Raw genomic sequence first — 72,089 nt, 5'->3', positions numbered from 1 at the left:
TTGTGGGTGTGGCCGAAGTCCTATGAGTTTTCAGTTTTGGAGCTTCTAAACAGAGAAACACTACTTTGCAAAATTGGTAGACGCTTACTACTCTACTTTGCAAGGATGTGAAATTTGACTTCAATGCTGATTGCCTCACCGCCTTTAATCAGATCAAGCAAGATCTACTTAGTGCTCCTATAGTCTAAACTCCCAGCTGGGATTTGCCATTTGAGATTATGTGTGACGCCTGTGATTTTGCAATGGGAGCTATTCTGGGACAAAGGAAAGCAAGAAGCTTCACGCCATCTACTATGCAAGCAAGACGCTTGATTAGGCACAGCGAAACTATGCCACGAAAGAGAATGAGTTGCTAGTAGTCGTCTTTGCCTTTGAGAAGTTTCGACCATACTTAGTCGGATCAAAGGTGATAGTCCATATAGACCACGCAGCACTTAAATACTCGATGCAGAAGAAAGATGCTAAACCGAGATTGTTGAGATGGGTTCTTCTTCTTCATGAATTTGATATCGAGATACGGGACAAGAAAGGAGTTGAAAACAAAGTTACTGATCATTAGTCCAGGGTAAAGGTTGAAGATGATGTTCCTATCAATAATTTTCTGCCAGAAGAAAACATTTACTTCGTCAAATCATTTTCGTAGGAAAATTCAGTAAATTTTTTCAGCGATTCTCGATTAAATATGGCAGTGTCGACATACACCAGCTGGGTGTCGCTCGACACCACCTACATTCCAACGGACACTTGTCGATCGTCACACGAACGTGTCGATCTACAGCTCGAGACGACAACGAGACATGTTGAGGTGTCGACCGACACACCTGGTGTCGATCGACACCTACGAATATCAAACACTTCCACGTTTCTGAATGAGACTTGTATGACTGTCACAGCCACATCTGATCCTCTGTGGTTTGCTGATATCGTGAACTACCTTGCTGCCGATGTTGAACCGGACGATTTCACGGATTACAACAAGAAAAGTTTTCTTCTGAAATCCGCAGATACCATTGGGACGAGCCTTACCTCTACTAGAATTTTTCTGACGGGATCTACAGGAGATGTATTGCTGAGTCCGAAGTTCCAGATGTGTTATTTCACTGCCATAGTTCAGATTATGCTGGTCACTTTGCTACTTTCAAAACAGCGAATATGAGACACTTCCACGTTTCTGAATGAGATTTGTATGACTGTAACAGCCACATCTGATCCTCTGTGGTTTGCTGATATCGTGAACTAACTTGTTGCCGATGTTGAACCAGATGATTTCACGGATTACAACAAGAAAAGATTTCTTCTGAATTCCGCAGATACCATTGGGATGAGCCTTACCTCTACAAGCATTGTTCTGACAGGATCTACAAGAGATGTATCACTTAGTCCGACGTTCCAGATGTGTTATTTTACTGCCATAGTTCAGATTATGCTGGTCACTTTGCTACTTTCAAAACAGTGTCTAAGGTTCTTCAAGCTGAATTTTGGTGGCCTACGATATTTTGCGATGCTAACAAGTTTATCTCTCAATGTGATACTTGTCAAAAGGAAAGGAAAAATCAGCAAGCATAATGAGATGCCACAGAAGTTTATTCTTGAGGTTGAAGTCTTTGATTGTTGGGACATTGATTTTATGGGACCGTTTCATGCATCTAATAAGAACAAGTATATCCTAGTTGCTGTGGATTATGTCTCTAAGTGGGTAGAAGCGATTGCTAGTCCAAAAAATGATTCTGCAGTGGTTCTTAAGCTGTTTAAGACCATTATATTTGCACATTTTAGAGTGCCTCGTATTGTCATCAGTGATAGTGGCAAACACTTCATTACCAAGGTTTTGGAGAAGTTGCTTCTGAAAGTAGGGGTTTATCATTGCGTTGCTACTCCATATCATCCCCAAACGAGCGATAAGTTGAGGTTTCTAACCGGCAAATTCATATGAGTCAAATTAAAACCTAAGACTACTCTTTCAAATAAGAGATCGAAATCCAAGGTCGAAATCCTAGTACTTTAAGGTCGAAATCCAAACCTAGTACTTTAAGGTCGAAATCCACAAAGCTCTCGTGTTCACACAATAGACTAACAGGCTTTGAATTAAGCTAAACAGAAAATATAAATATTAAAAATAAAAGAAAACAATTAAATTCGGGTTTTAAAACAGATGAGGAAAACGTTAGGCATAGGGGTTTCTTAGGAAATAAACTAATAGTAAATCTAGCAAATTAATTAGGATTATTAACGAACTGTTCTAGAACTCAAATCACTAATTTATAGCCAACCACCTCTCGAATGAATTGACTAATTAGACCTAATATCAGGAAGTTCCACCTCTCAAATGTAAACTCCTAGAATTAGTCTAGCATTAATACCAGGTTTGATATGTTCACAGATATTCCTATACCACCTCTCGAATGTATCTAGTAATTTCTGCCCACCTAAGATAGTTCCAGTAATACATGACCTCTCGAATCTACATGTTCTCCTAAGATCAAATTCTAGTTAATTACTCTAGAATCAGCATTAAGAACATCAAAAGTGAAGAACTCTATAGATTTTATCCTAACAGGTTATCGATCTACTAATTCATCTAAATCCCTATTGAGAATCCCTAAACTTAACAAGCAAACTACTCAGACATGGAGATTGAAACAAACAACATGTTATGAATAGAAAGCATAAAGAAATTCAGTAAAAGAGATGAGTTAAGAAAGATCTTCAATGAGGAGCTCTCTCCAATTATCTCCCAAAGGGTTCAAGCTCCCAAGAACAGAGTAAAATAAAGCTTAAGAGATCTGAGATTTCAAAGATAATGAAATAATAAAAACCCTAAAAACTATTTATAAAGTCTCCAAAAACGTGCAGGGACTAAAGTTGTAAATAGGAAAGTCTTCTGGGCTGATTCTTCGGGCTTTAAAAACTCCAAATCGTCGAGACTCTTGTTGGGCCGTGTGTGAAAGATAATGAAATAATAAAAACCCTAAAAACTATTTATAAAGTCTCCAAAAACGTGCTGGGACTAAAGTTGTAAATAGGGAAGTCTTCTGGGCTGATTCTTCGGGCTTTAAAAACTCCAAATCGTCGAGACTCTTGTTGGGCCGTGTGTGGTGTTGAGCGACACCAATGGGTGTCGGTCGAAACTCATGCCTTGACTGATACCGAATGGTTCCTTTTCTCCAAATTTGTCCCGAACATGTAAAAACCTGAAAAGACTCAAAAAGACTCTACAAATAACAAAAAAACTCTAAAACAATACATATATCATGGCTAAAGAACGGTAAAATCCATGATATATCAACTCCCCCAGACTTAGCTTTTGCTTGCCCTCAAGCAAAATACAAAAACCGAACCCGTGGAAGAAGTTTGAAAACACAGAAACTCCCAATTTTTCTAGCATATTACCTTGATTATTCAAACCAAATCCATATGCCTAGCACATCGCATCAAATCCTAACCACCATGTAATTCTCCGCAAGCATTCTTATTGCATATTCCAAACCAAATTCCACAACTATATCCTATAGCCCTTATCGCATAAATCTCATAAGTAAAATTAGTACTCAAGAACCTTCTAGACTCATTCCCGTACTATACCATGATAAATAAACCATTTTAATAATTCCTTGGTATTCTTTCTCTCCCCCCAGACTTATTCTTTTTCGAACTTTTTTTTTTTTTTTTTTGAATCTCAAAGGTGTAGGCGAATAATGGTATCATCTGAAATATTTCTAACCTCGCTTCCAACCTTCGTGTGATCATTCCTCTTGAAGTAAAGATCACGGGAAATTTTCCTATCTCTTTACTCCAAAAGAAAATCATCTCAATCTTCTTCTTTTTTTATTTTAATAAGGGAGAGGAATACCATTCTTTTTCCACATTGGTCTCATTTATCAGGTATGAACGAAGAGTCAAGTTATGAGAATACTAACCGTATTGACGAGGTGAAGAGCATGAACTTAGCTCAGGCTTTAGCGGATTGTGTTGGAAACATGGATGTCTTCTGGTCTATTGATTAACTCTCTGGATTTTCCATTAGTCGGATTGAATTGAATCTGCAACATTAAACTAACCAGGTAATAATCTAGAGAAAAAGATCATAATTTCCAACAAAATTTTGACTCAATTAAACGACTCAAAAGAAAAGAAAAGTAAGAATAAGAATCAAAAAGAAAAACGTAGGTAGTAACTGCCTCCCCCAGACTTAAACGACACTGTCCCCAGTGGCATTCAAACCCGAAGTTGGCAAAAAATAATTAAAGAAAAATGAAAAACGAAAATAAAAATAAAAGAAAAACGAAATCATACCAATGGGTTGCCTCCCACTAAGCGCTTATTTTCAGTTATTAGCTTGACTATGTCGAAGTTCAGATATCAGGTGGATCAGATGGTGGCAGTAAATACCGCGGAGAAAAACGTCTCATCATCCATGGTGGTGTGTAAGCAGTGGGTGCATCAGGTTGTACATAGAAGTAAGTGACATCAGCTGGGCGGGACTTAGGTATGGGTGGTATACTCCTTTTTCCTACACAATCATCAAAAGAACAAACAAGCGCTCAACGAGAAACTCGTTGCTTGCTTAATCGTGAAACAGTCTTGAAAATTTTAAAAGTCATATTAATGAAATCAGAAGGTTTAGCTAGAGAACGTGAGTACCTTCGGTGTTTAGGAGGTGGATGGTGTGGGAGAGGTGCAGTTCGTTGCTTGAAAACAGTTCCTGGACTTATGGTAGTGATTCCAACCCAAAAAAACAGCTTTATCGGACAACTCTGATTCTGCCCGTTTTGGGTGTCGACCGACACAAGTGGTGTTGACCGACACTGGTGGTTGTGTCGACCGACACTGGTGGTGTGGTCGACAATGGTCCATCTCGTCGAGTCTGGTTTCGACCGACATCCTGGTGGTGTCGATCGACACTGAGTCTGCAGCTCTAAATTCTGCACTGTTTCAGCAATGTGGTTCGGCAATCTGTAGCAATTTATCACCGATCTGTGCTTCATCCTGGATCCTAATGCTGAACAGATGGTCACCACTCCAATCTTCAAGCTTAGAAGCTTGCATATTCACTGCTCAATAGAATCCAACTCGTTGACATATCCAACGGTAATGTCTGTGCAAGTCTCTACAGCAACAAATTAAATGGGGCATCAAGTTGATGCTAGAGTCAAGATCACAAAGAGAGTGAGGAAATTGTCCTGTGGATATGGAGCAATCTTGCACAAAGCTTCCTGGATCAGGTAACTTCTCTGGGTTGCTACACTGAATCATGGCTCTGACCAATTCAGAGATAGCCACTGACAGCCTCTTGTTCGGCTTCTTCTCTGGATCCTCATACACCAAGATAGCACTGATGTCTTTTGTAAGCAAGCTAACATCCTCAGCACTAATACCATTAGTAATCATCTTCTCGATATAATCTTGAAGTGGATCTTGGATCTTACAACAATCATCAAAAGGTAATGCACATAGAAGCCAAACAAGCTTTAATCTGCATCCCTCATCATGTCTCTCTTGCTCTGACTTATTAGGTGGCGGTGGAAACACAAGAGCATATGGTGCAGTTCGGGTCCAGTGTCGATCGACACTAGGTGAGTGTCGATGGACACTAGGTGAGTGTCGATGGACACTAGGTGAGTGTCAGTCGACACTACTGTCTAGCGTCGACTCTTCTATGTTGAGCTGGCTCGATTCTGCTCCGTCAAATGTCAAATCTGCTTCGATACCGGAGGAGTGTCGATCGACACCCAAGTGGTGTCGGACGACACTAAGACTGCTTGTCGAGTGGTCGTGTAAATCAGTGTCGAACCAGGTCGATTTTGCTTCGTCACATCTTGATTTCTCGAATTTCTGGACTGGTGTCGGTCGACACTGGCTCTACAACCACAAAATCAGCATTATTCTCCTCAACTGCAACAAACTCATCTTCACTTTTCTTCAAAACAGCATGACAAGTAGTCGTGAGGTTACTCTCAATCCTTCCAAGAGGGGATATCTCTAAGATTCTTTTCTGATTTTACGGAATCTGTCCCGGTATGGATTCCATCTTAATCGCAGAAGTAGGTGCTGGTGGGGCTTGGTAAGAATAAGAACAGTAATTCCTAGTGAAATTGTTCAGAAAGGCCATCTTTGTTTCCTGCCAAGTTGTCAAAGATCCTGGAATCAACTCCTTAAGCCAAGAAGCTGCTTCCCCAGCAAGAGAGTATGAGAAAAGCTTGCGAAGTAGATAATCCTCTGAAACAACCCGTGCCTTGATGATTGAAACCAAATCTTCAAACCTCTCGATGTGATCCATTGGTTATTCATGTGGAAGACCGTGAAACGGGTGCTGACTCATAAGAGTATAGAATGCAGGTTGGAGAACTAAATCGTCGCTTCTTTCAAACGCAGTGGGTCTAATTGCATGCCATCTCATAGAACAGACCGGGGTTATTGTAGTCACCAAGAGTCATATGACGACCATCTGCTCTGTTTACCCCATGGTGTCGAGTGACACCCAGCTGGTGTCGATCGACACCTTGTACGATTTTTGGTATCACATTTCCCTGTTTCATCGATTTTCTGACCATCCTCGTTGTATGTCTGACCACTTCTGTCACGTAACACTCCAGCAGCATCCAGTATAACTACCAGCATCTTGTTGTTGCGTTCAAATTCCTTAAACTCATGTCACAAGAAGAAAAAGAACGCGTAAGTTAAAAAAGTAAAAGAAAAGTTTAGACTAAATTCTAGATCTAATCTAATGGTGAAGCAAAGAGAACTTTGGCAACGCGCCAAATTTGATGTGAGTCAAATTAAGACCTAAGACTACTCTCTCAAATAAGAGATCGATTGCAATACTTTAGGGTCGAAATCCACAAAGCTATCGTGTTCACACAATAGACAAACAGGCTTTGAATTAAGCTAAACAGAAAATATAAATATTAAAAATAAAAGAAAGAAATTAAATTCAGGTTTTAAAACAGATGAGGAAAACGTTAGGCTTAGGGATTTCTCAAGAAATAAACTAATAGTAAAGCTAGCAAATTAATTAGGATTATTAACGAACCGTTATAGAATTCAAATCACTAATTTATAGCCAACCACCTCTCGAATGAATTGACTAATTATACCTAATATCAGGAAGTTCCATCTCTCGAATGTAAACTCCTAGAATTAGTCTAGCATTAATACCAGGTTTGATGTGTTCACAGATATTCCTAGACCACCTCTCGAATGTATCTAGTCATTTCTGCCCACCTAAGATAGTTCCAATAATAGATGACCTCTCGAATCTACCTATTATCTTAAGATCAAATTCTAGTTAATTACTCTAGAATCAGCATTAAGAACATCAAAAGGGAAGAACTCTATATATTTTATCCTAACAGGTTATCGATCTACTGATTCATCTAAATCCCTATTAAGAATCCCTAAACCTAACAAACAAACTACTCAGACATGGAGATCGAAACAAACAACATGTTATGAATAGAAAGCATAAAGAAATTCAATAAAAGAGATGAGTTAAGAAAGATCTTCTCTTGAGGAGCTCTCTTCTATTATCTCCCAAAGGGTTCAAGCTCCCAAGAATAGAGTAAAATAAAGTTTAAGAGATCTCAGATCTCAGAGATAATGAAATAGAAAAACCCTAAAAACTATTTATAAAGTCTCCCAAAACCTGCAGGGACTAAAGTTGTAAATAGGGAAGTCTTCTGGGCTGATTCTTTGGGCGTTAAAAACTCCAAATCGTCGAGACTCTTGTTGGGCCGTGTGTGGTGTCGAGCGACACCAATGGGTGTCGGTCGACACTCATGCCTTGATCTGATACCGACATCGTTCCTTCAGCTCTAAATCTCCGGTTTAACTCCAGAATGGTTCCTTTTCTTCAAATTTATCCCGAACATGTAAAAACTTGAAAAGACTCAAAAAGACTCTACAAATAACAAAAATACTCTAAAACATACATATATCATGGCTAAAAACGGTAAAATCCATGATATATCACAAATCAAGGAGAATTTGGAGAAAACTGTTGGTAAGTCAAAGAGAGATTGGTCTTACAAGCCTGATGAGGTACTATGGGCATATAGAACTACGTTCAAGACACCACTTGGAACAACATCGTTTCATTTGCTTTACCGGAAAGCATGTCACCGACCGGTGGAGCTCGAACACAAGGCAGCCTGGGCTGTTAAAATGATGAATTTTGACATTAAGTCTGCTGTCGAAAGAAGATTGATTCAGTTGAACGAGTTGGATGAGATAAGAATTCATGCCTATGACAACTCGAAGCTTTACAAGGAACTCACGAAGGCGTATCATGACAAGATAATCATCTCTAGAACGTTCAAACCCAATGATCAGGTACTTCTGTATAACTCTCGTTTACGTTTGTTTCCTGGTAAATTCTCTTTTCGTTGGACAGGTCCCTACACAGTTCAGTCAGTTCGACCATATGGATTATTGGGCAAAAGCCGAGATTCCGAAGAGACCCGAGGTGTCTCTGCTTGAAATCCCCCCAGCCTAAAGTTCTGTTGATTCAAGCTAACGACTTTAAATAAATGCTTAATGGGAGGCAACCCACTGATTAGCTTTCCTCCTTATCCCTGGGTTTCTTATCTTCGTTTTTCCCTTACTTTGAGACATAATCCACTTATTTGCTTCCGTTTGTTGTATTTTATTTGATTTGGAATTTGTTGAACTTGATTGCTATGTTATGTTGAGCTTTTTAATATGTGTTTTAGTGATTTGACAGTGTAAATTGGAGAATCCATGTGAAACTATTAGAACTAAGCTCAATAATGCAGATTTTTGCTCGAACTACTATCTGTTCACGGGCAGGGTGTCGAAGTGTCGATCGACACCACTACACTGACCACGGTGACGTATCCGTTTTTCCAAGTTCAATTTTGTTCCTTTTTCATTTATTCTTTTCTTTGACTTCCTCTTGCTTGGTAACTCAGGGGACAGTGTTACTTAAGTCTGGGGGAGTCAGTTACTAACATTATCCTTTGTTCTCTTAGAGTCAATCCTGTTTATTATGAGTCGTTTTATTGAGTCAAAGTCTTTGTTGGAAACTATGATCTCTCTGTCTAGTATATTGTCTGGTTGATTAACGCTGCAGACTCAAGTTGGTCCGACTAATGAAAAATCCATAAGGTTGATCAATGGAACAGAAACATCCGAATCTTCAATATAATCTACACCACCTGAGCTAACCGCTAGTTTATTTTACCCATCAATGAGGTTAGTATTTTCAGAACTTGATTCCTCGTTCTTACTTGACAAGTGAGACTATTGTGGAAAAGAACAGTATTCCTCTTCTTTTAGAAATAAAAAAAAAAAGATTGAGATGATTTCCTTTGGAGTAAAGGGCTTGGAAAATTTCCAGCGATCCCATTATTTTATTTTATAAGGAATGATCACACAGAGGTTGGAAGCGAGGCTAGGAAAATTTCCGATGATACCATTATTCCCCTAAACCTTTGAATAATAAAAAAAAAAAAGAGAGTTTGAAAAAGTGACAAGTCTGAGGAGAGGAAAGATACCAATAAAATGTTATAGAGTGTTTCACTTGTCATGGTATATGTACGGGAACGAATCTAGAAGGTTCTTGGATACTAGGTTCATTGTTGAGATTTAGAGATGAGGATAATTGGATATAGTTGCAATGATTTGGCTTGAATTTGGGATGTTGTGAATGTATGCGGAGAAGTACATGGTGGTTAGGACAGATGCGACCTGTTAAGCGTATGGATTTGGTTTGAGTGACTAGTGCAATATTTTAGAAGGATTGGGAGTTTTTTCGTTTTCAAACTTCTTCCACATATTCGGTTTTTGTGTTTTACTTGAGGGCAAGCAAAAGCTAAGTTTGGGGGAGTTGATATATCGTGGTTTTTAGATTTTAACCATGATAGTAGTTGTGATTTTGGAGTCTTTTTAGTCCTTTTTGTGTTTTTTTGAGTCTTTACAGGTAATTACATATTTGGATGAATTTTGGAGCAAAAGCTGGATATTTGGTACAGCTACAAGAGACTCTTGGAACGTTCAGAGTATCTTGGTGTCGACCGACACCATACACCTCGATCGACACCATCGCGTTTTTAGAAGCATTGTACGTTTTATCAAGTTTTGAAGAATTGCAAAATTGTCCCAATGTTTCTGTTTATTGCAAAAGAAGTCTCCGACGTGTTTTACAATATATTATTAGGTTTTTATGTTGGAAGACAATTAAGCTTTAATTTTGGGAGAGAGATTTTGTATTAGCTTGGAGAGAAGAATCAGACTCCTTCAGAGAGATTCAGAATTCTTTACTCTATCTCTTAACTCTTTTAATGCAATTTATTCAGATTATGATTTGTGTTTCTTTTGCTATGTCTGAGTAATTCACCTGTTCGATTTAGGGTTTTTCCATGTATTGATGAATTGCTAAGTTGAACAATTGGTAGGGTAATTTTAGGGTTCTTCACCTAGATTTGATTTAATTACTAGTTCTAGACTGTACACCGAGAATCTAGCTTATAGGATAATAGGTAGATTGGAGAGGTCATCTATTTCCTTAAATAATCTTAGGTAAGCAAAAGAAATATTCTCATTCGGGAGGTGGTTTAGTGCTTTTGTGAACATATCAAATTTGGACTTTAATGCTTGCTTAACTTTAGGAATTTACATTCGAGAGGTGGAATTTCTATTGATAGGCATTGTAAATTAATTCATTCGAGAGGTGGTTAATTTGATATTTGTGATTTGAGTTCAAGAACGGTGCTTAACAAACCCTTGCATGCTGTTTAATTTGTAATTATGATTTACTAAAAAGAATAATCTTAAGTCTAGCTCTTCCATGAATTCATCTAAACCCGACTCACTTGTTTCGTTTTAATTTATTATCTTTATTCTCTATTTAGCTTAATTCGATTGCTGATTTGTTTATAGTGAGAACAATAAGAACTTTGTGGAATTCGACCCTTAAGTGCTACAATTGATCTCTTATTTGAGAGAGTAGTTCTAGGAGTTAATTTGAACCTTATCAACTATGTTCAGGCTCATGCTATCACTTTGCGAAGTGGAAAAGAACTTCCAACCAGAGAGGGACCTAAGCCAGTCACTGAGGACAGTGTAGACCAAGATGGAGAGGATTTCAGTCTCAATGAAGACCAAGCTGACAAGCCAACAGAAGTACTTGACCCTATACTCGATGGTGATACTCGAACAATAACTCCAGTAACATCATCCACTGCTCTAAAACCAGTTGCTGCTAAGAACAAGGAGAAGGTTTTTGTTCCTCCTCCTTACAAGCCCCCACTTCTATTTCCTGGTTGACACAAGAAAGCGTTGGCAGATAAGTCCAGAGCTATGTTTGCCAAGAACATCAAAGAAGTTGAATTAAGGATACCTCTTGTTGATGCTCTCGCGCTTATTCCGGATTTCCACAAGTTTCTGAAGGACTTGATCATGGAGAGTGATAGTAGGATTTTCACTAGTTATCAATTCCTATACCACTATCATGTCATTGCAGTACTTTTAGGTTATCAATCCATTTTAGGTGAGATGCAAACAGATGAGATATAATCAGAAGTCACTAAGTCAAGCCAAGCATAAACAGGGTTTGGTTTTCTAACAGTTCTAAGTGATCATGCAGAAAAACAGAAAATCTAGCAGAAATAAGCAATATACTCGACCACCACTGCTTGATGTCAGGCACTGGGTGTGGTCGAGTACAGGGTCGAGTAACAGACAGAAAATGCAATAGATATATTTGACTGCACAGTTTGTTACCAGACATTGGGTATGGTCGAGTATATGAGTGGTAACAAGTGAGAAATGCAAAACTCAGCAAATTGGTAACTAAGCAGGTGAATGAACAGGCAAGTAAATAGATGAATCAAATAGACGAGAAATTCCTAAAGATGAGGTAATCGAATGGAGTGGTCTCCATAGCCTATTCAGATAGTTAACAAAACGCAATCAAGCTATCTTTCGACAACATGTTCAACAACAGATCAATTCACTATCGTGATAGAAACCCTCAAGCAAAGCTAGCCTAGACTAATTCCCATTAACGGAATCTAACTATGCTGGCAATACGATTCAACCAATTACAATCAATAAACGCTCTAAACGGCCAATCCCTTGGGGTAGAGATGAATATCTCTGGAACTAGTGGATCAAGCATTCCATCAAACACCTTCTGGGTGCGGGAATGCTTTAGATCGAATTCCAGTTGATCAGACAGAAATAAGCAGAAAACACAACTAGTCCAGAAGGGATTCAATCAATTCTAACACTTAACCATCTAAAAGACTACGGATCCCACAACAATTTTATCCCATCCTTAAGAACTCTAAGTCACTACTCAGACAACATACTCAAAGACATAATCACGAATAATAAAGTAAATTGCATAACTAAAGAGATTAAGAGTAGAGAATCAAAGTGATAAAAGAAATCAAATGCGGAATCTGAATTACTTGGGAGTAACTCGAATTACAAAGTTGTAGAAGCAAAGCGGCAAAAAACTTTGGTTATGATAGAGTAAAAACTAGGTAAAAACTGGATGTCTCGGGACAAATCCCTCGAAGTCTATTTATAAGAAAAACTAAGTAAAACAATAAGAAAGACGGTTCGTGATCAACTCGATCGGCCCAAAGAGTAGATGACGGGCCAAGATGGGCTACGTGATCAAGTAAAACTCCAAACCGTGATCAAACACTTCCTCTTTTCCTCTTCTCTTCCTTATGCTCAGCTTGTCTGGTTGAGTGCGGATTTGAGAAGACTCTGAAGCTGCGATCGAGTGCGTGGTCGAGTGGCTCTGGTGAGTGGTGACTGCAGATACTCGACCTCAGGGTCGAGTGTGGTAATCAAGTAAGGTGGGTTGTGGATACTCGACCTTGGGGTCGAGTATGTGAGGGAGAGTGGAGCTGCAGTTACTTGACCTCAGGCTCGAGTATGTGAGGGAGACTGGAGCTACGGTTACTCGACCTCGGGGTCGAGTATAGTGCTGGAAGTACTCGACCTCGGGGTCGAGTATGGTGTTGGTTGATTCCGGTTCGCTTCTTCCAATTTGATCGCCAACGGCACCAAATCACCTGAAAAAAACCCAGAAATGCAGAATGCATGCAAGACTAATGCAAGACACACCTAATCATGCAAAGTGCGCAAAACAATGATGAATGATATGAAAGATGATTGAAACTAGACTCAAAACGATGATAAATGAATGCATAAAACATGCAAATTATAGACATATCAACTCCCCCAAACTTAGTCTTTGCTTGCCTCCAAGCAAATAGGAAGACATAAGCTGAAGGAGAAGTTTGAAGTTGGGGACTCAGAACCAAAGCATAAGATAAAGTGAATAAGATCACTGTCCAAGTTAATAGTTCTAAGATGCGATGCGATCAACTTCTACTTAAAAACTTTAGCCATGCTCTGTTATGATCTGAACCTATACTTGATTGCAATAAGCATCTTGATCAACCAATCCCTTTAAAATTCATTAAGTTCAAAAACATGAATCAGGCAATGCATCGTTAGTGAACTCATTTGGCTAAGGATGGGTTATGAGACAAAGATGGTCCCTTTGAGGTGGTTAGACTTTCAATAACAGGGGACTCTCAATGAAAATGGACCGAGCTTTATTAGAATGCTAAAGGTAAGTGCTAACCTATGCATACAAGAATAGCACCCCATCTACCCAATGAAATAAACCGTGAATAACAACTGGATGGTCCTATCTCTAAACCGATTGTTAATCCTAAGTCTACTATTTTGTACTAAAGGCATATCTCGATTCTTTCTTGAATCAACTTATCCTTTCTTTTCTTTGGCTCTGTTCTTAAGGAGAAGCTTTTCTTATACTCTATGAGTCCAGTCTAGTGAATTGGGTTTTTCTTAAACTCTTATGGCTCTTATAATCTTCTATGTCTTTGTTGCCATCTTTTTTAAGAGCATAACTTAACAAATTCAATTTTTCCCAGACCATTCACTAGACCAATATGATTTTCAGCTTCCTTCTCCTAAAGAATCTAACCCGTTTCCTTTCTTTTCTTTTCACACTCAATCTCAATCCCCATATAAGTTCCCACCTAGTCCTACCAAGTCTAAAAACGTGGCCTGAAACTACATGAGATACTACTCTTGTCGGCTCAAACCTAACACGTTCTACCAAGCTCAATCCTGAAATAGACCTCAAATGCATAAAAGAAATAACAAGGCTTGAAAGAAAGGTTGGTTTATGGTGGGGTAGCTACTCCAGTAAAGGAAGCAGCTACTTGGGTTAACAAGAGTGGTGAATAGGTGCAAAAAAATCCAAGTATGTATTCTATCCATGAGTTCAAAACCGATGCAAACATGATAATTACAAATCAGATTCAAGTTCAAGTTGATAGGGATTGGTATCATGACATGCGATCGAGTGGTTTTAATAAAACATGGTGCGGTCTTACTTCAAAGTCAATTCATATGCATCAGACAACTAATAACGAGGGCATTGAGTCTATCTAGTAAATCAACATGCTTACAAGGCTATATCCTCATTATCCTCTATGCATATGCAACAATCCTAAATGAAACACTCTTGACTCGATCCTAAATGTAATGCAACTACATGAACACTCTGTTTTTGTGGGAAATTTTTCAAATTTTATGGTTTTTCTGTGCCTTAGATGAATGAAGACTCAAGAGTATGTACAATCCAAAAATTTGAAAATAAGAACAAAAGAGACTCATCAGATAATAAACAATTCCTGAGCCCTCCCCCAAACTTAAATTACACAGTCCTCTGTGTGACCAAATTTGGAAAAGAGTACTCAGGACAAAAACATCAGAGAAACAAAACAGAAGATGGTATTGTATAGTGGTGAAGTGAGGTGCTTACCTCAATCGAAGAAATAGCGGATGTGATCATTAATGCCTACATGTGATTCCTGCCAGCCCATTAAAGAATCTCCATGTTGTGTCTCAGCTCCTATGTGATACTCGACCTCTTCTCCTCTGTGGCGGCTAGGACCGCGGTCGAGTGATCTCCTAGCATGGAGGAGCCGTGCCGTGCTGCTAGAGCGAGCGAATGCAGCCTTCTTTCTTCTCTTGTGCTCCTGAGGCTCATGTGAGGAGTGCATGGCAGGGACGTGTGAGACACCTTGCTCACTTGGCTCAGGCCTGTATTGCCTTGATTCAGGCTCATCATATCTCTTGGAGGGCATTTCCTCAGGAGTTGGTCCTCGTGGCATAGCTATGCTGGAGGAGGAGCAACTTATCATAGCCTTCACAGACTTGATATTTTCAAAAACTTGGAGATGATCTTATCCTGCTTCTTGTTCCACTTCTGCAGCAGGCTTTGGTTTCTGAGAGCTTCACTCAAGCTCTTACTCTCTCTTGATGGCGCTACATGCTCGCCAAAGTGATACATGCTCGTATCATACTTCTCATCTCTGTCCTCATCCATATCATCCACCTCATCTTCTACAACTTCTTCTGCAGGAACATCCTCTTCCATTGACTGAGCGATCTCGATATATAGATCATCAATCGCAGGCTCGAAGTCAATGTGTTATCCTTTAATGATACATGTAGCTTCAGTGTAGGGGAGAAGGATGTTAGCTGTCTTGTTTGTTGGATGCTCGAACCTATAATGGTGGAAATCCCCAACCATGCCGTACGAGGAACTCACAGCGACGCAAATGTTCGAAATCCATTGCTCTTGGGTCTGTTCATTTGGATGTGATTGGAACTCCGCAGGCTATCAGTATTGGTGTCACAACACCACCAATACATAGGGATCCTCGCACCCTCTTGTTGTTGTTAGTTACTTCCCACTTCTTATATCCACACAGGTGGATCAAAAGAAGCATCACTGGAGGCGTGTCACTGAGGTCGCCTTGCAGGATTAACCCATTCTTTGTTTGATGGAGAATGCCTTTGAGAGCTGAATCGATCATCTCCACGTCGGTGTTCGTCATTATGCCTATAGTCTTTCTCGAGTATAGAACATTGGCCATAGAGCGCTGGAAATAGCGAATAACAGGGCTGCGGATTTGGTTGCTCTTGGATTGCGTAGACTTCAGCGGTACAGTGTTTCCGATGGTAAGCCACAAACAAATCCTTCAGCTCACTTTTATCAAACTTTGGTTCGATTCCCGTTCCACTGGGAAACCAAACAATCCTTCAGCTCACTTTTGTCAAACTTTGGTTTGATTCCCGTTCCACTGGGGAAACCAAACAATCCTTCTAAGCGCTTGATCGTCAACATGTACCTCTGGCTATACACAGAGAATGTCAGGAATCTCAATCCTTCAATCTCCAACTCGTCTTCTGTCAACCCCTGGTATAGCTCTACTTGCAGTGTGGAGAGGAGCTGATGGTTTCCTCCTTGTAGGCAACATATGGGTAGGACATCAGAGTGTCCAGGTGACAACTCTGGAACAGATCACTACAAGAAATATGTTCATCGTTAGCGCAAAAAATCTGCAATCATATATATTTCATAGCGAATTCACAAATGCTATTACATCGCCAGCTATGGTAGGTCTCCCACCTACGATATCATTTTTCTGACATGCTATTATATATCGTTCAAGTATAGCGATAACAAAATGCTCTAATATATTACATTATAGCACACATTTAGTGCTATTTTATATTGTATTGTAGCATTTTTATATTTTTAATTGGTTTTACATACAATTATTATATTTGGACTCTGTTTTACTAAATAAATTTAGTTAAAATGTTATATTTCATAAATCATCAATATACATAGTATTAATATTACATTGCCCAAAAGAAGTCTTACATAATATTATACCAATTCTTATACTAATAACACTACGAATAACACTACCAATTCTGAGTGTGGTAGAAAACTTGTGGTCTTCCTTTACCAGTTACGTCCAGAGGGTTGGCTACTAATTGCCCAGAATCTGGTCTTTCGTTCATGAGTATCGAAAGGACACACCATTTCCTCCTGAAGGCGAGTATATAAGGCTGGCTTGATATTTTTGGTCAGCTATCTTCTACCGTATCCAATCTGGATAAAGAAAAGAACAAGAAACAAGAACTACTTGAGTAATACAAGCTTTCAACCAAATCTATGGGCCATGCCTAGAAATCATGACTTCTATATAACATCATAGTGGTAAGTCTAGGTTCTCTTAAAGTTAGATAGATCAGTCTTAAACCAAACCTGCAATTTCTCATACTAACCTCTATAGTAAAAGCCTTGTGCTTGAGGAGAGAGGATGCTGCTAGAATTCTGCTTACGGCAAAATAATTCTAGGTTCTCTTAAAGTTAGAGAGATTACGGCAAAATCACATGTCAAACCATACGGTCCTAAGACACAAACACAAAACACACAGATTTCAGATTTTATCAAACAAACACACCAAAACTAAAGAAAGATGAAGTGTATTTTCAGCACTAACTTGTTTTCCATCTGTCCGAAAGGGATTCAACTGATCTATACTTACCAGAGCAAAGAGACAATGTGAAACACATTCTTACGAGAAGGACCCATGTTGTCTCGCCTTTACATGAGCTTCCTTTTGTTTCGTCTTTCATTCCCACAGTCAACGTTAACATTCTTGTTGTTAACAACAGAACAAAGATGAAACAGATTCTTGAATTATAATTTTCGAAAAATAAACGTTGATGATAAGAAGGAAGATTGTCAACGAAGGTAAGCAATAAGAAAACGAGAGACGGGAATAAATGGAACACTAGAAAATAAATTCAATTTCATAATTTGTTTCTCTCTACTTTCTTGATCAATGGAATTAGATTTACGAAGGTGAGCATACAAACATAAGAAGAGAGCAAAAATACAACGAAGTATGACTCATACTATGAATATTTTCCACATTGAATTATTCAAATACAAAGCACAAAATCTAGTTCGAAATTACTTATGAGTTAACAAAGTAAATAAATATCACAAAATTGAACTAACAGACAAATCATGCTAATCAAATAGCAATTAAGAACAAATCTAACTTGAAATTATTCTACAAAAAAACATAAATTGGGCTGCAAAAATCAGATGCTCCAAAAGAGCACCTCCAATGGTTAAGAACCATTTGATTCTTAACCTTGTATCTTAGCAATTTTTTAAAATAAATTTTTGTTTTTGTGTGAATTAAGAAAAGAAGATAGTATCTTAACATATAGAATAGAGAGTATCTTAAGAAAAAAAATTCAAATTGTTGTAAAACACTATCTTCTTAAACAAGCAACCATAAAACCAAACTCATACAAAGCTTCTGTCCAATTGCTATAAGACAACAAAAGAGAGATAATCAGCTTCCTATGGCTGCAGGAATAACTTCAGATCCAAAGTCATTGGAACTAGGATACTGTCTTGTTAGAAGGCTCAACAAAGCTTCGGTTGTGAAACAATTAACTCCCATTGATGCAATGTATGGAGAATCTGTTGCTTCTTGATGAGACAGTCCAAGCATTATTGTGTCCGTTTGCTGTAAAAAACAAAGAGAAAAATTTCAAGTATTTGAAATGCTTTATGACTTTATGAAGTTGATTAGTTTTAAGAATCATAGAAAACTATACCATTGAATTCAGATCGACTCCCGTTGGTTTCTAGACACTAACCTTTCACTGACTGGTGCACACAAAAGAGTAATATCCGCATTACTATCTACATGAGACTATTACAACACATCGAGTTAGTGCAACAAAGAGGTTTAAGATGATGGTGAACAGATCTGTTTAGGTTTAGATAAATATTTGAACAAAGCCCATGTAGTTCATTCTATAAAGATGATTTCCAGACAAAATAAGTATGTTCTCAACAGATCTGTTTTCTTCACTGTAATTTTCATAACTCAACCCAAATTCTTAGCCAATGAATGTCTATGCACAAATAATCACAACCAAAAGTAAGCATTCACTTCCACAATCATAAATTCAGTTGAATGTAGATCTAGATTACAAGCAGAAGACAAAAATCCACAAAACCACGGGTTTTAAATCCATACCTACTTGCTGCTTTCATTTATAAGCTCTTCCTACACCCTTTCTGACGTCGTTCCATATAATCGCATGGGCGTCCTTAATCGAACCGGATTCTTCGATTTCCTATAACAAAAACAAACAAGATTAAGACTCAACTTAAGAATAGAAGATAACCAAAACTCTAATCCCCAAAATCGAAAAAACCCAAACTTTAGCAAGATCCGAAACATCCAGATCAGAAAACCAAAATCAGAGATCTGGGTACTTACGAGTCTGAAGTTTCACCAATATCTCCACCGGAATCGAAGAGATTTCGCATCTTCTCATTGTTGTCTGCAAGGGTCTCGAGAGAGAGATGAAAAATGTCGGGAAAAAAACAAGAAATAACAAAAAATAAAATTGGTTTTGTTTTTTATTTCTCCCACTCAAATCGCGACACGTGTGCACTTCTAAACTTAAGAAAAACATCTTAGTTAAGATATATACCTTAGCAAATATTTGTTGGTTTGATTAAATATAATTGCTTTTAAATCCAAAAAATCTCATAGTTGAAGAAGTTGAGTCCTCAAACGAGAATGACCAAAATATGTTTAAGGTTAAGATCTACGAGTTCTACTTACACAATCCACTGTTCTAGTCCCTATGAATCCTATTTTCAGAGAATATAAAAGACCATCAAGAAGATCTACTTACCCGCCTCTCAGCTTCTTCTTCTTCTCCGCCATCTTACGCATCTATAGTCACCACCGTCGCAACTTCATTTGTTCTGTCAAAATCGAAGCTCCTCTAATTCAATTCAAACCAGATTTGATCAAGAGGAAGACAAATAAAAAAACAAACCCAACATCTAATTCAATTCGAAATCAAACGAAAATGAGAAGCAAAAGAGAAAAGTAACGACCAAATCACAAAAACCTCTTTACAATCTCTGAAACTTTGTACCCAATCTTTTTCTCCGTTCTTAATTCTTTGATCTTCCCCATGAATATACCCATTCAAATCTGGGTTTTTTGCTTTCAATCCCATGAGGGAGAAAATCACGGCCGACGAGTGCTTCGAGAACGCTGGATTTGCCGGAGAAAATGTCTACTAACTCCCCTTTTGGCAAAACAAAACCTCTTATATCCCAAATGAGTCTACATATCCCTTTCTTGTTTAATGAAACGTGCGTAGACGAAAATACCCCTCCTTCTTTTTCTTCTAATTGTTTATTGAATTTTAAAAAACAAGAAAAAAAAATCGAGTCCAGAAAAAAATAAAAAACGAGAGCGTCTCTCTCGAGCTTCATCTCCGGTGAGCTGCATTGTTGCCGTTTCTTCTGTTCCGGCGAGCTTACGGCGAGCTGCGGTGAGACAGGTTAGTTCCTTTAGATGCATAGAGCTTGAAATAGAAGTTTAGGCTGTAGACATATACTAAATAGGAGATTCAATTCAATTAGATTTAGGTAATTGTGTTTGGATATGCACATTGGAAGTTTATGCATAGTTTTTGGGTCGACTAGGTCTGTAAATGGGTAAGAAATGGATTACATGAACTGAATCATAGTGAATTGTAGTTTTGAACCCGAAACCATTCGATTTGAGTTTTTGTCGCGAAAGTACAACTTGTAGAACTGGGTAGAATTGTACCTGAATCTATTGAAAAATATATACATAGTATTACTGGTTATACTAGTATTACCCAGATGTATGTAGTATGACTAGGTACATTAGTATTACCCATTTACATGTAGTATGACTAGTTGCACTAGTATTACCCAGATGTATGTAGTATGACTAGTTACAGTAGTTTTACCCATTTACATGTAGTATCACCAGTTACATTAGTATTACCCATTAGTATTACATGTAGTATCATCAGTTACATTAGTATTACCCATTTACATGTAGTATGACTAGTTATACTAATATTACCCAGAATTGTAGTACAACTAGTACAACTAGTATAATTGACAGAGTTTTTGTATTGTTTTTGCAGGATACAATGATGGAGAACGTGATCATATATTTTAAATGCAAAGGTCGCATGTATAGCTTGATGATGAATACATCGGGGGGAAAATAACGCTCTCCATTTCTGTTTGGTTTAATGAACATCAGAAAGAAGCCGCGTCAGGATCTAATGAGAATAAGTTTGTGCCTTTAGTGGAGAACTACTTGCATGATTTATGGGTTGAAGCTGAGAAACTAAAAGTAACGGAGCTAAACACATTTCAGCTTGAATACAATGTCAGGGGTAGTGAAGGGAAAGAATATTTTGTCAACTTACTCTTGAAAACTTGGAGTTGCAAGGTGTTCGATATCCTAAAGTATCCTTGTGTGCATGCACTAGCTGGTTTCATTGCCTTCGAGAGCGATACAACAAGAACTCAAAGTATGGAAATACATGAATTGGTTTCAAAGTATTATTGGGCGGAGATGTGGGCATTGGCGTATTATAGGACTATTTATTTAGTCCCGGATAAGTCACAGTGGGATATCCCAGATGAGATCAAAGCGTTGAAGGTATTACCTCTGCCTCGGAAAAAGAAGAAGGGTAGAACAAAAGTGTTGAGGCTTCCATCCACCGAGGAAAGACGTCCAAAACGTCAAAGGACTCAAAACAAAAGGAGGCCGAGGCAATCGCTGCAATGGTTGTTATTTGGCAACCATAGTATTTGATTTTATCTGAACTTTATGATTTGTAAACCATATTTGCGTTGTACAACTATGTAACACTAGATTTATCTCCTGTAATACTATGATTTAATTCACTGGTAGAAAGGTAATACTAGTATAACAGGTATTACTAATGAAGAAATTAGGTACGTCGAAAGCCGGATCGATCGATCCCCCCTGGGATCGATCGATCCTGAAGCTTCTGTCTTCGGTTTTCAATTCGCGCGAGTAATACTAGTATAACAAAAACAAATAACTAAAATTCTTTTTTTCACTCCAATTTTTCCCCCCAAAATCAATTTTCCCAAAATCAATTAAACCCAAAATCAACAAAAACAAATAACTAAAATTCTTTTTTTCTCCACTTCTAATTCATGATTGAGACTTCTCCTCTCTCTCTCTATCTCAAAATTCACTCTCTCTCTCTCTCCAAGCTCAAGAAAACGTTATCCAACTTTTTCCTTCTCTTCAATCTTTTTCTCTTTTTCAATTATGAATCGATTGTGTGAGAGAGAGCCGTGGTATGATGAGATGAAGAATGCTAAGAAGATTTATGATCAATTAGAAGAAGTCGGAATGATGGAAGGAATTCCGAATAGATGTCCTTGTGGTGGACGCATCCTCGACAAGATCTCTGAGAACGATGGTGACAAAGGGAAGAGATACTATCAATGCAACGTGTATAAGGTAAATAGATAGTATCATTATTGACGCAAAAGTAAAATTGGTAGAACTGGTAGATCTCTAAGAACCCAGATGTATGTAATATGACTGGTTAGACTAGTAGTACCCGTAAACATGTAGTATTACTAGTTACACTAATACTACCCAGATGTATGTAGTATTACTAGTTACACTAGTATTACCCAGATGTATGTTAAATAATTGATCTCGATATAGAATTCTTGTATTGTAGAATGATGGTTTACATATTCAGAAACTTTGGGATAAAGCTATGGAAGAAGAGGTGACTAACTTAAGGGAGGAAGTTGATACCCATCACAAAAAGATTCAAAGCTTGGAATACTATCAAGAAGAAATGCGTTCGGAGTTGAAAGGTAATGGTAAGGAGATCCAAAAACTGAAGGAGTTAGTCGCTCATCTAGCGGAGAAATGCGTTCGGAGTTAGTCGCTCACTAATATGTAAGCTTTTTTTTGCTTTGTAAGACTTGTCTATGCTTTGTAAGACTTTTCTATGATTTGTGAGACTTTCCTATGCTTTGTAAGCTTATTACCATTATCAGTATTACTAGTTTTACCCGTATTCCTTAATTAGTAATACCAGTTTTACTAGTATTACCAGTATTACCATTATCAGTATTACTAGTTTTACCCGTATTCCTTAATTAGTAATACCAGTTTTACCCGTATTCCTTAATTAAATTTATAAAACTAACTTAACAAATCCAAATTCAAATCCTAAAAAGACAAATCCAAATTCAAATCCTAACATAACAAATCCAAAACAATTAATATAACAAATCCAAGTTCAAATCCAAACATCAAAGAGACAAATCAGTCAACCAAGCTGTCTCTTGCTCCGAGTCGTCATCTTGGTGACTTGTGGGTCACCATCCTTCTCTTGGGTTGTATCTTTTGGGTCACCATCCTTCTCTTGGGTTGTCTCTTTTGGGTCACCATCCTTCTCTAGATTCTTCTCTTCTTGATCCTGCAATTGAACAAAGTTATACCAGTATTACAAATCATACCTTTCTCTTATCTACTTTCTGCGCCTCCCTGAATGCTTCCAACGATTTAACTCTTTCATCCAACGAGTTAACTGTATCATCCAACCGTGAAATCATTACTAGGATTTCATTCAGCTGATCTGTCATCCCAACTTTCATGTCTTGAATCATCTCCACCACAGCATCAAAACTCGGGAGTTCTTGTCCATCTACTGCGGGAATATCCTCACCACCTGCAATCTCTGGTCCTGCGATGATTCCTCGGGCATGTAGATCCTGTTGGTACAGCTATTCAAACCTGATTAGACGGCCCTCTTTATGACGCTTCAACCAACTTTCCACCACCGGATCAGCCATGTCAACGTCGTCTTCTTCTTCCGTGATTGCTCTCATAAGTGCGTGCTCTTCAATTCTAGGTGAGACGATACAATCAATGACCTGTAAACATAAACAAATATGGATTATTATAATTAAATAGTATAGCAAACATTTCATAAAACAGAATATATAGGACAACTAACCTGAGTTGTACCTAATTCATGATTAATAGTATCAAGAGCAATGCCTTCCAAATGGTTTTTCTTGAACTTCACCTTGCACATCCTAGGACATCCTTCATATGCTCCTGCAATGTCCTCAATGAATTTTTCCCTCAACAGTGGGATTGTCTCGAATGCAAGAAGTTACAGAATAAAAAAAAACATATATTTAGATTCAACAGTATTACTAGTATTACTAGTTTTCTAATATGCAGTATTACCAGTACTACCAGTATTCCTATAATAAACAGTATTCCTAATAAATAGTATTCCCAGTATTACCAGCATTCTAGACAATCACCAATTACTATAACTTGTAACTAACCTCTATCGGAAGACAGAAACCCGGATCAGCCATATGTACTTCTCGTTGTTGGTGACAACACCATTAAAATGATCCATCGTGTGTGAGATGGTTTGTAACATGTAATCGAAAGAATACCTCCCCCATTAAAAATTCTTTCAAAACGCAAGATCATTTACAGCCTTAAGACACAATTCATCCACTTTAGGTGCCTTTTCCCCGGTCTTGATAGGCGTTACAATAATGCTGGTTAGGAAATAGAGGACCATCATCCTCAACCTATCTTTAGATCTTTCACCCTTCGGTACCATTTTTAAGAGCTTCTCTCTCACGTCTTCGCGTTTCACAACAGCATTCTTGAAATGCTTCGTCTAGAACACCGTACTTCCCACATTTTTATACCCAAGTGCATAGTTCTTGCAATTGAAGCCCGATATCAATGCATGTTCCGATATACCATATCGGATTGGAACGCCATTGACGATGAACCACACTTCTTTCTTCCTTTCAATGCGCGCCGTGTGAAGAAGGAGCATCCACATTCCCATAACTCGGTGGTTTGGATCTCTTGGCATGTGGAAGACGTGTTAGAAACTCTGATGATTCTCAAAAAATGCCCTCTCAGACTTGCTCATCGGAGGCTCCAACGTATCGAATGTAGTCAACACTTCGTGAATATAGCACCGAGTTGATAGCTTTATTTTCTTCACATATTCCGAAGGCGAGAAATACATACTCAGCGGTGGTATTGCTTCTGTTTCCTCGTCGATCTCCTGCAACAGAACAGATATTCATTCATATATCATTATTCTGCGAATAGTATTACCAGTATTACCCTAAAAATATACACATACTTGTACCCCAGTAATACTAGTTGTTTCACCAGGAATTCAAACACATAGTTATACCCAAATAATACCAGTATTACCCAGAAATCAAACATATAGTAATGCCCTAGTATTACCAGTTATACCCAAAATTCAAACACATAGTATTCCCAGTTCTACCAGTTATACCAATAAACAATAGTTTTACCTTGTTCTACCAGTAGTACCCAAATATACACATAGTATTACCCTGTTCTACCAGTTTCACACCATTCAAATACTTACCATAGCATTTTCCGCCTAATTTTCTGGCGCATTTTCCACTGCAATATCATCCTCCTTACTCTCATCGGAGGAGGACTTTTCGCCCAAGGATCTACTACCCTCATCGGAGGAGGACTCCTCTCCTTCCTCATTCCCTTCCTCATTCCCTTCTTCTTTCTCTTCTTCTGCGTTCTCTTCTTCTTCGTTCTCTTCTTCGCCACTCTCTTCTTCCTCATTCTTCTCAGAATCTTCTTCCTCATTCTTGTTAAAATCTTCTAAAACGGGACTTAAGCTCTGGACTTGGAGATCTCCCGTGACTTGTTGTTCTTCAACTCCTTCTCCCTCAATTGGATTATTCTCCACCATTGTCACATAAAGCTTTTGCAAGAGATTAGAGGAGGACAAAACAAACTCATATAACTGCAGAGTTCCTTAGCTTTTCTACAGTAGATAGCATATTCAACTTATTGGCTTTTGCGCAGAAACCACATATAGCAAATTCTAACAATCATATTCTAAAATGTTTTAAACTTTTCGCTTAAGCAAGAAACTCCAAAGAAACAAAACCTGGCCGGCTGCAGATGTGTGGTTTGTGTTTAGTATGGCATTGAATTCAGCGTGACAAACATATCTATAAAATGAAGAGTCATAAACATGAGAGCTTAGCAATGAGCCTAAACGGATGAGAACCGTAACATGTCACCGTATTAAAGATCCCCAAAGAAAGTGTGCACAATACTCATCAAAACAAGAAGTTAAAAGGTTCAGCCGTAGTTTGCATCACTAAGATTAGTACTTATGGATACTTGGTCTCTAATGGGTCCCCAGTTCTTGATTTCTGCAAAATCGGTGGGAGCAAATTAAGAGAAAATGATTCAAAATAAATCTAGGGGAGAAAGTTGCTTGCCTTATCTCTAGAGATTCATTTCTTTATTAATAACCCCTTGTAGTAGTGACTACAATGAACATACTTTTAATGGGTTTTCGTAGACAACTTGTGTAGACATTATTGGATATCAGATGAACGTAATACCTTGGCCCAAGGAAGTTTGTCATCAGAGCAGCCTCTTGGAAAACCATTATAGCCAATCCCTAAATGAAAGATGAAATTTTTTGAGTCGTTGTTTAAATGTACCAGCTAAGTGAGAACATGAAATAAACTATACAACCACACTTGATATTGTTCAAAACAGATCAAAAGACAAGTGTGATCATATTATCTTACCCAGAATGACACCATTTTGGCTCACCAAACACGCACCAACCTACAGAACCATAACATTTGAGCAGCTTCCACGGAAGAACATAAAGATAGAAAACTATATCATCAACAAAATTACCTGCCTGTTAGGATCCTTGATCGTTCTGCAGAAAGGAAAGCAATCGCCATGAAATAATCATCCCATGATAAGTACCTTCACAACAATTCAAACCAAATTCCAACATTATAAATCAAAGCAGATCAAACAGAGAAATGGGAGTGGCTTCTTAAACAGTAACAACTATCACATTCAAACAAGAATCTACCAAAGAGTAAAATTTTTTAGCAATTCAATAAGATTAGAAATATAGCAAACGAACATAAATCTCGCAAATTAGATCAGATCTATCCACAAAAGTGTTGCCACATAACTCTAAGATTTATAAATCTAAGTTAACACAACTTCACAATTTTGGTCTCACGAAGATTAGATGCAAAATCGGATCATAAAATCTAAGAGAAAACGTGAGAAATAGAGATCAGAGAGAGTTAATCTTGTATTAAACCAATCAAAAATTTCAAAGTCAGAAACAATGAACCTGCAAACAAGACAAGCTGCTTTAAGCTTATGAAGTTTGGTTTTGTGAGTTTTTGTCGTCTTCACCTCAGCAAAAAGATCAAACCTGCAAACTAATAGCTGAAGCTAAGAACCCTTATTTGAAGATTATCTTCTGAATGTATGTATCGATTTCTATTGCAGAAAACAAAAAACAAAACCAGATTTCAAACGAATTTAAGAGCCATAACATGAAGATTGTAAAGGAGATTGATTCTCTTTCTTATATTCGTGTTAGGTCCTCAAAGATTTCTCTAGGGCTTCGATTCTTGCTACAATGAGAGTTAATGGAAAGTAATTAGAGACATCGAATTATGACAATGAGAATGACGATTAGATCTAGAGTTCATTACTCCAGATCTAGAGTTGATTACCTGTCGTGGGTTTCTTTTTCGATATTGCAGGTGGAATAGAGCTACGGAGACGACACCAACTCAGCGACGACGACGCAGACGACACCAACTAAAGAGTTGATTTCCTTTTCGAAACCAGAGATAAATCGAGGCGTCGAAGGTTGATAAATGACTTGAAATCGAGTGAATCGAAGCGACGAAGGTTGAGGAATGACCGGAATTGGGTTTACTGGTGACCGGAAACCGAATTCGTGGTGTCAGCGAAGGTTTAGATTTTCAAAAAAAAATGACCTAAGTGTTTGCTTTTGTGAGAGTCGCGGAAAAACAAAGTTTTGGCCAAGTGTTTTGCCTCTAAAATGATTTTCTCTGCTACAGTAGTAATTTTTGGGTTCCCGCTTAATGAAATTCTTTCCCAGCACTAACTTAATGCTACAATATAGTTGCCATCCGATATTGTCACTTTTAGTAGCAGTTAGTGAATTAGTGCTACAATGATATGCTACCAATGACCAAATTTCTTGTAGTGTGATTTCGCAATCGAGATCGCAATCTCTCAATTACCGTTTCTGGGAAGATCTCGGAGATTTGAAGAGGAGAAGAAGTTGCAAGAGATAACGGTTAGGGTTTGAATTGGGGGAATTGGGGAGATATGAGTTTGAGTTTTCGATTTAAAAAAAAAAAACTAAAACGCAGAGAATCGAGAGAAGAGATTTCGGGTTATGGGTGGGTCGAGTCTGGTTCGGGTCTGGTTCGAATAGATCCAGGTTTTGGTTGTAATATTTAGATTTCGGTTGGGGTATACTGGTAAAACCAACACTTTTCGAATTAAAATTAAATCAATAATAATTTCTGTTTATAAGGGGGAGATATGAGGTTATTGTTTCGCAAAAGGGGACTCCTCAAATGATTTCTCGATTTGCCGTTGCTTTGACTTCGGAACGCTGAAACAAAATAGTAAAGCATTAGCAACGACATTGGCTGGTGATAACAGAGAAGAAGAGGAATTAAACTGAAATCAAGCCGAAAAGAACACGTTAGAGGATATAATTGCTCAAATTAGGTTTTGCGCAGTTGATCTTTGTCGACAAAAGTGTCATCTGGTGGTGGTGCCGCCATTAGAGATCGGAAACTAAGGATTCAGATCTGAGAGAGGAGAGATAGAGATGCGCTTGTGGTGGTGATACCATTAAAGATCGGGGACGATGAAGGATTTAGATATGAGAGAGAGCGAGAGAGCTTTTTTTCTATGGAGAGATCTATTCATTTTTTTTTTCCTAAGTATTGGCGTCCTTAATAAAAATGTGGCTCTAAATATATAAATAATATTTAGATACAAGACGGAGAGTGACTATGTAAATAATCGTAATGTTTCATTTATTACATAACTAGTATTTTGGCCCCTGCATGCAGAGCCATAATTTATTTTAAAATTAAAATTGTAATAAAAATTGGTATTTATTTGTTGTTTTGTTTATTTTTTTTTTGTCATCCGAAATTAATTAGAGCTCAAAAGAGCCATTTATGGGGAATGTTGTTTACAAATGTGATATGAAGCGGTTCTGTACGAATTTTTCGTGCCAGATGATCCGCTTTTACATTAGCATTACGAGAAATTAAAGATAAAGAGAAGGATGAGAATTCTTCCTTGTCGCTCTGAAATTCCTCCAAGTACACTGAAAATGCCGGCCATTCGGTTGGAGAAGAGACCATCTTCACCAGATCAGAACAGTCTGTAAGGAACTCTACCTCTTGATTATCTGCACCAATCATACACTTCATCGTCCAGAGAAGGGCCTCGAACTCGGTATGTAATGGAGATAAACTTCGACGGAGATTTGCAGCTCCCATGGTTGGCGGCTCTCCGTTTGAAGATGTACAGAACCATCCTATACCGGAGCTCTCCGTTTGAAGATGAAGATGTTACTTACTATGGTTTCACATTAATATTAATTATGATTAAATAGTAAAAAGATAAGTTATCATCTAAAAGTAATACAAACGTAAGAACATTTTTCTTTTTTCGTCTTTGTTTAAGAGCATCTATGTTGATATTTTATAGCTTTAAGTTAAAAACGAAAGAAAAAAAAACAGTATATACTAACACCACATACATAATATTTTCGTTCATTTGAGACTTGTTACATTTCATTTCTTTTTTTGAAATTAAGACTTGTTACTTTACGGCTCTTCTTTGGGTTTTCATTTATCTTGCTCTCCCATAGGTTTTTTATATTGAATAAATACGGATGATTCCAAATAGAAAAGTTAATTTAGCAACAAAATTTATTAATAAACAATTCTCATAGTCAAGAATTCTTAAACAATTAATAAACAATTCGTAGATGTGGTGTTACTACTAACTTTACATAAAAAGGTATGTAGTATATTCACACACACTCCCTAATCATCTAAAGGTGATAATCATAAACAATTTAGTATTATGTTTCCAACTAATCATCAACAGGTAATAAATGTTTAAAACAAAAAAAAAAAAAAAAACGTAATAAATATTGAGTTCTTTTATGCCACCTTCTTAGTATACAGATTTGTAGCATTAACAGTTAAGCAGCACGTGAAATCAAGCTTTACGTTGCAAACAACCACATTTGTACCTACAATCAAATTGACAACGGTTTTGAGTATTTGTTTTCTTTCCAACATCATATGTTTTATAGAGTCAAAGTGTGTTTTTAGAGTATTTTAGTCTTTTATCGAGTCTCTAAAGGTTTTAGGTTGCCAGACGTTTGGTCTCAGATGGAATACTTCCTACCGTTTGATCTTTCTGAATTTTTGCCACAAGCTAGATGAAGATGTTAGCTTTAGTTTCCAAGTGGTTTGAAAGCAATCTAACGGTGCATTCAAGATTTATACCCACATTAGTGAAGACATGTCATTCTGGCGAACGTTTGAAGCAGGTGCAGAGTTTGACACCAGAAGCTTCGAGATCGATCGATCCCAGGAGGGGATCCATCGATCCAGCCTTGATGACCAATACCATCATTCCAGGAGCTTGTAGATCGATCGATCCACCCATGGGATCGATCGATCCGAGCCTCGACATCCCGAAACGGTTTTCCTTAACCAGGTTTTGTCTTTCTTTTTCCTACTTGGGTATAAAAACTACAGAGACCTAATTTTTCTTTTCATGTTCTTTTCTCTGTAACTTTTGAAACTTCTCTTTTTAAGCTTTTTGGGGATTCTAGAAATTCATCATCTTTGACACTTTGGAGAAGATTTCTAAACCCTTTTTCTTTATTTATCAATTCAATCAGTTTTCTTCTACATCTTTTTGTGTTGTTCTTTTCAATATGTGTGAGTAGTCTCTTAATTGGGTTTTACGGTTCTTAGTAGAAAGTCAAGGGATTAGTGAATAGATTGTCATAGGGAATTCTCTATAATTAGATTCTTCGATTTACATGTTCTTAATGCTAGAATATGATTGATCACCCTGTTTTAGATTCTAGGTTTTTCTATGCATCAAAAGTGTTCGATAGAATGCCTGAATGAATGTAAATTGAGCAATGTGTTTCTAACCAACGAAAGTTGACGTTAGAACGCATTGTGAACGAAATGAACCAACTTAATTGAGTACAACTTAATTTGATTAGGAAACTACAAACGAAAGTTTAGTAATTGAGTAGTCGAACTTAGTGGCTAATGTCTTGAAAGAGAGTTAGTTTAGAATTGTGTTCATAGTTGAGAATGGTTCTTCATTTATGAATTCTTCGTTTCGTTTATCCCGCTAGTCGTTGTCTTTTGAAATACCCTATTGTCCAATGTCTTTAATTCATAAGTTTAATCTCCTATTTTAATTGCATTTTTATTTACAATTTTGAAAACCCAAACAAAACAACTTCTCGCTTTAGCTAATAACGAGTCTCGGAAATCTTTAGTGTACCATTGGTTCTTGTGGATCGACCCCGTATATACTACCTTGCAGTTAAGTGTATCGGGTAATTACTCGAGCAATCAACAACCATCAAAATTACAAATCAAAAGTAATATCAGATTCGATGGTGATTTGAAGAAGGTGTGGATGAACAAAAATCACCTTATGAGTGGAGAAAGAAGACGATGAAAGCGGTAGAAGGTTAACAAACGATGAGAAACTGAGGATGAAACATGATATTTTGACTGATCAGGTTTGACGGTTGAGCAAGAAGGACAGTTCCGATATCTAATTGAAAACTCTCATGTTTGTAAAAGTAACTCCAATTTTATGCAGATTCAAAGTTGGTTTGGCGAAACTGAGTGAAGGAACAATTGTGATAAAGAATTGGGAATATATGGTGATTTGGAGAAGATCGGTTGATAAAGGGTATGAAAGTGAGAAGTTTATTTGAGGATCGTGCAAAACAAAGAACTCAAGATCGTGGTTTTTTTTGTGGAAAAGGTGTCGATAAAAAATATTTAAATGGAATATAAAAGAAAAAAAATTGTGTAGAAATTGTGAATGGTCGTAAACTAAGGGTTGAAAAAGGAGAGAGGAGCTGTTGCTGAAAAAGTGCTAAGTTTTTTATTTTTTGTCAAAAAATTATCTGTTGAATAATAACAGTAGAATTGGTTTACGAAAGTGAAAGAGCAAAATTTGAGACTTAAGCACACGTGACAGAAGGAGAGACTTACAGTTTTTGAAAAGTGACTGTTGATTTAGTATAATTAGATTCCAATATATTAATTTTGTACTTATGTTCAAGTGGTTTACGTGTGCAATGTCGAGTGCCAAAATAATATGATAAGAGCTGGCGTGATACAATCATAATTTTCGTTATCATATTCGCTAGATAAGAAGTTTTTCAAGGTATTATATCATTTATGATATGATAATGGGAAGCTTGGATCATGGATCTAAGAAGAAGCTTGTACCTAAGGCCATACTCGACCAACTGATCGAGTACATGATCAAGCAGGGGAACAAGGACATGCTCGGCCAACCAATCAAGCACATGGTCGAGCAAGAGCAAAAGGACAAACTTGACCGGATAACGAACTACTCGATCGAGTACAAGGCTAAGCAGCATGAAGATGGAGAGCTTGGAGCTAAAGAGAATGAAGAATTGCATGTTCTTAGTGGACGAACGACAAGATCAAATATGAAGCTGCTAAATTAAGCTACCATAACACTTCTTGACACGATCCTCCCGAGGACTCGGCACTCTAAAGTTGAGCAAGAGATAAAGGTGGCTGTGAAGCCGTGATGATGGATAGATGATCTCGAGTTAGAGACGACACACGACTCAAAGACGAGAGAATGGATCGATGGATATCACAGAAGCTTGCGGAAGAGCTTCACGATACCGAAACTTAGATCCTTTGGATATGCGCACCAAAAGATACTAAGGGTTTTGCTGGATATACACACCAACAAGATGATCTTCTTAGAAAAGGTTTTTGATAAAAAGAAAGATAAATTCTCATAAGAGATTACAAGAGAATATATAGAGAAGGAGAAGAGAAGAAAATGTAGAAAACGAGACAAGTCTTGGAACATGCTCCAAGGCTGCCTAGAAAACACGAGAGAAATTAAAATAGAGTTTGAATTTGGAAAATAACCCTTCAACTTCAAAGGCCACGAAATTGTCTCATTATTTAGTGGGTTTGGGTCTTGAATCATCAAAATGGATTATATGAAGTGAAAACATAAGCCTCATTAAAAAACCTCTATTTGGAAAACCCAGTGGGACAAAACCAAAGGTAGGGAAAAAGAGCACTCATGAATCACTTATCCACTTTGATGAGGTCCTTGAGCATGGATCAAAACCAAAGAGGTAGTGACTTGGCTCAAGTCATTTGGTCGGTCCCAAATGTGGTTAAGCATCCCTCCAATGGCTTGGTTGAATAGCTTAACTCTAGAACGAGTCATTGGACCAGTTGGTGCGATCAAAGCTTCCTTGGCTACAAGCTCCTCCTCAGCTATAAGCTTAGCTCCTTTAGCTCCTTCCTCGGCTACAAGCTCACGTTCAAGCTCCGGTTCATGCTCCACATCCTTAGTGTTGTCCATGATCATATCATCCCCTCCCTCTTGAAAAGGATTTGACCTCAAATCCGTTTGATCTGCAATATACGGCACCAAGTCAGAAACATTAAAGCTAGGACTCACATTACACTTACCTTGCAGCTCAAGTTCATAAGCATTGTCGATTGTTCTTCTTGTTAGGTTGGATGGAGAATCGATCCTTGGCATTAAAACAACTCCAATTCCCGTCCTCTCAAAGAGATTGGACAAGAGAACTTCTAAGTCTGGTGGCTCCTCTTTTGTACCTGAAATATTGTCAACAGCTTTTGCAAAGAGCAAGTGTGTTATCACAGTCATGGAGTCACTATAACCAAGTAAACATGTCTCAACTTTTATCAATGCATTATACTTGAAATGTTCATGTTTTACTTGCGTTCTAAGACATGAGTTTGGTTCCAAATATTCTTTAAATAAATCTAACTCTTTCTCGATGTTTCCTAGATTTGATAAACTCATAATAACAGTTCTTGTAATATGAGAAACCAAGCGAGTGAAAGAGTTACTTACCTGAATAAGGTTCGCAGTGTGTTTGGTGCTTGGTATCATCACGATTAATGAAAGTGGTGTTGGATCCGGGGGTTCTTCTTGGATCAAGGCATTGTTGGTGACCAACTCCTCCTCACTAGAGGTATCTAAAAACTCTCCTGGTCGCCATTGATAGGTATGGAATGAATCCAATGAAGAAAGATCCATTTTAGGCTCCTCGTGAAACATGTGAAGTAAAATGACCAAAATCTCGTGAGGTGTAGGACTTGAACGTCCTAGATAATCTCCTGGTCTCCAAATGTGGCTTTGAGAATCATCATGGATGGATGGTAGTCCTATAGGCTTATCCTCCGAGAACATGTCCTCATAATCCTGCAAAAGAGACATTATCTCACTCGGCAGCACCGGTGTAGGGTTAGTCAAGCTCATGAGAGCTTTCTTATAATTAAGCAATAATAATTGGTGTTTTGATAACACAGCTTTCTTAACCTTACTAGCCCTCACAAACAAATTTGATTGCTTGCCTATGCATTCTTCTGTGTACTTTGGCCGAAATTGATCTTGACAATCTTCACGAAGATCTCTTGATTGATTCCACTGATGAGTGCTTATCTCTCGATCATTAGTCTTCTTGGTTGGCCTCAAAATTGTGCAATATGAACCAAGAGAAAGCAAATTAGCTTTCATTCGTTTTTGGGAGTTTAGATAGTTACCTCGGGTTTTAATTCGTGGTGTAGCATCTGGTGGTTTCTCCTTGATTACACTATTGTATTCAGCTTTAGATAATTGATTGTGGACCAGAACTGCTTCAGCTTGAGTTAATTCTCCAATTCCACTCATGGCTCCTTGTTTGGGTTTCTTGCAGATGGATTGAGGCTGCTGCAAATCCGGCGGCTTTTCTTTGATTGCCAATATGTTTAGTGCACCTTCAGCTTTCCTCACGTTGTCATGTATATGGAGTGGAACCTTGAATGTTCCTTTTCTTGATGTTACTTCTCCTAAGTGGTTAGCTCTTGTTCCCTTTTTAGCACTCATGGAATAGAACAAATGCATTATACTAGAAAAAGAGAATTCAAAAACACAATCCTTCAAGATTGGTTTGCAAAGCTCATTGAACGGATTTGATTCATGTAACTCATATAAAGTTTTAACCAATGCATTTTCGGTTTTAGTTCTAAACAGCTCTAATGCGTTGCTACACAAAGAAACTCTCAAAGAAGAGTTAAATTCACGAAACTCATCAAACATAAAACTTTTTGGCTTAAAGAGCTTTTCAAGTGTTGGTGTTTCAAAAGTTGAAATCAATTTGTCAAAAACAGATTTTGAAACACGAAATTCTTTCACTTTTTCCAAACCAAATCGTTTTTCATCTTGAGCAAAAATCAAAACAAACAAATTAGGCGTTTTGTTAACTAAATCAATTTCCTTACAGTGCTTTTGATGGCGCTCATTTGACTCAAGGGTTGGTTCAATAACAAAGATAGTTTGCTGCTCCAAATTAGTAACAATCGGTGGCAAACTCCTTTGAACTTCTTTCTGAGATTTTTCTTCAAGAACCTGTGAAAAACAAAATGTACTACTCGGTTGCACCGGTTTGGAAAGGATCAGTTTATCACAAGCTTGATCATTTTCAAGTACAAAATCAGGTTTCTCAAAAAGATCACACATATCTTTCACAAATTCAGAAGGAAGAGGAAGCTTAGCTTTTTCTGAATTAGAAGGAAGACCTCTCTTAGCTTTCTTGGGTTTGTTGTAAGCGTTGAGAATCTTCAGAAGTTCATCCTCGAACTGTTCTTTTGCTAAGACTAGACTTTCCTTTTGGCTTTTCTTCACGGCCTTAACTTCTTTCACATCATTATGTTGCGGTATAGCTTTCTCAACACGTCTTTGATCACCACGATTGTAGTAGTAACTATTTGCTTGATCTTTGGTGGATCTGCTTCTCCAATTAGGTTTCTCCTGGGGTCTCCTTGGTTTTGCCTCTTTTTGATATGTGACCTTCTCATGCTGCTCTTGGCTTCTCCTTGGAGATCTTAAATTCTGATGAAACTCTTGGCGAAAAGCTTCCAATTCGGTGTTCATCATTTTCTTCATAGCTTTAATCAAAAGTTTGTTGTTCCGATTGTGGCTATTCTCTTCCTCATCGGATTCAGCCATTCTTTCTGCAAGAGAAACAATAAAACAACACCAGTAACTAGTCCTTTTGAAACAAACACGAAATGACTCTTCAAATGCCACAAAATTCTCCTAGAACCCTAATCACGACAGTTTCACTTGTTCGGTGACTAAAAATTATCAAATCGCGCAGAAAAATTCCAGAAACAATTTTAACAAATACTAGACTCGATTTCGAACCCGTGAAAGTTGATTTCGCGATTTTAGCACATACCAATTATTTATGAAAACTAAAACAAGATGACAGACGGAATAAGAAGATGAACAGACAAGATAGAATACTCAACTTTCAGAGTGTGCTCTGATACCACTTGACACGATCCTCCCGAGGACTCGGCACTCTAAAGTTGAGCAAGAGATAAAGGTGGCTGTGAAGCCGTGATGATGGATAGATGATCTCGAGTTAGAGACGACACACGACTCAAAGACGAGAGAATGGATGGATGGATATCACAGAAGCTTGCGGAAGAGCTTCACGATACCGAAACTTAGATCCTTTGGATATGCGCACCAAAAGATACTAAGGGTTTTGCTGGATATACACACCAACAAGATGATCTTCTTAGAAAAGGTTTTTGATAAAAAGAAAGATAAATTCTCATAAGAGATTACAAGAGAATATATAGAGAAGGAGAAGAGAAGAAAATGTAGAAAACAAGACAAGTCTTGGAACATGCTCCAAGGCTGCCTAGAAAACACGAGAGAAATTAAAATAGAGTTTGAATTTGAAAAATAACCCTTCAACTTCAAAGGCCACGAAATTGTCTCATTATTTAGTGGGTTTGGGTCTTGAATCATCAAAATGGATTATATGAAGTGAAAACATAAGCCTCATTAGAAAACCTCCCTTTGGAAAACCCAGTGGGACAAAACCAAAGGTAGGGAAAAAGAGCACTCATGAATCACTTATCCACTTTGATGAGGTCCTTGAGCATGGATCAAAACCAAAGAGGTAGTGACTTGGCTCAAGTCATTTGGTCGGTCCCAAATGTGGTTAAGCATCCCTCCAATGGCTTGGTTGAATAGCTTAACTCTAGAACGAGTCATTGGACCAGTTGGTGCGATCAAAGCTTCCTTGGCTACAAGCTCCTCCTCAGCTACAAGCTTAGCTCCTTTAGCTCCTTCCTCGGCTACAAGCTCACGTTCAAGCTCCGGTTCATGCTCCACATCCTTAGTGTTGTCCATGATCATATCACTTCTACAACCTATTAAGGGCAGTCTTAAACAGGAAGCTTGTCGAACCACATTGGTTGTGACTTAAGCCGGTTAAGCGACAACAATGGAGGTGTGTGGCTTGCACTCTTTTTCTCTCCTCTTGGTTTTGTCCCATTAGGTTTTCCAAGAGAGGTTTTAAACGAGGCAAGCTCACACACTATTAACTACAGCCCATTGTTGTCTCAAGGCCCATTACCAAAGGAGAAGCCCATTTCGTTTTTAATTCAGTCTTTGTGTGTTTAATTTTGTTTTCTTTCCCTAGGATAAGTCTTCATCTCCCTAGACCTCTTCTACTTCTTTATAATCTCTTCTTCTCCTTTGTAAACGATTATCAATTTTTTTCTTATCAAAATCTCTTTCTGATTCTGTTTGATCACGAGAGTGGTGTGTCATATCCTTTCTCAACTTGTGAATGCTCTTGGTGTGTCATATCCAAGCAGGAACAAGCCCAGAAGTTCAAAGGAATCTCGCAGCTTTTGGAAGTTCTACTCGATCCCTTATCTACTCACTTGCTCGATCACATCATACCATCACCACCAGTCACCTACTCGATCGTTTCTTCACCAAATGTTCATCATTCATCATCATTCATCTTATTCGATCAACACTCATCATCTCTTCACCTAATCGACCCCATTTTCATCTACTACTCGATCACATTCACTCACTCACTCGATCTCACTTTCACCAAATCCACTCGATCACACCCACACCATCCCATACTCGATCGCATTTGTTCACCGATTCACCATTCTACTCGATCTCCTCATCATACTCGACCATACATCACTTCTACTCGATCCACCACCAGTTTACTTGTTCTCATACCCCTCATCACCACCAAATATACTCGATCACATCGTCATCAAACAGTCCATCCGCAAACTGTTTCATGTTAGTCATACACTACAAGAAAACATGCCTTTTGCGACCCCCAATCGAGTCCTTAAACGGTCGCTAATTGCTGTTTTGCGACTTCTTTGCGACTGCACACGTTGGTCGCTAAAAAACGGTCGCTAATTACAATGGTCGCACTGTCGTCGCAAATTTGTGACGCTGTTAAGACTGCTTGTGATGGTCGCAGATTAGCGACGCGGTAGAGACGGACTGTATAGGTCGTAAATTTACGACGTATTAGCTACACCTATTTGTTAGCGACTAATTAGTGACTAACATATCAGTCGTATTATTGAGACTAATTTGGGTTTTGAGATGGATTTAACACTATTCTGTAGTCACAAATAAGCAACATTTCCGCGACGATTACAGTTTTTTAGTAGACATTTTAGTCCCTAATCTACTACCATAAATTGCTTCAAAAAAAAAATAGAAATCGAAAACCAAAAAACAAATCTGCGATCATTTAAATTTGTTTCAAAGCCCTAATGTTGGTAACATAGCCTTACATATATAACCTTAAACATTCAAAAGGATCCTCAATGTTCATAACAGAATGAAAAAAAGATGAAGAAACTGTTGGTGTGGCTGCGACAGTTCCTTGTGGTGCAGTGGCTGGATTGGTTTCTCCTATGGTTTCTTCTACGTTGTTTTGTGCAGTGGTTGTGGCTGTTGCATTGGCAGTGGCTGTTGCATTGGCGGTTGCATTGGCGGTGCCTAGGATATAGTAGCCACTGTAGAGGGAACACTGGTTTTAACAAGGTTCATAATCATGTGATCACATAAGCTTAATTACATTTGGTTATACTCAGTTGGAAGCAAAAGAGGAAAAACTAGTGTTTACCTTGAGGCGTGATTCTTCAAGTTGCTTGTTCCTGAAATCGCATAACCTTTATTAGGACAATGGAAAGAAAGGAATGAGGGAAGTGTGATATTACTAATTTACCTTTCTCTCTCTCATAGTTATCCAATCTAATAGAAGTGATAGAAACAAGAAAACCAAACTCGCCACCCCAACAAAACCTTGCAGCTCCCATACCAGTTATGCCTTTGTTCTTAAAGGCCTCCACTATTATTGGCTTTGACTCCTTAAAACACGTAATAAAATATAACAATCCACATGAAACCAGAACTTCTAAATTACCTGAGTCACCAACAACCAATACTCGAACTTGGCAACATAATGAAGCTAAGATCTGCTCCTTATTTTTCCTTCCACGTTCTCTTCAAATTCAAAACTTCATTATTGCTTAAGAAACATCAACATATTAGGTAACGAATAAGAAAACCAACACTGTTTTCAATCAACTTCCATACTCCCAATTAGAATCCAAAACGAGAAGAAACAGCTTCCATAAACACTCATAGCAACCTCTGATTCCTCATAATGAAAGAATTTTACGATCTCACTAAGACTAATCAAAAATTCTGGAATCTTATTCTTCACCTTCTATGGAATCAATACCTACGGTTTCTCAAATCAATTGAAAGAAGCAGCAGATCTACGGCTAAAACCTAGGATTTCAGATCAATTACCAACAGAATCAAACTTCTTTAGAAATGATTCTTCTCAACAAGACCAAACCTTTCTTTATAGTTTGAAAACGCCCAACACTTCTTTAGAAAGAGCTTCAGACTAAGATGAGAGACTCCACTCACTGTTCAAATCCGAGAACACATAGCTTGAAATCTAAATCACGCGAGCTCACCACACAAAGGTGTCATTCGACGAGGAGAAGCGGCGACGAGGAGAAGCGGCGACGACATCGACGGCTAGGGTTTTGAGATGAGAGGAGAAGGTATTAAAGCGAAGAGAGGACAGAGAGAGAAGGTATTAAAGCAAAGAGAGGAATCGAAGAAGAAACAAAGAGGAAGAGAAAATCGAAGAAGAAACGAAGAAGAAGAGGAATCAAAGATCTACTACCAAATTAATGAAGAAACGAAGAGGAATTGAAGAGAAGAATCGAGGAGGAAAACGAATCAAAAAGAGGAATTGAAGAGAGAAATCGAAGAAGAAACGAAGAGAGGAATCGAAGACTAAAGACTAAAGTGTTTCAGATTCGAGAAATGTGACTTTTCGTTGGTAGTAATAAAAGAATAGGAGTCTCAAACTCGTTCCAACTTGGTCGCAACCAAAAAAACACGAGGGATAATAGCCCGCCTAATCGAAAACCCTAAATTTTGGTAAAAGTCGGAAAACGGTCCCAAATCGGTCGCAAACGGGTTGTACAAGTTGTCGCAAAAGTCGTCGCAAGTTAGTCACAAACAAGAACAAGAACAAATATTGTGGCAGAACGGTCGCAAAATACGTAACAAAGTTGTCACTAAAGAGTAGCACATTAGTTGTAAAATTAGACAGTGGCAAAGTAATCGCAAAGAGATACGCTTTTGCGACGTTCGTGTATGAGTCACAAATCAACATTTAAGATTTTTGAACTTTAAGATCTAAATACATTGATATAAGGATTATGTAACACTCCATAGTCCATTTGTGAAGTAAATCATTCATTTTAAGAGGCAAAACAATGATTTGGTAAGTTTATTTTCAAACATACTTAGATTAAGATTAAAACTATATGTAACATCTTCCACATGATAGGTTTTTACAAAGATTAAGTTGTAAACATGTAAAATTAAAACATTAACAAGTAATCTTTCAATGTATTAGTTCAAATCAATGCAAAATATAGTTACTTAACATATTAAACATTCTATTTTATACAATTTCAATTTTAAAACAGAACGAGTCTCTAAAGAGTACCAGAACGGTCGCAAAATACGTAACAAAGTCGTCACAAACGAGTAGCACATTAGTTGTAACATTAGACAGTGGCAAAGTAATCGCAAAGAGATACGCTTTTGCGACGTTCGCGTATGAGTCACAAATCAATATTTATGATTTGTGAACTTTAAGATTTAAATACATTGGTATAAGGATTATGTTACACTCCATAGTCCATTTGTGAAGTATATCATTCATTTTAAGAGACAAAACAATGATTTGGTAAGTTTATTTTCAAACTTACTTAGATTAAGATTAAAACTATATGAAACATCTTCCACAAGATAGGTTTTTACAAAGATTTAGTTATAAACATGTTAAAATTCAAACATTAACAACTAATCTTTCAATGTATTAGTTAAAATCAATGCAAAATATGGTTACTTAACATATTAAACATTCGATTTGATCTAGTAACAATTTTTAAATCAGGACGAGTCTCCAAAGAGAGGCAAATTAGTTGTAAATTTACGACTCTTTTGTGACGATTAAGAAGTTTCACGAAACTTTTTTTTGGATTTCGACAGGGTTGCATAAGTATCGTAAAAGGGTCGCTTATTTATGACCATTCTCTGACTAATCGTTGGCGTCGTAAATTGGCGACAAATATGCGTCTACTTTTAACGTAGTCGTTAAAGAGTCACTATCTGGTAACAATATCGTCGCAAATATTTGCGACCAACAAAAGAGTCACAAAAAGTAGTCGCAAAAGGCTTGTTTTCCTGTAGTGATACTCATCATGCAATCAACCACACGAAATGCATCAAGGGACTAAGATCTTACTAAGATTATATTCGTTTATATTATAATATTGTATTATATATATATATATTACTAAGATTATATATATATTAAAAAAACTTTTTTAGGAACCATTACTATTAGTATATCAGGTTCGTGTACTAAATTTATGTTCAATCATAATTGTGCTAAAGTATCGTTAATGTAGAGTTTTTCACCGATCATTAAGTAACCCAAAGTTAATCTCTAATATCAAAGATTATTCTCTTGGTTTTATGGAATTTTCAATAAGAACTTTTGGTTTCTGTGTTTTCTTACTTATCGTTGCATTGATTTTTTAATATAATGATGGATGTTGATTAAGTAAATTGTTTCTGTTATTCCAATGTTATCTACAAAATCTCTCAAAGAATCTAATAATTTAAACAATATAACATGTGAGTATTTTTATTTTAATATTAATATTCAACTTGGTAGATTTAACCAAAATGTTGATATTTTGCCGAAGAACCGAGAAAAGTCTTTATCCCGCGCATGGTGCAGGTCAACACCTAGTACCCAAAAACTGTTCACTCGCACCTACAAAAAATGATTAAATGGAGTTTTTTGGGATTTTTTTTTTTTTTTGAATAGAATGTAAAATTTATTCGGAAAAAAAATGTTTTACATCGAGTGCAGCGTTTATGTTGAAAAGGTTATAATACAATGCTTATATAAAACAAAGCCAAAAGAGATGAGATCGATCTTATCGTGATGCAAACCAGAGTGCCATACACCCATCATACCGATGATCACTTTGCTCGCGAATGGAGGATAATCTGTTACGGATTTGTTTTTCTAGCCCTCTGACCAGATGTGTTGATGCTGTTGGGATTTCGCCATGACGTCTACTATTCCGTTCTTTCCAAAGTGAGTGAACCGTGAGTTGAAATGCATACCTTGTCAAGAAGAGACATTCCGTTCCCAAGGATTTATCTGTGAGTAGCTTGAGAACAGTATCCCAGCTTGTTGAAAATTTCCGAGAAAGAAGCTTACGAACCAGTCCCGACCACACCTCTTTCGAGTATCGACATGTAAAAAACAAATGGCTGCAGGTCTCTAAGGGCTCCCGACAGAATACGCAAAATGAGTCTACTCCTACCCTCCAATTTAGCATTCTATCACCTGTTTTTTGGGATTTCCCCTGTTTTATTTCCTCGTCACGTTTGTTCTTTTGATAAAAGGAGGACTCGCTTACAATGAAAAAAAAGGACCATTTACATCACAATATACTTGTTCAAATGGAGTTCTTTCTGGAAGAAAAGCTCCAATAGATGACACAGACAAAGAGAATTAGGTGTTTGAATTGAAACTGAAGTCAATTATGTGACTTTTTCTTTGACAAAAACATAAAAAAACGGGGGAAAGAAAGCTTCATCTTTTTCTTTCGAGACTTGGTCTGTGGAGACAGATTGGTTTCAGAGTTATCTTCTGTTCCATATGACTCACTTGGGCTGGAGGTATAAACAGCAGCCTCAGGTGATTGCTCCATCTTTCCTCCTTCAAAGCTTTCTTTTTGGGTTTTCTCAGTGTTGACTCCATCACCAGCCTTTCTCTTTTGTTCATGATCTGCCCTCCATTTCCTCAGCTCCTGTTCCACCCCCAACTTCCCTTCTTTCGCCTTCTCAGCCTTTTCAGTTGCTTCTTTTAATGCCTTCTTTCTCGCATCCATGTCTCTGTTTACTTCTTCCAACTTCTCCAAGCTTCTCATTTCTGTTTCTTTAGCTTCCTCGATCCTTGAAACCGCCGCTGCTACTCTGGCGTTCGCCAGTTCTTCTGCCTCGTGGGCACGTTTGCTGAGCTCATAGTACTCTTCTAGTGAAAGTGTAACGCTTCGTGGAGATTCGGTGTCATTAGCTTTCAATGTTGATTCACTCTCCTCCAAAGCCTTGATGGCAGCTAAGGCCAGCCTCTCTGAAGCTTTAGCTGCTTCGATTTCCTTCTGCGCAGCAAATAGCCTGCTCTCCATTGTACTGGCTCCAGCCTTTGCTTGCTCTGCTTCTTCTTTCGCCTTTCGAAGCTCTTCACGAGCAACTTCAGCAAGCGACTTTGCTTCATCAGCCTCTTCTGCTGCTTGCTGAAGTTGCTTGGGTAGCTCCACCATTTTCTCTCTCGCGTCTTTCTCCTTTGACTGAACCGAAGCTATTTCTGACCTCGTTCTGTCAATTTCAGCCTCTATAGAAGCAACTGCTATAGAGGCCATTCCTTCTCTTTGTTTGATTGAGGCAAGAGTAGACTTTTCTTTCTCGAGTTCCAGTTGCAAGGAAGAGGAGGCTAGTTTCAAAGAATTCACTTCAGCAGCTGCTTTCTCGATATTGACATTGACCTCTTCAAGTTCCTTCTTTGCAGAGGCAACAGCTGCATGTAAATCTGGATGGCTCATGTTTTCTGTCGAAGGATCACTGTTTGTGTTTGAGTCACACGCTTCCTGTTTTAGCTTGGATTCCATATAAGCTACCAATTCCGCCTTCAAATCAAGAAGCAGTGCTGAGGCAGTGTCAAGCTTCGATTTTAGATCTTTCGAAGAATGTATCTGTTGGTTCAGTTTTTGGAGTTCCTCTTCCGCTTGCTTCAGTTCCTTCTCCCAGCGGTGAGTATCCTGGTCTCTGGCCATGGCTGCTCCAATCCTCTGTTCTTCCGCCTCTAAATGAGAAGCATGTGCTGATTCCAGTGACTCCTTTGTAGCTATCAGCTCTATGGTAAGTTCTTCAACTGTCTTCTCAACTTCTTTTGATGCCAAGGTTGCTTCCTCGACTTTCTTTACGGCCACATCTTTTTCTTGCAGCAGCGCATCATATTCCTTATGCAGAGTTTCTAGCTCCTCCTTGACAGAACACAACTCTATAATTGCTGTTGTATGCCTCGCCTTGGCCACCTCAAGTTGCGCTTTAGCTGCAACACTGACATCTTCAGCTATTCCTTGCTCCATCTCTTCAACCCTTAGCTTAGCAAGCTCCGAATCCTGCTTCGCCTGTTGTTCTTCTGTTTGCGCCTTCTCCAAATTAAGCTTCAACTGTTCTATGAGTCTCTTTGTGCTTTCTAGCTCCTTAAGCACTTGCAGTTTTGCAGCCTCAGCGGTTTCCGAATGTGTTTTGTACTCAGGAATCTCCTCATGGATCTTTTTAAGCTCTTCTTCTATAAGCTTGCGTCTCTGCCATAACGTACACGAAAAAATGAACAAGAAAGACAACAAAAACGAGAAATAATACCAATGTATCCGTTAGTAGTATACCTCTACCGCTTGCATTCGGTGAGATTTCCAGTCTGTAATTCCTCCAAATTTTGAGACAGCTTCTTTAACCGATTCAAATGGCGCTGCAGTGTCGATTAAACCTCGATGTGAGTCCACATTTTTCGGTGTTCCGGTGCTCACCGGTGATCCTGAAAATCTAGGAGACAAGTGTGGTCTAGGAGATGATACCGTTCTAGGTGAACCACCATTTCTTGCTGTACCCACCGCAGCCTCGGTAATCCTCACACGAGGTAAACCAGTCTCACCTTGCTCCATCACTTCTTCTACGATTGTTGTACTCGTACTATCTTGTCCAGTGAACCCCGCAACAGTTGCAGCAACAGGAGCAGTAACTGATTTTTCAGAATTAGAGAAACTGGATGGCGAAAACGTGTCATCGACATAAATTTTCGTATTGCCGGTAGTGTCATCAGTTTGAGATTGTTGAGTCTCTTCAGTATCAGTTTGAGATTGTGGAATATTATCAACCTTTGTTACATTTTGTGTGTAAGATTCTCGAATGGCCGATTCGATCAACTCAGGATTTACTGTTTCAACGTTGTCACTAACAACATCAGATGCTTCAACAGTTTTTAAGTCCTCCATTCGCCTGTTACCTGAAATTACTACAAAAACAAAAATATTGAAATTGTAGACAATTGAGAAAAATTGAATATAAAACATCATTGTTGATCAAATTCTAGTTTCAGTGAAACATACTCAAATCAAATAAATATGGAATTCAAGAATCAAACATATTATAATCTTTGTTGATCATCGGCTTTTCATCTTTTATGTAAACAAATCAGAAACGTGAGTTAATAATCAATTCCAGGATTTAAGATAAATACGAACAATGATTTTTTTCTAGAAATTCAAATAATAAACAAGAATTCTGAATTTATCAGCTGGAGAAAAAAATTATAAATATGAAAAAGACAAAGTTGGATTAAGCCGACAAAAAGCTGTATCAAGAAGAATCAAGAAAGAGCCGAGAAGTCTTCTTACCGGAGGATGATGATCGGAGGTAGTAGAAGAAGTTAATTTATTATTTCAGACAGAAATTAGAAAGAGATAATTGCGGTCGCGGAGACAAATCATGAAGCTAGCTCTCATCCTCATCTTCTTTATCCATCTGTCATTCTCTCTCTCTTTTCATTATTTTCGGTTTGTTTGGGTTCTTTTTTATTTTTATTTTACTTATTTTGTTATTTAGATTAGTTTTTTATAAAGAAAATTAGGTGCTTCCTTTATGGCCTCTCGGTGTCCATTGGTCCAGGTCCACTCCACGTATAAAAGTTGTTAAACCAAACTGCTTGACCCATACAACAACAAAAACTGAATTCGTTTTATTTTTAGATGAACAAGGCTGGCAAAGTGGAGAGGGTCGTATCAAGTTTTGAGTTACATTACCCGACCCGGATTTGATAGAAAACAAGTTTGTATAGAAAACAAGTTTGTATCAAATTTTATAATTCGTTTAAATTTCATTTTTTTTTAATTAAAAGAATTTTAAACAAATATTCAGACTAACAACATTAAACCCAAAAGAATATGTGTCTTTTTACATCAATGGCCAAACCCGCTAAATGAAAGAATTGACTTGGAAATACATGTGGAGAATCAATTTTTGGTCATCTCAAACAACAGTAGCCTATCACAACTTAGTTGAGTTTTTTTAATTACAACAGATGATGTTACTAATTATATAATTTTAAGTAATTTTATTTTTTCGTCAAACATACCATATTTAGATTAATATTTAACAAAGTACATTTTTCTCACATTTTATCAGTGATATTAACCAAGGTGGGGCTAAAAAACCAAAGAACACATCAAAAGAGGAAGCAAATTTTGCAATTGCATTTGCATATTTGTTTCTTTCTCTTCCTCTAAATTTAGAGGATCAGTTTTAAGTGTGTTGTTGGTCCCAATATTGGATTTGTGAAGTTCTTTAAACTTTCAAAATATTGGTTTTTTCACTGCCATCAACAATGTTAAGTAACTTTATAAACACTTAAACGATGATAAATGATTGCATTTCCGATGAAGGCCGGTCTTGGACACACACTACAAGAAATATCTACATTATTAACACGAGAGAAGAGCTATAATATGTCATTGATAGTGTTTTCATAAATGCTATTTTAGGCCCCTGTTATGGTAGACCCCCACATACGATAACGTTTTTTTGGCATGTTATTAAATGTCTATATATTTAAGCGCTAATCGAATGCTATAATATATTTTACTGTAACACACGTTTAGTGTTGTTTTATAAAATGTTGTAACATTATTGTTCCGCTATATAAATTTAATTTGATTTTTATTTAATTTGCATTTTTGAACCCTGTTTTGCAATATTTATTTTATTGGATTTATATATAATTTCTTTTTATTACATAAATTATCAAAAATATTCATTACACAAAACATATATAACAAGTCTTATACAAAAAAATCTAACTATTACTCTTACACAACAAAGTACTAATTTATGAGATAAACTACAAAGAGAAACAAATCGCTATGAAACTAACAAAGAAACAAGATAATAAAGCAACTCAATTCCTCAGTCATAGACGTCCACTTTCCACCACCGATCTTTGCAACCTACAATCATATATAAATACACAGTTTGGTAAATCTCATAAACACTTTACATAGGAGTCAAGCATAGCAATCAGCTAAGTTAAAGTCTTACATCCTTAATGAGAGAACTTAGATGCTCTCGTCAAAAAGAATGACAGAATATATTCCTGCAAAGTGAAAGGCAACATCAGCATAATCCCCAAAGACTAAACAACTAACTATCAACAAAAGTAAGTGTGAAATGATGAACATTACACGAAGATAAAGAAGCCCGTAAGAGGTCGTTTGGGCATGTTTAAGGTAGAAGAGCTCTTCTTCGTATCCTTGGCTATTCTAAGTCTTTTTGGCTTAGGTTCATCAGACTTCGTCACCTTCCTGAAAAACAAAAACAATATCACATATAGAAACAATACATTCAAGTCAAAGGTAAGGCAAAACGAGTTTTACTTCTCTGAATGTTTCTTCTTAGCCTCAGTCACATGTCTCCACAACTTGAACTTCTAGACAACAACAACAACAACCAGATCCACAGAAATTATGAGAACACTGAAAACACAAAATACACTAAGGAGGTTAAAAAAAAAGAGATGAATACTAGATATAGGAAGCTCTAGCTCTAAAAAGAAGCTCTTCTCTTTTGGCTTCTGGATATTGAAAGAACTAGACAAAAAGAAAACCGCAAACAAATAGAAAAAACTGTGGCCAAAACACACGTATGAATCAATGACCAAAGGAGACATGCACATAGTGACAAAAACTTTCTGAAATTAGTAGAAGTTACTGACTAAACATAAACATCATCAACGGATCATCCCTGCTAAATCAAGACATCCATATTTTTTTAATAGAAAACGTTAGCATCACAAGTTCACAACCATAAGCCATTAAACAAAGTATTGATGGTGGGTACCGTTATGTATAATGTTAAAACCTACACATGTGAAGACCTGCATCTTGTGAAAACCTGCATCTTGTGAAAACCTGCATCATGTTTTGTAATTGAAAATATGCATCATATCTAAACCTCTCACGATCATTAAAGAGCTGGAACCAAACATGTATTGATCCAAAAGGAGCGAACTAAACCTGTTAACATAGTGCTTTGACAGAAAATAATCTATTGACTGAATGAATCAAACCTGAAATTCAAAATCCGACAAGCAAGCTAAAAGATACAACAAAGTATATGACTCATATTATGAAAGTTTCAACTTTGAATTATTCAAACAGTGAGGCACAAAATCTAGCTCGAAACTCATGAGAAAACAAAGTAAGTAAATAGCATGAAATTGAACAAAACAGACAATTCATGCTCATAAAATGGCAATCAAGAACAAATCTAGCTCAAAATTACTCTAGAGGAAAGAGACGAAACTATCACATTCAAGAAACCAAACCTAGAAAATTTGAGTAAAAATCGACAAAATCTGAAACACCACTCAAATAAGGTTCCAGAGAAACGCTTACATAATTCTTTACGAGAGCGATATCATCTTCATCAAATGGGCGAGGATTCTTCTCGGCTCTAATCTCATCTTCACTAGATTTATGAATCTCACGAACAGCGATGGTTCCAGGACGGTAACGATGTGGCTTCTTGACTCCTCCGTTACCACCTGCATTACCAATTTCGTTAGAGACGAAATGATAAACTCAAAATTCAATCAAAATCAGAAAAACCCTAGATCCCCTTTCAAAATTAGTGGAGGCTTGGGCTTTGATGGAGGGGAATTTCGCGTATAGGAGAAATTTTTTGATGAATTAGATGGGATTAGGATGGAAAAGAACAAAGACCGGTGAAGAAAGTGGAATCGAAGGTTGAGGCTATGGAGATTTGTTGATAGACCCATCGTTACCGATAGAGTGATGGAAATGGTAGCGATAGAGTGAGAACAGTGAGATCGAAAGGATGAGAGAGGGAGACCACTAAGTCTGTGAGAATCGATTTTTTTTTAGGTCTAAGGGCATCATGGGGATCATGTGACGGTGTTCTTATAGAGAATATAATGTTAAAATAATGTAAGATCATGTGTTTAGATCTTTTGTTTAGAAGTTGATTAGTGGGAGAACATGTGTAAGATCTTAAGACTTAATAATATAATAATCTAAATTAAATTAAGATTTTACAATTATTAAAACATTTAAAAATAACATATAAATTGCAAATGCCAAATTTATGAAAAACTGAAAATAAAAGTGAAAATACAATACTAAATATTTATGAAAAAAACATTAAAAATATAAATAACAATAAACAAACAAACATATTACTTAATAAAAGCACAAAAACATTTTATCTAATTAATACATAGTTTATTATCCAAATTTATTCCAAATATGTTGAATATTCCAACCAATGCCCAAATGCCACGTCACCCCGCAACACCCACAAGAACAGATCCAAGTCAAGAGCCCAGTTCCTGATCTTAAGCCCATTGACCCATTTTTTTGGATTTAAATAATGCTTAGATCAGGGGGGGTGATCCCCCAATGCAGATGGTCTAAGTCCGTGAGAAGTTCTCAATACGTTTTGGGTAAAAGAAGGAAATGTTTGTGAAAAGTTTTGCTAAGTGTTGGCGGAATAGGTCATTTTTGTTTCCCGTTTAAGGATTTTTGGTTTTAGCATTTATCAGGTGCTATTAAAAAGTAACCAAAATCACGAACTCATCTATTATAGCAGGTCAGGAAAATGCGTTATCGTCTACTGCTATCAATGTGGACTTTTTTTGTAGTGACAGTCTAGTGAAACTTTTGTTGTGGCCCCAAAATTTAACATGCCTATTTATAAATAACTTTTTTTATATATATAGTCTATATAGGGAGTGAAAGAAACGTAAGCCCAAAACATTACAAAGTATCTAATATTCTTTCATGTGGGCCTGCCTAATTAAGAAAAAAACTCTATTTTTTATTATATCCTCCTACTGCACGACTCTTAAGTCTTAACTTTGAAGATTTCTATGCTCTTACATCGACATACACAAACACAAACCCTCTCTTCGCTTTCTAATCTCAACTTATCTTAGGGCCGACCCCGTTAATTTGGTTTTGTTTCTAGCCCAAATTATCTCATGGTCGGCCAGGTTCCCAAATATATTTTGAATCATACTCATCACAAACTTAACTAATGGATGTGTTTCATTTTAATACTTCTTCACTGAAATATCTTACATAATTTACATTGTAGGACATTATGTCGATGAAAAATGTCCTAGAGCACTATAAATATATGTAACAATCTTTCTGTGTGATTACATATGTATTTTGATGATTGAGTTGTTTATTCCAAGGGGTAATATCCAAACCGAACCAAACCGAATTGGATGGTTTGGTTCGATTTAGGATGGTGCAAAATAACCGAACGAATATTGTCATTTGGAACCAATCAAATTGGATGGTTTGGTTCGAGTATTACTCAAAAAACCAATTAGGTAACCGTACTATCCGAAATTGAAACTCACATTTTAGTTTTTCAGTTAGTTTTTCGATTAGTTCGGAAATTTTATATTTGTTCGATTACTTCTGGTTAGTTCAATTAGTTTTTCTGTTAGTTTGAATATCTCGGTTAGTTTTTGGTAATTAAGATATTTTTCTGTTTTTTTTCTGTAATTTATAACTAACAAAAAATTTGGTTCGAAAAAGTTATTTAATTTATTATCCAAACCGACCCGAACAAATAGCTATCCGAACTGAAACCAATCCAATTTCCTTTCGTTCTAATATGGTTCCTGAATTGATAGGGAGGCGGAAGCAAAGAGAGGAGAAGAGGATGATCTGTTTTAAGGATGCCAAAACAGAGGAGTAAGAAACGTGAAGAAGAAGATGAAAAGGAGAAGAGAGAGATGAAAAGGGTTGTTGTGATCGGTTCTAAGAACGATTACAACAAGTGGATGCAAGTCCTCCTTGCAGGACCTTAAGAATAAGGCTCTTAAAAACGTACTCTGTGAGAATTCAATATCAAAAGTGTCCTTTACAATGAGCTGCGATTCCTCTTTATAGAGGTGAAGTAGATAAAGCCAAATAAACTAAAGCCTAATCCTAACAAAAGAGATCCTAGATAACGATGAGAACAAATCTAAAAGATAACAAAACAGTTGAAGTCGGTTTAATGAAACCGACAACGTGATGGGCTCGAGCGAGGCCCAACATATGTGAAGATGCGCTGCATCATGAATCTCTATATCCAAACTAACGGTACGGACATAAATGGAACTGAGCTGGTTAAATCGGTTTATGGTTTATTTTTGTTATTGAAATGAATGCTGAAATTAACCGAATAAATAATCTATTCGGGTCGGGTCTCGGTTTATTTTGGTTAATCAAATTTTATCAAAATAAACCAAAATTTTTAGATTTGCTCGGTTAAAATTGGTTAATTTGGTTCGTTTCAATTAAAATCGGTTTATTGAGTAATTTGGTTTGATATATCAATTAATGGGTTGTCAAAAAAAAAAAAAAAAAAAAAAAGTTGGGCCAAGCCTAGTAAAAACATTGGCTTTCAGTGAAACGTTAGAAGCTCGACAGCGGCTGATACAAATAGCAGATCCGACGAAAGAAAAGGAAAAAGAAGAAGACCTCGGTTAACCGTTCGGTTCTCCTCAAATGAACCAAAAATTTCAGGTAACCTCACACGATTTACAAAGGTTATGATCGGTTCAGCTAGCTTTCCTTATTGAAGCCAAACCGAAAACCAAAAATCTCGGTGCAGAATTCTCGGTTGGGATATTTGTCGCCTGCCTAATCCAAACTACCTGAAACTCAAACTATCCAACCTAAATAGAACCACATTTCAGTAGATCCGTAGTCAACGGCCCAATTGCTACCTTAATCAACGGCCCAAAACTAGCTTTTGTAAATTATCATATACACCCAGTTTAACGAGATAGTAGTAAAGATCAAATACCCAATGGATACATACCACATAGTCATCATTTTTATTCTCAATGGCTCAAAGCCTTCAATACCCTCTTTCTTGATTAAGATGAATTTCTCTTTAATCATATTATAAATAAATAAATTAATAAGCATTTAATTTCAAAAAGTAAAAATTATAATAATAATTCAGCTAATCGGATCATTGTGATAAGATGATGACGGCAAATTAAGGTGTCTGTTCTGATACAGATTCACTCAGTTACTAATCATATTGGAGAGATTGATGATATGCCGTATCAAACTTATTCATTGATTTTGGGTTCCACTTGGTCTGAATAATATAATATATAACAGTTTGCAAATTTTAAAACATACAAATTAGGGAAAAATGTCATTTAACACATCACTTTACCATTTTTGTTAGTTTAAATCATAAATTCTCGACCTGGTGATTTAAATTCTTAATTTTATATTAATTTTCATTTTAATCATGAATTCTTATTAACAAAGCTAATTGAGGCATATCGCTATCTGGCTAAACGGATCAATAAGACAAAGTCATCGCATAACTGGCACATCGAAGCCATCACATAATTTTTCTTATGCACCAACATGGTTTCCATCTTTCTCTTCGTTCGATTGCTCCGTTTAGCCAGTTAACAATGTGTCTCAATTGGCTTAGTCAACGAGAATTCGTGATTAAATTGAAAGTCAACATAAAATTTAGGATTTAAATCATCAGATCTACATAAAATAAGGATTTAAATCACTAGCTCCAAAGTTCATGCTTTAAACCAACGAAAATGACAAACTGATGATATAAATGACATATATATGAAATGCGAGATCTATTTAAACATACAAACTTTTAATAATATATAAGCATTAAATATAACATACACTGATTGAGGAAAAAACATTAGATTAAATAAAGGAAAATTTGGATCTATAACCAAAACAAAATTTAATAATTAAAGAACTAACCTAAAAAAAAAACTGTTTTGATATTCTCTGTATATTATATATTAAGACTATTCTACCCCTCTATTCATTGTACACCTTTCACCTCTCACCTCTTTGTCTACATCAACTTAACTAACACAGATCTAGAAAAGATGAACAACAAAATAATCCTTTTTTTAATTAGATAGGCTGAGAAAACCGAAGAAGCAACTCCAATCACATTCACCAATCGCTTCTCCGATCATGTTTTGACCCGACCAACTTCATTTCTCTCCTATCTTGCGCATACACAAAGTAAGGATAGAGTGGACATTTCCCAGCCCACATTCGTTAGTTTCTTAATTTCTAGATTCATAGTGTTATTTTATTAATTCAATTTTGGAAATCGGTTAGTTTTGCAATTCACCCTTAAATAAAATGTAGCTAAAAAAAAAAAAATGTAACTGTTTCTTTGCATATGATTTTTAATAGTCAAACCTAAAAAGTCAAAATAATTACAGCTACAACTCCAGTTGGAAACTTGACATCTACCTAATTATCGCCGCTCATCAACCTCACCGTCTTGACCAAGATCTGACCGACGCGTGGCGGCTCCTTTAGTGCCGGCGTCGGTCTCCCCTCCTTTTCCTTTCCTTGTATGTGCTTTGGTCGGCTGTGGAAGAGTGGTGTTTCGACGAGAAATTTTTGATGTCTTCTTGGTTTTAGATCTGCAAAATTTTGGTGGGGGAGCACTTAATTGATGGATCTGAAGGTTATCGGAGAGGTGTGTTGCTTCTCTGAGTGGTGTCTTGGCGCTTATATGTTGGATCTATCGGTTCCTTTGCTTTTGTGGTTGTTGATGGACATCCTCGACGGTACGGTTCTTCCCCTCCCAGATCGGATTTGAACTTAGGTGGCTCAGTCTCGTTGTCTCATTGGTCTTCTCGTAGATTTTGTGTTTGTTTGTGAGACTTGTATCGATGGTGGTGACTCTGTTTGTGGATTTACTCTTTAGATCTTTGCTCTACCTCTCTATTGCGTTCTTTTACTTGTTCGTGGTTGCAGTTTGGTCTGGTTTCGTTCTTGGTGTTGGCCAATTTGATGGTATTTTGTTGCTGAGCTACCTACTAGCCTATCTTCCTTGGAGTTAGGTTCTAGGCGAAGCAATGGATTCAATCTCTAGTTCTTCTTTTGCGAGGACGTCATCAGCTTTTTGTATGTAGGTGTGTTGAAGCTGCATTCGACGAGTGGCCGCGTGTAAGAACTGTTGATCTTAATTGGCTTATCTCTAGTCGATTTTCAAGGTTTTTGCCTTGTCCCTAGTGCATTTTGCTATCTCGGTCCGGTTGGTAAGGTGTGATGGTGTTTGTATTTGTGTCTCTCCTATCGGTGGCTTCTTGCTTTCCTCCCTTACGGTTTTGCTACTGGTTTGACTTCGGTGTGAGGTCTATCCGATCTTATTGGTGCTTCCGGCGTTCACAGTTTCTTTGGAAAAGCTTAGTGAGAGTTTTTGGTTTCTTTGCGCAATTTTAGTGTTTAGGTCTTCTTGTTTCCTTAACGGATGATTTTCTTTAGATATATTGTCTCTTCGTTTGATTTCATTGCTGGTGTAAATAGTTTCCCCGTTCTGTTGGGGTTTTGCTTCCCTCTTTTGGGCTAAGTTTCTGGGGACATTTCGTTAGTCCGCCGGCGTTTTTATTTCAACTCGTATTCTACCTTGGGTTCTTAATAAAATTCAGATGACAAAAAAAAAATTACAACTACGACTCATGATTTTATATTGGGATAGTATGGGCTTGATTGGTGTTTTTCAATCGTAGTTTGGATCCAAAAAACAACCAATTGTAAATACTTCACATTGGTTTGTGAGTATAAAGTGACAAACTTTGTTTTCCATCTTTTTAATCTACAAAGAATTTCATCTAATCAATTATGAATAAATTTCAACTTTGCTAAGACTGCAAATGTCTTGAAAAAAGATATTCGAGGATATCAACATCGAATCATGTGATTTGAAAGGAAAAAAAGTATACTGTTCACAAAATTTCTCAGTTAGATTTTTGCGAAAAATATAATAATATTATATGCGATTACATTTTTGGTTTGTCAATAGTTCCAAAAATATATTACGAAATTTTAATATTGTGTCACCGCCAAAAAAAAAAAAAGATACTATGTATACTTTATATTCTTGTAATAAAACATCCACATCAATAAGTTATTGCTTGAATAAATAAAAAAAATCACTTTTAGTTTATTTTTATTTTTATAACTGTGATGTTCAACCATAAGAAAATTATATAAACCAATAAATTTAGCTTAAATCTCTTCCAAAATTTTCTCACATGACTAACCATAAGTGACAATTCCAATTTAATATTCTCACAGCTACCAGATGGTTTATAGGTTTTAAAATCATTTATAATTTTACAAATTACATCGAATTATACATATTATATATATATATATATGTATAGTTAGATGGACTTTAAGTATATATCTATTAAATGATCCAATATTACATAAACAAAAACTTCGAATTAAGTTTATCAATAAATAATTTCATATTTATTTTTGAATTTTGGGGGATTTAAAAAGAACAAAAGTATTTTTTTCAGGGAAAAATGTACATTTATATTATTTGAAATTATTATAGTAAATTAAACTAAGGGTGTTAAATGAGAAAAAATGTTGATGTACTAATTGACTTCTTTTGGTCAATGTAAGTTGCAGTGATGGGATAAGTATTGAGTGGCGGCTAAAATCCTAAAGACTTTTTAATGTTGCCCTAAAAGATATATTTTGTAACTTTCTATTTGTCACGGCATTGATCTTTTCAAAAAATCCCATGACACAGCTGTCTTTACCCATAATATATTGAAAGTAAAGTAACTTCAATGACCGATGATTGACCATGCATGCTTTCGTTGTTGTTTAATTTATAAATAAAATTCACTGTTGGAAGTATAATTAGCAGTTATATTACAACGTAGGTTGTTTTCTCTCATGAACATCTCTAGGTGACTAGAAGAACGATCCTTTGCGTGTGAACTAGTGGTCAGGATCTAAACAAAAAACAAAACTGATAATTCATTAGAAAAAGTGACATACCAAGAAACCCGAAAATATGGGGAAGTTTATTTCATTTGAACAAAAAAAATCAGGAAAAGGGTTGACATGGTCTTAATGTGGAAGAAGTAAAGAGGCTCACGAAAAGTCCATGTTGTCTACAAAGGAAGAAATCAAGAACCAATTAAATTAGAGTTCAATACAAACGGATGAAGCTATGCCAGTTCATTTGACGAGTGAATATCCTAAGAATGAAGACATGGTCTAACTTTGAAACAGCAGCCACTTGTGTCCTATAAATACATAGAGTTTGTTAACGACTCATAATATCTCATAATCAAAGTTCTATCTCCTCAAGTATCAATACATAGATATCCATTAACAAAAAAAAACAAAAGTATCAATACATAATTACTTTGCTTATTTCGTAAGATGCAAATGGACAGCCCCAAATCTCCACTCCAGCCCCCGACCTATGGAAACTTAGTTACAATCCTCAGCATCGACGGTGGTGGCATTAGAGGGCTAATCCCTGCCGTTATCCTTGGTTTTCTCGAGTCGGAACTTCAGGTATATATGTACTACCTAACTACACATATAATATGTTTATAACATTATTCTTGTTTTAACTCTATATATATATATATATATATACATGAATGCATAGAAATTGGATGGAGAAGAAGCAAGGCTTGCAGACTACTTTGATGTAATTGCAGGAACAAGCACTGGTGGTCTGGTTACAGCCATGCTCACCGCGCCTAATAAGGAAGGCCGACCCTTGTTTGCAGCCTCTGAGATTAAAGATTTCTATCTTGAGCAATGTCCAAAGATCTTCCCTCAAGATCATTTCCCATTCTCGGCCGCCAAAAACCTTGTGAAGTCCTTGACTGGTCCGAAATATGACGGTAAATACCTTCATCAGCTTATCCACGCTAAGTTGGGTGATACAAAGTTGAGTCAAACACTTACCAACGTTGTCATTCCAACGTTCGATATCAAGTATCTTCAACCTACTATCTTTAGTAGTTATGAGGTTTGTTTATAGCTTGTTCTATTTTTGGAATTACAATATATTAATTAACAAAACTTTGGTATAATATATATGACTATTTTATAGGTAAAAAATCATCCTCTCAAGAACGCAACCCTCGCTGACATTGCCATCTCAACTTCAGCTGCCCCTACATACTTGCCTGCCCATTTCTTCAAAGTTGAAGATTCAACCGGAAACGTTAAAGAATACAATCTTATTGATGGTGGAGTTGCAGCTAACAACCCGGTAAATTTCTAGAGATCTGATTTATGTCGCAATAGGGTTTCTATACGATGAATATCAACATTTATAGACTTATTATCTTAAACATAATTGAATTATTCTTTTATAAGATAAAACACAATGATAGCCTATATTTCATTTTTCACTTAAGGAATTTCTTATAATAGTCGATACAAATGTTTCTTTAAAATCTTGAATAATCTATCAAATATTGGTTATGTCAAGTATAGGCTCTCTTATAATAGTCGATACAAATGTTTCTTTAAAACTCTTGAGTAATATATCAAATATTGGTTATGTCGAATATAGGCTTTGCTGGCCATTGGGGAGGTAACGAATGAGATCACAAGGGGAAGCAGTGATTTTTTCCCAATAAGACCAAATGATTACGGAAGGTTTCTTGTGCTTTCGCTTGGAACCGGAAATCATAAAGCCGAAGAAAAATTCAATGCTAAAGAAGTAGCTGGTTGGGGATTGTTGAGTTGGTTAACACACGACAACTCTACACCTATCATTGATGCTTTCTCGCAAGCTAGCTCCGACATGGTTGATTTCCATCTCTCTGCCGTTTTTCAAGCTCTTCATTCCGAAGCCAACTATATTCGCATCCAGGTATCAAAATCAACGCACTAACCATTTATTTTTCTTTGTCGCCATAATTCCTAAGATATGGGTATCAATTATATAGGATGACACATTAACTGGGGATGCTGCTTCTGTTGATATCGCTACCGCGGAGAATCTTGACATTCTCGCCAAGACAGGAGATGAACTACTCAAAAAACCTGTTGCAAGAGTCAACCTAGACTCGGGTTGTAACGAAAATGCTTATGAAACGACTAATGAACATGCTCTTATAAAGTAAGTGGCCTATTTTTTGCATTCGATAGCTTTAATCATTCATAGTTACGTGGTTAACAATATTTTGCTAATATATTTAAATTTTGGCTGTGAAGGTTAGCAGGAATACTTTCAAAAGAAAAGAAGATCCGAGACATGCGATCACCTCATGCAAAAGCTCCAATTAGGATCTAAATAGATCATTATTTTATTTTATCAATTGTTGATGATTCGTTTGTTTTACTAATGCACGTTTGGATTTATATTAATAAAAAGGTTGCACCACATTGTGGTCACTTGTACGTTTGAATAAAGTCAAATATAAGATGTTAGATTTGTACCTCCGTTCTAATGCAAGGAATTGGCAGACAAAAAAAAATCAATATAAAATGTTTGGTCATTTTACTACATAACTAGGATTTAACCCGCGGTATCCCGCGGACGTAGATTTTGTGCGGTTTTCTTATTAAGTAGTTGATTATGTTTTATAAACATAATTTATAAAATTTGTTTTTAAATTTAATCCTTTATAACTAATAATTGGTATTTTTTATTGGTTGGTTGTTATTTAGTAATTAGAAGAATGTGATTTAATGTATTTAAATAGGTGTATTAATTATAAAATGTGTTTGTAATCTTAATATAAGTAAAGTAGTTTTTAAAATGTGAAATAGTAAAAGTGGTGTAATTGTTTTTGTGATTATAAGTGTTCTTTTACTATATAGTTTTGAAGAGAATTTGTTTTTAGCATAACAAAGATTCTAACATTTATAATTATTTTTATAAAAATTGAAGATAAAGTAAACAAATAAAATTAAAATTCAATTTTTAAAAAATTAAAGAAATATAAGTTGTGTATTTTAAGACAAAGAAAAAGAAAAAAAAAATGAGAACGATGATTCTCGTTCTCCACCGAAAGTTAACATCCATTGACATGCTTAAGCTTTACCGATGATACCGAAGAAGCTGATTATCCGATCATAAGCTCACATCAATCGACATGTTCTCTGCGCCAATTCTTCTAAATTTGTAAGCTTCATTCTAATTCAATTGAATTGTTTCAAGAAAATTTAGCATCTGTAATAATTTGAGACACTAATCAGTATCTCGATTCTGTGATCAATTATCTTTTTCAGATTTCATATAGGATTCGGATAAGGCACTTGAGATGATGAATTGGTTTCTGTTAGAAATCTGGGAGAGGGGATCAATGAAGAACATAACCTGAATGAAACCATTTGCAGATCAAATTTCTCTAATCGACGACACTTAAACCAATAATCATTTCTATAAGGTTAGTTTTGGATCTGTTGTTTCAGTTTAGACACAAATTGAAGTTGTTGTTTGTCTCAATCAGAGTTATAATTGAACTAAGCTTTCTTGATTTTGTCGTAAATGTTAAAACATGACATATGTTGTCTAGAAAATGAACTCTGGTTACTTACACTAATGTAGTTGAAGAGAGTCTGATTATGTTTGGATTAAAATGACTGCGGAAAGGAACTTGCTGTTTTAAAAAACACTACAAAACATCTGCAAAGTTAAATAACAGAAGCAAAAAAACTAAAACTATCCTAATTCCTTAGGTTCTGAAAGATCTCTTTGAAGACGACATTCATTGTTTGACTCTGAGTTTTTCCTTCTTTATCCACAATAAGAACTTTCATACCTTTTTTTGAAGTGACTCTTGATAAGGCAACATACAGCTGGCCATGAGAAAATATTGTTCTAGGTAGATAAAATCCCTACCTCTTTAAGTGATTGTCCCTGGCTTTTGTTTATTGTCATTGCAAAAGCCACAGATATTGGAAACTGTCTTCTTCTCATGCGAAAAGGCAATTTGGTATCTGAAGGTGATATCTGAGATTTAGGGATTATCACTTTGTCTCCGATTCTATCTCCAGTAATCACTCTGGCTTCAAGTATATGATTACCATCTGCGTTATCTACAATCTAGTACCATTACATAGCCCATTTTTTGGATCAATATTTCTCAGTAACATAACCGGTGCACCAATCTTGAGGCTTAGACTGTGATTTGGCAAACCATAAAGCTTGATACTATTGAGGAAATCAGGTGTGAAGACAGGATTGTTTAATGAAGCGCCATCCTGAGGATCAATACAATCTGCACTTAAATAAGTCATTGCTTCACCTGTTTAGGGAAAATTTGTTAGATAAGTTTCTTATACATTACAGTTAAAGATTTTAGTATTAATACTTAATGCTTACCATTAAGTTTCTCAAGCATGATGTCATTGATGGTGTTGACATTACTATTTCTTGGACACAATATAGCTCTCTCTTGAAAGAATTTAGGATCATTATTAGGCTGCAACAAATCCAATTCTCCGTAAACTGCTTTGGTAATAGCTTCAATAGGATCATTTACATCTTTAATCAGTAACTCTTCTAGAATATCGATGAGAACTTCACCATCATTAGGCTCTGAAACTCTACCATCACCAACGGCCAGGAGCCAATCAGAAAACTCTTAATTTTCTCTGCCTCATCTTTTTCCAAATCATTAGCCATAAGACGCATGTTCTTTGTCAAAGTGAGGACCTTGCAATGTTCCCAGAGATAAGATGAATTTAATGAAGCTAAAACAATCTCTGCCCTACTAGCACCATGTATTACAGGGAGTACTTATCTGAAATCACCTCCGAAAACAACAACTTTACCACCAAATGGCTTTCCATCAACATTTCCAATAACATCATTTAGACTTCTATCCAATGATTCAAAACAATAATGACTCATCATAGGAGCTTCATCCCATATGATAAGAGATGCTTCCTTAAGCATATTAGCAAGGTCTGAGTTAGGCACGATATGACATGTTGTGAAATCATCAGGATGAATAGGGATACCAAACCTAGAATGTGCAGTTCTACCACCTTCTAACAACAAAGAAGCAATCCCGCTAGACGCGACATTAACAGAAATCAAACCCCTCATTTGAACTGCGGCAGATAGAGTTTTCCACATGAAAGTTTTACCGGTTCCGCCAAATCCATAAACAAAAAAACACCTCCACTGTTTTCTAAAACAACACCAATGATCTCATCATAAATGCCTTTTTGCTCAGAAGTCATCTTATTAACCCACTCATCATGGTCTTTTCGCAAATTATCACGGTTATAGTTTTTTTCTTCTGTAATAAAACGGTTTGAATGATCTATACCTTCTTGAGTAGGTTTAGGCATGTCTTTGAAGTTTGTCAGAGTGCTCCCATTACACAACAACATATCTTCTATCTCTTAAAGAGCATAATTTCTTTTTTCAGCATCAGTTAATACTAAATCTGGAGTAAAAACGAAAAACACGATTTTGTTATAACAGAAACGGAAAGCAAGCAAACCACCGGAAAACAAAATTGTATCTCAACAAACCTGGATTGTTGTACTGATTTCTTTTCTTTGTTTCGATGTCTTCCGTTAAAATTCCACAACACATTTCCCACACATACTCCGGTCTTGCAAGACATTTATCCAGAAGTATCATAGAAAAGAAATTACGAAGATGATCTCCAAAGAAAAATAAGCTTGCTTCCACTATACTATCAATATAGGCTTGATCGTTTGTTAGAATACCACGTGCCAAACATGCCTCCTTGTATGTCTCATACACAACATCTTTGTATGTTCTGATATCTTCATCACTCTTTGGACCAGTTACTATCCCAAGAAGGATCCTCATGTAATATTCTGGTTCCATTTTAATGGAGGCATAGTTTATTCTCCCTATACAGAAACCTCTTTCCCTAAGCTTCCACTGCTTATTCTATCCATCCCAAGTGAAATATTGAGGAATCTCTGCGTAAGTGAACTGTCTAGCAAACTCATTCTCCTTATTCAGATTAAGATAAGCCATAAACATAGAATCTTCGTTTGCTTTTCTATCCAATAGTTCATCAATATTCTCGGTGCCATCGAAAAATAATGGCTGCTTTCCAAGTAGATGGTAAGAAAGCTTCATCACAGGTGTAGTCCTAAACTGAATGGGGAATTTGAATATCCTCCAAACAGCTTCAGAAGCTAAAACATACCTATTTAGTAAGGGAAAAAAAATGTAAATTATTGCAAACTGAAATTATAGAACTGATATAGTAGATATATTCCCTAAGGAATATTATATCATACCTGCAATCGAAGTAATCTTTGATTTCATCTTTATTTTTTTCTTTACTGCCAGTTGCTGATCCACTCTCCGTATCAGTATTCTTGTCCTTAGGTTCAACAACGATAGCTACACGATCTTGTCCTTTGTTAATATACTTAAATAAGTATTTGATAGAACTGGATTGGTTACACCACTCAACGTTCCGTATTAATTTTACGCTCTTTACAATATCTAGTTATTTCTGGCCACTTGGGGTTACATGTAAATGTTATAAACAGGTATGGGAAACCATACATTTTACACGTAGCCATAGCATCATAATAACTGTTCAACATATAGCGAGGTCCACCAGTAAAAGAAGACGGAATACGTATTGATTTACCTTGTTCACCCATGTTGGTGTTTCCAGCTTCTGAGGCAGCCTTAAGAGTAGAATAATTCTCACATCTCAGATTAGACTGGTTAAACTTAATATAGGATAGCCTGTTGGATTCCAGTGTTGTGTATCCATCTAGCAAGAACTGTTGGAACAAATGCTTTGAACGTAGTAGCGTCTGTGCTTCATCAAATCTCTCTTGTATTCTGAAAGCATACCACTGCCTCATACTTATACACTTGTTTGATTGTTTTCTGTTTTGCCTGTATATCCCTATTCTATTCCTGGTCTAAATCCATCTTCACCATAAGTAAATATTAGAGGATATTGCATTGGGACATAAGAAGGATGAACTTCTTATTCTTGAAAGCTGTCCTGTTTTCTTATCTTGAACAATAATATCACGTGTAGGCATTTCAGGACGAAAATCTCCGGGAATCAATGCTGCAACTTCAGACGCTGTAGGGTTGGAATAAGTTCTTCCATCTTTTCCTACCCTATCACTAACAATCTTCATTTAGAACGGTTCACCATCATTACTATCCAACTTATCTTCTGCCATCCTGAAATTTTCAACGTAGGGATTGCTATTATCCAACAATTTGATGAGCTTTGCAATGAGGTCCTTTCTGACTTGATTCTTGATTGTTGTTTTCTTTGGATTTTTTCCCTTGCTACACTCACATAAATTGAATGGATGCTAAATTAGTGAAAATACCATAAAAGTTAATATAATACACAACTAAAAATTAGTAATAAATAATATTAAATATATATGGTACCTCATGACAGTAGATCTGTTATCAACTTCATTCTCAGTATCAACAATATAAAGCTGTGAGAATTTAGCATAATTTCCTTCACCAGGAATCATACTACCAGTCAAATGATAATTGGCTCCATGTAGTTGGAACTGATTAGGACCTTTTCCCTGTGGATTAGATCTATCAACTTTACCGCCAAGGGAAGTCATACTGAATAGCATGTTGTAAGCTCGGATATTCTCACAGAAATGCCTGCTTAGTGCATCATCCTTACTCAGCAATTCTCTAATTAACTCAGGTGCTTCTTTAAGAAATGGCAATTTAACTGCTCCCTTAAGACAGCAAAGAGAGAATTTTGGTTTCTAGCTTTTTCTTGTTTTGTTAACACGCTCATCATAGCACCACAGTATTGACATTTCCATTTTGGACCACCGTGATCTAAATAAGGAATGTCAATGAGGGCTTCTGAAAAAAAATCAAATAAAAACAGATTAATAATTTTTTCATATGTAAACACTGAAATTATGGACATATGAGTTTTGTTAATAGTAACCTGTTTTTCTTTTTATGTGGTTAGATGCTCTTTTAGTATATTTCCTTCGCTTAAGACTAATTCCTTTTCTCTCTTTACTACATGTTCCCCTCTTATTCTGAACGTGTATTACTTCATGTGTTTCAACTGATAATTCTGTTTCATATCCAGATTTGCTATCAGAACCCATATCTTCTTGACTACTCACATCATATTCCTGTTCTAGATCAGAAATTTCTTCTTCTGTTTGACAACAAAATTTTATTAGTAAAAATTAAAAATCCAAAGCCAAATATAAACTATATAGAAGATGATTATTACCTTCAAAGGTGTCGAGTCAAATAAATTTACACGACAATCTTCCAAATTTGGAGTCTTCTTAGATTTTCTTTGTTTTGGTTGCTGTTCTGAATATTCAACTGTTGAAATTGCATAAAATGGTAAATTTATGTTTAATGTCATTTAAAGATTTTGTTATTGATATTAATATTTGCAAATGAAATCAAATATATACTCACAGTTTGGTGTATAATTTTCTTTGTTTTGTGCAGAATATAATACACTGCTCCCAAGTGGCTCATGTCGTCTTCTGCTATCAGGTTGGTTTGATATGTCTCCTAACACCCTATTAGCAGTTCTCTTCTTAGCTGACTTTACCGTCTGGGTTCCTGAATTAGACTGAATGATGGTGTCTAACCAAAACGCAAATAGATTTAGAAAATAAATATTATGTGAAATAAGCTGAATATTAAAATACAATATCAAAAACCAAACTTTAGTAAAAACTTACTTTTTGTAGCTTCTCTTTTTATGTCGGATAAAAAGGTATCTGCTCCAAGTTTAGCATAAGATTGGCTTATTCTGACTGATGAAAGGTTTTGAACATTTTTTTTTTTTTTGAATTTAATGTTAAATTATATTCAGAAGAAAAATAAACGTTTATACATATAGAATGCTAACTTTTCAAAAAACAAATTGAAAATAACTTTTTATCTTGTAAACTCTATTGCCTTGATTCAAACCAAACTTGGATGCCACCTTCAAATCTCAAGTCTCCACCTCCTTGGATCGTGCTCAACCGGTTTCAGACATTTTTATCTATCATCTTCACAAGTACCTCTATCGATGAGGGCTGCTCTCCGTGCCTTCTTCTATTCCGTTCACACCAAATCGAATGTATGGAGTTCTGGAAAATATACCTTAGCAAGAAGCTCTTTGTTTTGTCAAGTACGTTTTCTGCAAGTATCTTCAATATCTCCCTCCAACTCTCCGAGAATCTGTTTAAGAGAATACCTTTTGCCAAAGTCCTCCAAATCTGTTTTGAGTAATGACATGTAAAGAATAGGTGTTCCCTTGTCTCCATCTGTGCATTACAAAAAACACAACTTGGATTCACATTACTATTCCATTTCAACATTCTCTCCCCCGTTGAGATTCTGTTTTTCAACACCAGCCAAGTAAGAAACGCATATTTTGGGGTTGCATAAGAGAACCATATCTCCTTATGTCCCTCCATCGGTGGCTTAGCAATACGCAGCAACGACCATGTTTCTCCTGTTATAAACTTCTTACGAAAGCAGCCATTCTTCCCTTTCCACAATGCTATATCACGGTCCATTGTTCTCTGGGTTAACCTTTGTTTTCGAATTTCTTCTTCCACCAGATTAAGGATGTTCTGTCGATGGTTCTTTCTACGAGTCATAGTCAGCACTTCCTTTACTGTACTGGTTAAAGGAATCCCCAGGTCAATACAGCCCCGTTCCCCAAGCTTCTCCATGAGACAATCCAAGTTACTCCATGAATCATACCAAAAAGACGTGGTTTCTCCACTCCTTACTTCTACCCGATGAAAATTTTTGGCCATGTCGCGGTACTTAAGCATTTTTCTCCATATCCAAGAGCCGCATGTTGTGTTTTCTTTGACAGCCCAAAAGGAACCATGACGAATCAAATATCTTTGCACCCAATCCACCCATAAGGACCCTTTTACCGACAATAAGCGCCAAATCAACTTCAAAACACTGACCTTATTTGCTTCCTCAATGGATCTAAGCCCTAATCCACCTTCGCTCTTTGGTGTACAAACATCAACCCATGCAACCTTTGCTTTCTTACTGTTCAAGGAGGGACCTGACCACAAAAAAGCAAAGCACATTTTGTCTATTTCCTGAATGCAGGCTATAGGCAGTCTAAACGCTGCAATCCAGAAATTAGTAAGGCTAAACGTGACAGATCTGAGTAGTTGCAATCTCCCGGCGAAAGAAAGTGTTCTCGCTGTCCATGTGCTTATCTGAGACCGTATCTTCTCCAGCAGCGGAGAGTAGTCCGACGAGGTCATCATGCGTGTTAATAGCGGCAGTCCCAGATATCTAACCGGCAACAAGCCATACTCAAACTGGAATTCTTGAAGAATGTCTTCTTTAATGGCTGCGGGAACACCCGCCATATACAGAGTTGATTTTTCTAGACTGATCTTTAAGCCCGAATAGATTGCGAAATCATCAAATACCTCGAGAGTTCCTTTGATAGATTTCTTATCCCCAGCCACAAACACCATTAAATCATCGGCGAAACAGAGATGGGTGAGTTTAAGATGTTTACAGTTTGGATGATACCCGATACTCTTGTCCATTGCAGCTTTGTCTATCTTGAGAGAGAGCACATTCATGCAAATAACAAACAGGTAAGGGCTAAGTGAGCAGCCTTGTCGAAGTCCTCGCTCACTTTCGAAATAGCCCGCTAGTTCTCCATTTACTTGAACTGAGAATGAAGTTGTGGATATGCAAGTTCGGATCCAGCTTACGTATTGCTCTGGGAAATCAAGAGCCCGCAAAGTGTTCAGCAAAAAACTCCATTGCACTGAGTCAAAAGCCTTCGATATATCTATTTTCATCGCGCATCGCGAAGAGATAGAGTCCTTGTGGTAGTCTTTGATGATTTCTGTTGCGAGTAAGAGATTCTCCATTAGCAATCTATCTTTAACAAAAGCAGAATGGTTTGAGGTGATGAACTTGGGGAGAATAATCTTTAACCGGTTTGCCAGAATTTTGGAGATGATTTTGTAGAGAAAGTTGCAGCATGATATCGGCTTGTAGTTTTTCATAACTTGTGCTTCTTTTTTCTTTGGGATTAGGGCTAAAATAGTAGAGTTGACTCCTTTCGGTAAAAATCATGTCTTAAAAAAAGGACTGGATTGCTACCACAAAATCATTCCCCACTATTGACCATGAGTCTTTGAAGAATTCACATGTAAATCCATCAGGACCTGGAGACTTATTGTTTGGCATTGCAAATAACACCTTTCTGACTTCTTCCTCTGTTACTTCCCTCGTGAGCATACTCTTATCATTGTCATCACATTTGAAATCAAGAATGCTTTGTAGATCCTCGCACGACCATTCAACATAATCCTGAGGTTTTATTGAAAGGAAGTCTTTAAAGTGTCTTTCCGCTTCAGTTTTAATGCTCTCTTGAGTATCTGCAATTCGACCATCTTCAGAGTGTATTTCCTTGATATTATTCCGTATGTCCCTGAGCTTCGCAGCCGTATGAAAAGTTTTATTGTTTTGGTCCCCAACTACCATCCAATGTAACTTAGCTTTCTGCTTTAAGTATCTCTCTTCAATATCCGACAAGCGTTTCCATTTCTCATATGCTTCTGCCTCCACATTAACCGCCTGTGGAGTTGGGTTTGCCATAGTTTGCGCCTGCAGGTCACAAAGAATGCTATAAGCTGCTCTGGTTCTCATGGTGATGTCACCAACCATTTGTTTCCCCATCTTTCTCAGCATTGGCTTAATTCCTTTCAGTTGTTTAGACAGCTTATACATCGCAGAAGTGGAATGAAACAGAGGCGGGGCCAGCTGCCATTTGTCTTGTAATTCTCTGTGATATCCCAGAAACTTTGTGGTGGTGTTAACGAACTTGAACGGGTTCCTTATCTTACTCACTTTCTCTGTTATATAAATTTGGCACCTTAAATGATCAGAACAACCCCCTGGTTCGAAAACCGAGTACGATTCCTTGTACTGCTGAATCCAGTTTTGATTTATCAACACCCGATCAAGCTTCTTGCAAATCACTCCATCTTGTTGCTTGTTACACCAAGTATAACGCTGCCCTTGATAACTCATATATGTAAGCTCACAATATCTGACCAAATCTTGAAAATCTCTCATCCTAGGTGGATTTGATGGTGAAACATCATGTAGAGAATGATCATCCCCTTCAAGAATTTCATTAAAATCTCCACAAATTAACCAGGCTTTATTTTGAAACAGAGGAGAATCATGGTGGTATCTGAGATCCCTCCAAAGAGTCTTCCTTTTGAACATTTTCATCTGCCAATATTGCTGAAAATTGTATATAAGTAATTATATGAGTATGATAAAAAAAAGAGTATCTAACCAAAGACATAAAAAAAATAAAGCTATGTTGATAAATACTGCTCACATTTGATTGCTTCGGATCTGATAGAAGTTAAGAAATCTTTGCTGTCCAGCGATGAGGTTGATTGTTTAATCGGTATATCAGCTAAATTTGATCCATCATTTATCAAACATCCACTAAATTCTGCAGTATATTATAGGATACATTTAATACATAAGTCAAATTTATATAACAAAAACACGAATAATTTAGTTCTATACTATCAATATACCAGTTGAATTTATATAATCCTGGCATTGAGAGTGGTGAATGGATGCAGTAATTGGAACCATATAAAGAGTATGGTTCTTGACAAGACAATGATTGTCTAAGACAAACAGGTGTTAGATATGAGTTCTCATCAAGTGAACCTAAAAAATAATTATAAAAGAAGCAAATTGTACATTTAGAAAAACATAAGCAAAACTTTAAACATCAAAAAATTAGCAGAATGATCAATATAATGATTTACCTGTATCAGTTACTGATAAATTTTTCCCTCTAGGACAAAGAGACTCTTCTAAAACCACAGGAGTCAAATTTGTTATGTCTGTAAATACCCTACCAAATATTGACTTCACAGGAACTGATGTCTGGTTTTTAGATGAATTAGATTGTTGCAAATTACTTATAACTCTGGATTTAGGTGTAGAACACTTCGTCTTAGAAGATGGAGTTGTGTCAGTTAAAGATTTGTCAACCAATAAATTTCTTTTCTTCATTTAGAAAATGTTTCTGTAATCAAATAATCAGTATTTTTTCAAGGATTAGACGATTAAATATGTATGGTCTGTTATCTTGCTAACAATAAATTCTGTTGTATTTAGAATCAATTAGATATTCTTGTTATATTTTAATGCCAAAAAGGAATATTATCTCTTTGTTATATACCTTTAAAAAAGGAATCTATACTTAATTAGTTAAAGAAATCTAAATATTTTATTTCCTAATAACATGTTATGATCAATCAAATGAGTAAGTCCCATTACGCAAGGAACAGATCACTTATCATACGGAAACTTTAGTTATTCTCAATTTGACAAACTTTTAATTGCATGTAGTAGTTGTAGTAAGTTACCATATAATGGTTAATGATACTTTAGATAAATAAAGATTCGTAACAATGCATTTTGTTCTAGAATAGTAAGATTAAAAGTTTTAGAAAATAGCTTGAATCTGTCATGACAAAGATAGAGGTTTTAAATAAAATAGAGTTTTACTTATTACATATGAACCCGGTTCATCAATTAGTGACCAAATCGTTGCATAAACAAAAAAAAAAAAAGTTCAATACTAAAACTCTTCATGACATAAAACAGAACATAAGTAAACATAGGTCCTCAACCAAACAACAATGAACATCTACTGGTTCTCTGCAACCACCTCCATCATGACATTGTCATCGTCAGCTCTTTGGTTCTCCATGAAATCCTGACTGTGTAAATTTAAACTTATAGTGAGGGTAGAAACAGAAAAAAAGAAAGTAGTTTTTTGAATCATAAGCTAGAATTGAAACTTACATGTATCTTGGGACATCTACATCCGGAAACCTTAGGTTTATGTAGAGATGGGAACAACCATGTTCACTCATTAAAACATTTGCACTTGAAATCATGGTTGAAAGTGCTGTATAGTTAATAACAAATATAGACAGAAGTACTTTGTTTAGACTGATCAATACTCTTTTAGACAGACTACTCATGCAACTTGATACCTTTATATAAAAACACAAACATTTTGAAAGTTCTATAGAAAAAGTTACCAAAAACCTCTTTGATTCTCCACCCCCGGAGAACAGCGACTATAGGTTGGTAGTTGTAAGTAATCTTACTGATTTGTTGAGCATATTTGTTTACAAACAACTCACATCACCTACCAACATCACAGAACTTGATCTCCTTACCCTTATAGTATGTTTGAACAAAACTTTTATGTAAAAAAAGAATTTCAGATGATAGGAAAATAACAACACTGGATTTTACAAACTTAATTAAAGTCAAACTTACTCATAGTCCACTAACTTGAAAGCCACATATCTTGACTCATAATCTGTCCCTCTATTCCGACAGACATGAGGAAACCGTCTGATAGTTGTCACAGCCTTGACAACACCAATAGCATCTAAGAAAATGATATAAACAGAAAAAAAAAAAAAGAGTTCAGTAAGGTTTCTATAATCTAAAACTGTCTAACATTACAAAATCTCTTACCAGTCACAAACTCTTTGTCCTCTTCCTGTGCAAATTCAACAGTCTGTGGAAAAACAAAATAAAAAAAACTGTAAGGGCATTCAAGAGTAATAGGCCACATAGTAGTGTCTGCGATGCACTTGATTTCGACTGGAAAGCAGGAATATTTGGTTTTCTTCTCATTAGGACGCAAAACCTCAAAGTCAGACATGCGATACCATAACCCTGGTTTCAGTATAGACTGAAAATTCCAGTTGTAATGGCGATTTGGAATGGTTGCATCGATCCTGTTTTCCTTTTGAAATAAAAAAGTTTTGGCATGAGTTTTTGCAAAACAAAGAAACATTCTATAAAGAAAGAGCAAGAAACGTATAAGTCATAGAATTTTATACCTTCTCGTCAGCCAATATCATTCTGGTCTCTGTCCTCCAAGAAGAAGTAGGTTCTTTCCATAAACTTTATATCTTCACATGCACCAACCATCTAGTTGCATGAACATTCAAATCAGAAAGATAATGATGAGGTTCCATTTTTTACAGAAACTTTTAGAATTGAGGAAAATGTTTTTAGATTTAGGGTTTCCCTGTGTTAACTTCTCTGGAGATCTTGTAATATATTTCTGAAGAAGTTGCAGTTATAAGATATATGAAACGTTTAAGACTAAAAAAACAATAAAAGTTCAATATTATCTATAAGTGATGATTAAATATGGACTGACATTAGCATTGAAATTGGAAAAGTAATTATAACAATGATTTGATATATTTAGAGTTTCCATACTTCTCTCACCGTACATATTTTTATAATCTTAACCGTATATTTGTTATTATTTTTCTGAAATATTAATATATTTAAAGTTTTGTATTTAGCAAGATGAGAATATTTGTATGTTACCTTAATCTCCTTGAGAATAAACCGTAATAATTTAATGACTGATTCATTTTGACAAGATTAGGTGCATTAAGCTTATCGTGTAGTTGGCAAATACATGTTGAAGAATACCATAAAAGTAAGTATATTCTTACTATGTTATTTAATTTAGGCCAAAGGAACATAACTTAAGCAAAATATATTGAATTAAGATGAAGGATCTAACTTACAAACATAAAGAACCAATAGGA

General features: G+C 36.5%; 3 protein-coding genes, 3 long non-coding RNA genes and 1 pseudogene across 15 annotated transcripts; 1 reads left to right on the top strand and 6 right to left on the bottom strand.

The window, feature by feature from the left end:
- Positions 1 to 18,106: 18,106 nt before the first annotated feature.
- LOC9315048 lies at positions 18,107 to 19,312 on the bottom strand. Its single transcript, XR_002332963.1, has 4 exons — positions 19,195 to 19,312; positions 18,949 to 19,048; positions 18,521 to 18,618; positions 18,107 to 18,429 (listed from the first exon to the last, which is right to left on the bottom strand). It is a non-coding gene; the product is annotated as an uncharacterized LOC9315048 (long non-coding RNA).
- A 6,686-nt stretch (positions 19,313 to 25,998) lies between these two features.
- LOC110228893 lies at positions 25,999 to 28,641 on the bottom strand. Its single transcript, XR_002332375.1, has 6 exons — positions 27,396 to 28,641; positions 27,005 to 27,293; positions 26,545 to 26,619; positions 26,430 to 26,469; positions 26,238 to 26,296; positions 25,999 to 26,042 (listed from the first exon to the last, which is right to left on the bottom strand). It is a non-coding gene; the product is annotated as an uncharacterized LOC110228893 (long non-coding RNA).
- A 1,253-nt stretch (positions 28,642 to 29,894) lies between these two features.
- LOC110229246 lies at positions 29,895 to 36,230 on the bottom strand (annotated as a pseudogene).
- A 2,438-nt stretch (positions 36,231 to 38,668) lies between these two features.
- LOC110229245 lies at positions 38,669 to 39,998 on the bottom strand. Its single transcript, XM_021028990.1, has 4 exons — positions 39,308 to 39,998; positions 39,110 to 39,227; positions 39,008 to 39,038; positions 38,669 to 38,897 (listed from the first exon to the last, which is right to left on the bottom strand). Exons 2-4 carry the CDS (start codon positions 39,198 to 39,200, stop codon positions 38,669 to 38,671), a joined length of 351 nt encoding a protein of 116 aa, XP_020884649.1. The 5' UTR covers positions 39,201 to 39,227; positions 39,308 to 39,998.
- Positions 39,999 to 42,919: 2,921 nt separating this feature from the next.
- Positions 42,920 to 46,140, bottom strand: LOC9315044 (protein WEAK CHLOROPLAST MOVEMENT UNDER BLUE LIGHT 1). Of its 2 annotated transcripts, none has more exons than XM_021027903.1 (3): positions 45,966 to 46,140; positions 44,958 to 45,583; positions 42,920 to 44,876 (listed from the first exon to the last, which is right to left on the bottom strand). In XM_021027903.1, the coding sequence occupies exons 2-3, from the start codon at positions 45,561 to 45,563 to the stop codon at positions 43,044 to 43,046; spliced, it is 2,439 nt and encodes an 812-aa protein (XP_020883562.1). In that variant the 5' UTR covers positions 45,564 to 45,583; positions 45,966 to 46,140; the 3' UTR covers positions 42,920 to 43,043. The 2 variants fall into 2 exon arrangements, with proteins under 2 accessions (XP_020883562.1, XP_020883563.1); XM_021027904.1 differs by having other exon boundaries at positions 44,958 to 45,574.
- Positions 46,141 to 47,360: 1,220 nt separating this feature from the next.
- Positions 47,361 to 49,517, bottom strand: LOC9316878. 9 transcript variants are annotated; one of them, XR_002332349.1, is made up of 7 exons: positions 49,344 to 49,517; positions 49,017 to 49,165; positions 48,460 to 48,530; positions 47,997 to 48,095; positions 47,805 to 47,924; positions 47,662 to 47,716; positions 47,361 to 47,570 (listed from the first exon to the last, which is right to left on the bottom strand). It is a non-coding gene; the product is annotated as an uncharacterized LOC9316878 (long non-coding RNA). The 9 variants fall into 9 exon arrangements; XR_002332351.1 differs by having other exon boundaries at positions 47,997 to 48,049; XR_002332352.1 differs by having other exon boundaries at positions 48,460 to 48,513.
- A 7,139-nt stretch (positions 49,518 to 56,656) lies between these two features.
- Positions 56,657 to 58,898, top strand: LOC9315043 (patatin-like protein 2). Its single transcript, XM_021029685.1, has 6 exons — positions 56,657 to 57,005; positions 57,103 to 57,471; positions 57,556 to 57,717; positions 58,024 to 58,326; positions 58,403 to 58,575; positions 58,671 to 58,898. Exons 1-6 carry the CDS (start codon positions 56,868 to 56,870, stop codon positions 58,747 to 58,749), a joined length of 1,224 nt encoding a protein of 407 aa, XP_020885344.1. The 5' UTR covers positions 56,657 to 56,867; the 3' UTR covers positions 58,750 to 58,898.
- The last annotated feature ends 13,191 nt before the right edge of the window (positions 58,899 to 72,089 follow it).

This window comes from Arabidopsis lyrata (genome assembly GCF_000004255.2).
Source record: "Arabidopsis lyrata subsp. lyrata unplaced genomic scaffold ARALYscaffold_4, whole genome shotgun sequence".
Lineage (NCBI taxonomy): Eukaryota > Viridiplantae > Streptophyta > Magnoliopsida > Brassicales > Brassicaceae > Arabidopsis > Arabidopsis lyrata.
This window is presented reverse-complemented; position numbering and strand designations above follow the sequence as displayed.

What these genes read in the sequence shown, in the direction of transcription:
- LOC9315044 (XM_021027903.1), bottom strand. Translation starts at nt 45,563, where the DNA reads ATGGAGGACTTAAAAACTGTTGAAGCATCTGATGTTGTTAGTGACAAC. An exon ending in ACCGAATGCAAGCGGTAGAG is followed by an intron (nt 44,877 to 44,957) that starts GTATACTACTAA and finishes ACGTTATGGCAG; the next exon opens with AGACGCAAGCTTATAGAAGA.
- LOC9315043 (XM_021029685.1), top strand. Translation starts at nt 56,868, where the DNA reads ATGCAAATGGACAGCCCCAAATCTCCACTCCAGCCCCCGACCTATGGA. An exon ending in CTATCTTTAGTAGTTATGAG is followed by an intron (nt 57,472 to 57,555) that starts GTTTGTTTATAG and finishes ACTATTTTATAG; the next exon opens with GTAAAAAATCATCCTCTCAA. An exon ending in AATGAACATGCTCTTATAAA is followed by an intron (nt 58,576 to 58,670) that starts GTAAGTGGCCTA and finishes TTGGCTGTGAAG; the next exon opens with GTTAGCAGGAATACTTTCAA.
- LOC110229245 (XM_021028990.1), bottom strand. Translation starts at nt 39,200, where the DNA reads ATGGGAGCTGCAAGGTTTTGTTGGGGTGGCGAGTTTGGTTTTCTTGTT. An exon ending in TAACTATGAGAGAGAGAAAG is followed by an intron (nt 39,039 to 39,109) that starts GTAAATTAGTAA and finishes ATGCGATTTCAG; the next exon opens with GAACAAGCAACTTGAAGAAT. An exon ending in TTGAAGAATCACGCCTCAAG is followed by an intron (nt 38,898 to 39,007) that starts GTAAACACTAGT and finishes TTCCCTCTACAG; the next exon opens with TGGCTACTATATCCTAGGCA.